We start from the raw sequence: 65178 nt of genomic DNA, 5'->3' as shown, positions 1-65178 counted from the left end.
GGACTCGCAGCTTACCGAGTCAACAAGAGTATAACACGTCAGGTATCAGCACCATGGACAGCGCTCGGTGTAGTACAGACTCTTGGCCTGATTCTACATGGATCTCACAAGCAAAATCTCTTTTAGGCAAAACCCTGGGCCGTATCCAGACCGGATCGCAGAGGGACGGTTCTGCAGAGTTCTACGATCAGATAACCAACGCCCAGAAAGAGTGAAACTCCGCCCTGTGCATGTCTGTGATTGGCCGCTCGGGATATATCTGCAGATCCGTTCACAACCCACTTCCCATCAAATTATGCTCATCGTGGTCGGGGCTGACGTCACATGACTTCCCCAACACTCCCAGAAAGCGGCTGAATGTCACCCACAAACATCGGCTTACTGTCAATCAACTTGTAAACATCTTGCGATCAGAAAAGATGCTGAATTTTTTAATTGTATGCGCGCTGTGATTTGCATAAACATCCGTTCGCCAGGGTGGCGTGCAGGGCCAAGATCGTTTGATGGTCGCACACATCAAATGATTTCTAACTCGCAAATTTAAGTCAGACTGGACATCAAACCCCCCCCCCATGCGAGCGCCACACCGACTATGTAAGTCCACGAAGGCACCTACACAGAAGCCTTGCACATACACATAGGAGAATAGGTCACTGCTAAAACATCGATCCCCAGTGCGAACACGCTGGAGACCAATGCGATCAGAACAAGGGCCTAAGTTCTCACACATTGCGCAGATTACTGAAAATCACAATTTGCTTGCCCTACCGAATAAGGACCTATACTACCTAACGATCGGAGATAACTCTAGCATCCTAATGAACCTAAAGCTGGGTAAACAATATGTGATTTTTGTTAACGATATGCATGATAATGATATTGATAATGATATTATCATGCATATCGTTTAGTGCGTACTTACTATATCATTAACGATGCATGCTCTCAAAGGTCCTTAATGATCCCACCTGTCACCTGAACATGCGGCCAAACCTGATAATTCGTCAGCGACGGCATATTCAGCGAGGGTTCCAGTGGCACCCTGTAGCGATATGTTGTACTTTCCGCAGCACTGCCGATACCGTTAATCAGTGGTGCCATATATCATATAGTGAGTATGACAAAGCACCAGTAATTATGCCCCCCCCCCCCCCCCTTAACACCACCTCCAAATCTGACATCCGTGAACAGTGGATTTTTAGATAATTAATATTCACTATGCAATTTAATATTGGAAAGGTAGTGGGAAGCGATGAGAATCAATAGTGGACAGGTGACCAGGCCCAGGGGGGTCCGAGTAACTTCCCTTCCAGGAATCCAGGTAGCTGGCCATCTGGCCAATGCCTTTATAAAACATTGCTCAGTCCATGAGCCGCTCAGAAACTTGGGGCCCCTCACAAGGTTTAGCCCGGTATGGGTGTGTGCCCTTTGACCGCCCTCCCCCCCCCCCACCCAACATTGGCCCTGAATATAAGTTCAGGGTTAAAGTGCGGGAAACTTAGAACAGCCACCTGTAATGGTAGGAAGAGCTAGGGCCACCTACACCACAGTCCTGTACACTCTGTCCCACGGCATTTGTGATGTTATGCCAATACTGCCGCTGAAGTGGAGAAGAGCTACTAATGCTGCTTTCAGACCGCAAAACTGGCTTTGACCAGGTATTTTAAAACGTTTCTAAAAACGGGTCTGCCAGCTAACACCCCTTTCACACCGCATGTCTTTAAACGGTATTTCAGTGCAGTTTTTGTTTTCACTGAACCCATAGAAAACAGTGGATGAAAAAAAACGGGTCTGAAATGGGTAGGACCCTGCTTTATTACCGCTTAGAAATACCAGTTCAATAGAACCGGTAAATTCACTCTGCACCTTTCAGACTGCACAAATTACCGTTTTAAAACGGTAAAAAAAGGCAAAATAACGGGTAAAAAGTGCGGTCTGAAAGGGGCCTTAGAGGAGCAGGCTCTGTGCTTGCTGAAGACAACATGAGAGGGGGCTGAGGGGACACTGAGATGGGAAGTTGCTAGAGAGACACGGTATGGAGCTGCTGGATAGACAGATACAGATATGAAGGAGTAGTGCTGTGTGTATTATGTGTATATGCAGCAATACCAGTGGCGTTTTTTTCCTATGGGCTGCAGGACCCCCACGTAAAATCCACAACTGTACCCTAAATAAGTGTAGCCAGGCTGCTCTGGCTTCACTGTAACTGGCAGTGGCTTCCTATTGGAAGTCCGACCTGCCAGTCACCCAAGGCAGTCCCATTGGCAGGTGTTTCCTGCTTCCGCTGCAGCCCATAGAATCCGGAGCATGCGCAATACCGAGGCCAATACTGCGCATGTGCCAGTCCCGGGGCCTGTCATCTGCAGTGTACAGGTGCTGGGAACATGATTTAGCCTCTATGGGCCGTCCATAGAAACTGGGGCCCAACGCATGCGCGGTACCGAGGACGATATTGCACATGCGCCGGTCCTGTGACCACGGTGTGGATGGAAGCAGCGGTGAGGGAGAAAGCATCGTAGCCAGCAGCAGTCCCCCACCTGCATTGAGGTAGGTGCTGCCACTGGGCACTACTACTGCGGACATTGGGGGTTATTCAGCACCACTCGTTAAGCAGCGGTCACTCATGGCTTAACACCACCCGCCCATGCCGCCACCGAACCCCCTCAGTAGCATGAGATGTGATATACATTAACACATCCCCTTGCATGTGGTCGAAAGGGAGATCCGCCACCTCCGCACCTTTGAACCGGTCGACCTATTGAATATTGATCATATAGTGTTGTCCTAATGACCGATCATCCAGCTCCCGTTCCGTAAATAGCGAGACACGCACGGATCTGACTGCAGGCGTATGATGCCCGGTTCCACCCCGATCCCATCCGCTGCGCTGGGAATGTAGGATGTTTGCCGAGGAAGAGACTCAGCAGGTGACAAATACAAATTGATTTTGCAGTTTACATAAATATTTTACAGTCTACTGGAATAAGCAAAACTCTCTAATGACCGGATGAATAAATGAAAGCAATGGTCCATGCAGCTCAAACATTACCTTGTAATTATGTAAATTAAGGATGGAGAGAGAAAATGGTACGAAGCAATTGGGAAAATTTCAGCGCTTAATGTCCCTAATCTAATTAGCACATTTTTTAAGTTACCAGTTCTAATGGATTGAATCAGAGTTTTGAGCTTTTTGTTTTGAACTTGTTTGCTTTGAAGTCTAAACATCACAAGATACACAGAGGAGGCGGCCATTTTGTAGGTTTGTATTAATCAGGTTGAAGATTGACAAGTGACACTGCGCCTTATGCCTCACTGATTAAGACAGCTTAATTATCAGTTTAGCCCACGCAGAACCTGCCTCCATTGTGCGACAGAGACAGGTATGTGCTAGAAATTGTGGGGCCCAGGACTGACAAATAGGGAGTACCCCACCCCCCTTAGTGAACCCCCAGTGTTCTTAGTGAGACCTCCTATGCGTGCAGCCCTGGCCACACTAATCCCCCTCTACAGCACTCTTTATACATGTATGCCACACAGTAGTGTCGCTTATACCAAACGACCACAGTATTATTGCCCCTTACACATAACGCCCACAGTATTATTTCCCCTTACACATAACTCCCACAGTAATATTGTCCATTACACATAATGCCCACAGTATTATTGCCCCTTACACATAATGCCCACAGTATTATTGCCCCTTACACATAACGCCCACAGTATTATTGCCCCTTACACATAATGCCCACAGTATTATTGCCCCTTACACATAATGCCCACAGTAGTGCTCACATAGGGGTTTTTTCTGGTTGACTCGTTTGGATGCAAATTCACACCCTTGGAAGTCCACAAAACCCCGCCTTGCGAATGGTGGCCGGCCGCCACCCATTCACAAGGTGGATTGGCACTTGCGATTTTACACAGTAATAAGGTCCAGTGTCTCTCCTGTTCACTGCCCCTCCTAGACACAGTCTCTCTCTCTCCCTGACACTATCTCTTATTCTCTCTCTCACTATCTTGGTCCTTGACATTCCCCTTTCTCTTATTTTCTCCCTGACACTTTCATTCTCGCTCTCACCCAAAGACCCTCACTCCCCTTTTTCGCTCTCACTTCCGCTCACATTCCTCCCTCTCTTGCTCCTCCCACTCTATCTACCACCCTCTTTGTCTCCCTGACACCCCTCTCTATTTATTTTCCACCTCCAGAACGAGCCTGACAACCAATATTAGTGTGATTAGCTAATATCAGGCATGCTTATTAATTTGGAAAGATAGGAACCACGACTGTAGTTACAGCTGCTGTATAGGGAAGGTGTAAAGCTCCCAAACTGTAATAACAAGAAAATAAAAGGGTACTCTTTACCTAGAAGGGCGCCCATCGCAGGCATTGCATGCACTAAAAAATCAGGTGCGATGCGACCGACGCGATGCCCGCGATTTCCCATAGGGAACAATGTTAAATGTCTCAATTGACCCGATTTTCCTGTTCAATGCCTCAATTTTTCCATAGGAAACAATGTTAAATGGGCCACAGAGGCCAAATAGGCACCCTAAAGTGTGAAATGGCCACCCCAATTGTTAACGCCACCGCACGATCAACGTGAGCCCGAAGCGTGGCGAGCGCGAGCCCGCGAGGGGCGGCGGTACGCGTCCTGCGACTTTTTCATACCCCCACTATCCACGTCGGCGTGGAGTTGAGAATAGAAAGTGTGGCGAGCGTAGTGAGCCACCGAGCCCGAAGCATGGCGAGCGCACGCGGATACCTTCACAGGTTCCGCGTCCCCTCGCGGGCTTCACAGCTGTCCGCGTGCGCTCGCCGCACTTTCTATTCTCAACTCCACGCCGACGTGGATAGCGGGGGTATGAAAAGGTCGTAGGACGCGTACCGCCGCCGCTCGCCACGCTTCGGGCTCGGTGGCTCGCCACACTTTCTATTCTCAACTTCACGCCGACGTGGATAGTGGGGGTATGAAAAGGTCGTAGGACGCGTACCGCTGCGCTCGCCACGCTTCGGGTTCACGTTGATTGTGGGGTGGCGTTAACAATTGTGGGGGCCATTTCACACTTCAGGGTGCCTATTTGGCCTCTGTGGGCCATTTAACATTGTTTCCTATGGAAAAATCGGGTCAATTAAGGCATTGAACAGGAAAATCGGGTCAATTGAGACATTTAACATTGTTCCCTATGGGAAATTGCACCCGATTTTTTAGTGCATGCGATGCCCGCGATTTTTTACTAACGATGCCCACGATCAATATCGTGGGCACCGTTCTAAGTAAAGAGTACCAAAAAAAGATAATACAGCACTTGGGTTTGACTGAATAAATTGACAATACCACTTTGAAAATTAGGAGGTACTAATTATGAGACCTGTGTGTGCAGAGATGGATTTGCCACTAGGCGTGAGGCACGGGCCTAGGAGCAGCACAAATTAGGGGTGGCAGGCAGCCTGGAGCCTTGCCCAGCACAAGTCACTAGCGACGGGTATCTACAGACAGCAGCATTGGATGTATAAGGGGGCAGCGGCAGCACTGACACACCTTGTGGGCAGCGGCAGCACTGACACACCTTGCGGGCAGCAGCAGCACTGACCACCTTGTACAGCTGCCCATAGAGACCCAGAGCGAGTGACCTGTGCCAGGTGAGGCTCCTGCTCATATAGACGTCCGGCAGTACCTGTGTCATGGACCCCGGTGCGGCAGTGTTGGTGGGGCAAGCCCAGCTGCAGTAGCCTCTGGCAGGAGGATGACAGGAGCACAGTGCAGGGGCTGCAGGCAGAGATGGAGGAGTTCCGGTGTTTAGGCTGGCGGGGCCACTTTTCCACTCCATGAACGACCTTGCAGGGCGAGAACTGGTGGCTGCGGGAGCAGATGGATAGACTGAACCACCAGTGGTGGAGGTGCTGCTGACCCGGGCAGTGGGACTGAACGCCGGGGATGGGCTGGCCAGGTTCTCCAGCCATGCGCTGCTCTCCATGTCCGGAAAACTGGTGTCTCAGGTCATTGGGGGGGGGGGGGCAGCGGACAAAAATGTGATGCCTAGGGCGGCCTGACCCCTAAATCCGGCCCTGTTTTTGTGTGTGGCTATCATTAAAACCAGGACTGCCATGAAAAACGTTTTTGTGAATCCCTGGGCTAAAGTTGATTATGTGTACCCAATGCGTGCAATATCCACAGTGACCAGGACCCTGCACGTATAGACAAAGGGATATTGTTAACGATGAATGGAAACACGCATAGTGCGTAGACATTATCCGATTTGCACAAAAATATTGTTAACAGTGGTCGTTACTGTGCACTTTTCTAACGATGTCATCTAGTGTATGCGCACCTCAAGACTTGCCTTCCCATTTTAATCAAGTCATCGGTTACGTATGTTTGAAATCTCTGGATACTGGGGATACCAAATATAACAATCTAACGCACATAAAGGGAGGGGGTTATAAGGCCTCCCAAAAAAATTGTATAATTATACCCCTTTTACACCAAAAACCCTGGTCCGACCCTGGTCTTTGAACGCTGGAGTTTCCAGGGTCTGACCCTGCTTTATACTGCATTTACACAGCACTTCGACCTGGGTCGGACCAGGGTCTGCACCATTTACACTGGACCTGGGTCAGCCCTGCCTTGTCATTACAAATGGCCTGCAGCAGCAGCACCACATCACCCCCTGCACATCATCACCCCCCCCCCCCCCCTGCAGCATCACATCAATCCCCCCCTGCACATCATCACCCCCCCTAGCAGCAGCAGCACCCCCCCCCCCACCTGTACATTATCACCCCCCTGCAACATCAAATCCCCCCCCCCCCCCCTGCACATCATCACCCCCCTGAAGCAGCATCAAATCACACACCCCCTGAAGCAGCATCACCCCCTGCACCTTATGACCCCCCTGCAGCATCAAATCACAGGCTGCTGAGGGGGGAGACGGAGGGGATGCTCCCCGCTGCTGTAACTCCCCCCTGCAGCCGCAGGGCCAGGAGTGGAGGCAGCGGGAATCAGCAGTGCAGGTGGGCAGGGGACATCATCACCTGTAGAATCATATCATCACCCCCCCCAGCGCGGGGTCCAGCCTCCAGGCAGCGGGGTCCGGCAGTGCAGGCGGGGGATCCATTCAGCGTATACGAAGTTGCCAGCGGGGTCCCCCCAGTGTATGGGAACTAGTAGCGGCAGTTTCCAGCCGCCGCAGGGACGCTCGCTGGTTACTTCCCATACGCTGGAGGGACCCCGCCGGCAACTTCGTATACGCTAAATGGATCCCCCGCCTGCACTGCCGGACCCCGCTGCCTGGAGGCTGGACCCCGCGCTGGGGGGGTGATGATATGATTCTACAGGTGATGATGTCCCCTGCCCACCTGCACTGCTGATTCCCGCTGCCTCCACTCCCGGCCCCGCGGCTGCAGGGGGGAGTTACAGCAGCGGGGAGCATCCCCTCCATCTCCCCCCCTCAGCAGCCTGACAGTTCACCCCAGGCCCTTAGCAGCCGCAGACACCCCTCTCCTCCTGCAGCAGCTGGGGACAGCTTCCCCAGCGCTGCATGCCGTGCACGGACCCGCTGCGGGTGCCTGGACCCGCAGCGGGAACATTTACACCGGCCTCTACACGGGTCCTAACCGTGTTCTACCCAGGTCAGGACCTGGGTAGAGGACCCGTGTAAATGGACACGGCTTGACCCCATTTACACCGCCGAAGGTCCGGGTCTGACACGCCACTGACCCGGATTTTTCAGCGGTGTAAAAGGGGTATTACTCTGTAATTCTAGGTCAACCAAAAGAATGTCCTAAGACAGGCATGTCCAAAATGTGGCGCTCCAGCTGTTGTGAAACTACACATCCCAGCATGCCTTGCCATAGTTTTAGCATCCCCTGAGAGCAAAACTGTGGCAAGGCATGATGGGAGTTGTAGTTTCATAACAGCTGGAGGGCCACAGTTTGGACATGCCTGTCCTAAGCCATTGTAATGTCAACTATGAACATGCTATGGGAGGTAGATTTATATATTTGCCATTTTATGTAAAATCATTTTTGGAAGCAAAATAATATATGAACAAACCAGACATAGATCTGTGAAATTGTTTAATAGGAATGATGCCTAATTTTTTTTTTTTTTTTTAGAGCAGATAGCTATTGTTTTTTTTTTCTTTATTATTTTTAAAAAGGTTATTAAGGTAATCATAATTAAAATATCTAATACCACAAAAGCTACTGTGTGCTATAGACTAGTTCATTATAATTTTGCTTTTTTTTTGTCTTTTACATAGAATTATTATTTTTTTCCTTTTTAAAAAAAACATACAAATCTGTACAACGTTTCCAAGGGTAGGGAAAAAGCACAAAGTATAACAAATTATGCAAATAAGTTAAGACATAATCATTAGGGAAAAATATATGTATATTACAACAATTTTTCTTTAAAGGTCCTTAAAACAAGTCTTCCATGTAAAAGCGAGCTGGATGGTTTATCTTCCTCCTGCGGTTTAATTTAATGCGTAATTAAACTGGTTTGCAAACTTCTCGTGTCGCCTCTGATCCATTTGGTTCATCGCGCCTATCACCCGTTTCACCGATCCCCTGCAGGAGAGAGAGCGGAAGGAAAAGAAAAAAAAAAATATAAAATAGATTGTTATCCCCAAATAGGAACACGGTTGTACTAACACCTCGAATAAAGACATCTCCGAGAGTTTATAGGTATGTTAAAAAAAGAAATAAATTAAAAAATAAAATCAAGGCGGTATCATTAATTACTGATCGCAACGCCAAACGCTGCATAGATGAGGCAGAACAAATTAGACGTGTTAACTAAATTAAGTACCGCCATACAAATAGTTTTAATTCAACAAGGTTTTAATAACAGGAGTAAACAAATTGAACTCTCGCTTTAATGTGCTCACTCCAACTCCGTCATTATTCTTTACCGCCGACCTTACAAGATAAATGGCAGCCGTCCAAGTATCCTTAGAAGGAGGCTTCTGATTAGACAAAGGCGAGAACATCCTTGTTATCCAGATTGCTGTGCTGATGGTGCTGCCCAGTTGCCCTGATAGATAATAAGTCTGTCCCCCGGCCACCATGATGACTTGTTTATATATTATTGCCTTTATAGGGTATCTAAACAATGAGCGAAGGTGAGTGGCGCAACATGCATACGGTACACAGCATCAGACAGCAGACAGAAACCGCCTGGCATTGGTCAGCGCCTATCTGGGATATTGTGACTCTAACCCGTCATTCTTGCAGGCATGATGAAAAGGCCAGTGTTATTAGTGTTCATTCTAGCACCTGGCACTTGTCACAACCCCTGCAGTCCCTCTTTCCCAGCTATGGCGTTGCTCTATGCCCTGGTAATTCTGGCACCATCTGGTCTGTATCTCGGTGATGAGATACAGACCAGAGTGTGCTAGTAGCACCAGAGCAGGAAGCGGGACCCCGGGCAGGAAAAATGAACTGCATGGGCTGTAACAGGTGCTAGAATGAACATTACAATCCAACGTTATTTCTGAGCAGTGCTGATTATGTGCATGTGTGGTTGTGGGGAGCATGGCCCCCCTGCTCCCCTCCCCCATTGTCTTCCCACCCCATCACTAGTGGTGTATGTATACTTGTTGGTGCCGGTCCCAGAAGCCATTGCCAGTGTGTATGGGCCATAGAGACTGCAGCAAAGAAGACACAAGCTGATTAGCTGCTATGGTCCAGTGTATATGGCGTTTGCCTACTATATATTCTGTGATGAACCTGCAGCCAACTTGGTATCAAGCAAGCAAATGCCATCTTCCGCAACCCGTGAGCGATCGCATCAGTTCCGGTGCCACAGGGGGCAAGCTTCAATGGCAAGCTGATCTTCTGGCTCACAAATCTGCATGACACTAACTAGGAAGGGTAAGGGCTATTTCACATGCTCCGGCTCCTGTCGGGCGGCGAAACCCCGTACGGCCAGATGCTGTGCCGCACACAGTAGTTATTAATGCCCATTCACACGGAACGGCCACGGCCCGGCTACCCTGTTGAAGCCGGATCCCACCACTGAAAGGGACGGCTGCCGGACTACGGCCATCCCCACCATTGAAAACTTCTGAATGCGACACAGATTCTTGGCCGTGCTGGGTTTCACCGCCCGGCAGGAGCATGTATAATAGCCCTAAGGCAGCAGATTACGAGGTGCACATACTTGTAAGTACTGGAGGTATTTAAGTTCGTATTAGACTGACTAGTACAGGAGGCAGCAGGAATGGAGGAGGAGGTATTATCAAGCAGAAGCAATGAAGGCCAGTATGACCGTTCACAGCTTGCAGTCAGAAAGACCTAAAAGGACCCATCCTTAATAATCCCGCAATAATCAGTCAAATTCAGACACAAGGGCCACTATAAAAAGACACATAAAACACAATTTGGTCAACTGTTTTGTGCCATCACTCCGACTCCTGTCGGCCAATGACGCCGCAGAACATGGGAGCGATACATGCCTGCTGTTTTCTGCTGGGGCAGCGATGACACGATTCAGAACACAACGAGCAGATCTGAGTCCATCATGACATTCGCCTGTCACGGAGCATCTTATTTACAACGATTGTTAAGTCCTCGTCAGAGTTCCCACAGCTGGACGCATGATTTCCCTTCAATTCCCCAGAGCTAATTAAATCTCGTTTGTTCTCAGAGAAAGGGCACTCTTAATTGATGTCTAGTACACTCCTATAGATGTCTATCCACTTGTTAATTAAGACCTGTTGCGTGTGATCATATAATTTGTGTTGTGATAACAGCTGTCAGACACCATGTTTTATGATGCGTACGGAGGTAGGAGCAGCTGGGCCGGGCAATTGTCATGCACTCGGCATCGGTACAAACAACACTGCCAAGCAAAGCACACTTGGGTCAATGTTAAAACAAGTTACCTGAAATGTCCAATTCAGGTGTATCAAGCTTCAAAACGTGATTAAGTGGAGAGTGATAAACGACCAGCCAATCAGCTCCTCGCTGCCATGTTACAGGCTGGGTTTGGAAAATGACAGGTAGGAGCTAATTGGCTGGTTGTTGATTACTCTCCACTTTATTGCTTTTTGAAAATGCTCCTATTTGGGGTACAGGCTAATTTTTCCTAACTAACATTATAGAACATTCAAATCACATATAGTTTAGAGCAGAGAAGGGAAAGGGGGGACATGATAGAAACTTTCACATATATCAAGGGTTTTAACAAGGTACAGGTGGGAGACATTCTTCACAGGAAGAGGAGCAGCAGAACACGAGGACATGCACTGAAACTAGAGGGAGGAAGATTCAGGGGAAATGTGAGGAATAATTACTTCACAGAAAGAGTAGTAGATAAGTGGAATAGCCTCCCATCAGAGGAGGTAGAGGCAAATACAGTAGAGCAATTTAAACATGCTTGGGATAAGCATATTGATATCCTTACAAAGAAATAAGGATCAAATATGGTTTGAGGTAACATGTTTAAAAAAGGGGCAGACTAGATGGGCCAAGTGGTTCTTATCTGCCGTCACATTCTATGTTTCTATTCGTGGCCACCCAGGCTGACATTTGCACTAAAAAAATATGTAAGTGTTTTCCAGATAATTAAGTGGTCTAGAATAATTTGGATTGTATAACAATGCTTTTACATTAATTATTTTCTTAATTTAAGCAACTTTAAAAAATACGTCTAACATTTCAACCATATAAAAAAAAAAAAACACCTGCCCCACCCATATACCTGTCCGACATCAATCAACCCATTATTCTGCATTTAGCAGTTTGACCCAAAAATGGTTGAAATTAAGCAAATTATAAACGTCTGAGTGTCTAATTAATCAGGGGACCAAGTCCAGCCATTTTTACCTAAAAATAGGGATTTTTAGGTAAAGAGAAAAGACTGCCCTAATTCCTAAGGAACATGGCTTCATTTCCACAGCTAGTAGCATTCCCGGAAAAATATGAGGCTGGACATGTACAATCGCATTTAGCCGTGTTAGCCCTTGTATTTGGGTTACCGCAGCTTATAAAATCCCCCCCCCCCATGTATTTTATATTAAAGGTTTCCAATCCTTGAACAAATGGAATACTGTAGGTATGACAATGTATTTACATTTGCTATGCAGTTGTGGTGTTAAGCTATTACCCTGTTCTCTGTTATCAGCTATTGCAGGAAGAAGACTCGCAGACAGGAAGCCGGTGTGCATAGGAAAAAAATCGTACACCGCTAGTATGACGTTACCTTTGATAGATTCAGTTCTGGAAAGTTTTGGAAATATAATGGATGTGTAATTAGTGGCCCTGTTACATAATACTTGTATGTAAGGAGAGCTGGTTCTTCAGTAACCCATGACGTAATACCGTGGTCACTTGCTGGTTATAAATCAGACACTCTGCTAAGAATTGAAGTAACAATCTTACGTGTTAAAGACTTTCTTCTCCAGGCGGGAGCGGGAAGTGTTGGCTTTCTGCTTCAAGTCCGTAAGATTCGGATATTTTTTCTTTTTCCCCTTCCCTTTCTTCTTCCCCTTCCCGGGACATCGGGATGAGCCAAGGTCTTCCCCCGTGGCCTGCTCGATTTCCCGCATCAGTTCTGGGTCTCTCCAATCTAAAGTCATAGAAATAGAACGAGTTAGCGCTCTACGTGATCACAAAGAGAATCAGCCTCGCTCATAGGTCAGTTACAGAGATTCTCTCGTATGACCACAGCTACTGTGCTGCCGGGATCACTTCCTGACTGTACCATGACGACAGTCCTGGCTGCTGCTTCCTGCACAAGACCCGGGTCTGTCCATCAGACGGAAATCGATTTGGTTTAACTAATGTCTGATACATTTTGGATGGGCAGACTTTAAAAATGGTTGGTAGGTATGGTGATACAGAGAGATACAGAGGCCATAGATCAGGCATGTCCAAACTATTAATAAATAATAGAGGTTCTTGGTATATTAATTGGCCAAAAAATATTTGCCCACCATCCCACTTCACGATTGCCCTGGGGTGACTGGTTTATGCCAGCCTTTTTGGGGTTCCACACCCCAAATTCAAACTTATTACTAGGGACCCACCAGAAATAAGGTCACCGTGAAGTTGGATGGTGGGCAAATTTTTCTTGGCCAATTAATATACCAAGAACCTCTATTATTGATTAATAGTATGGAGTGTGCATCTGCACCATGCATTTTTTTTCTTTGCAGAACTACAAGTCCCAGCATGATAGCACCTCATGTAAATAGGGTGTGCTTCTAAGACACCCCCACCCCCCCATGTCTAAACTATGGCCCTCCAGCTGTTGTGAAACTACACGTCCCATCGTGCCTTGCAACATATTTGCTATTACAGAATGTGAACACCATGGCAAGGCATGCTGGGATGTGTAGTTTCACAACAGCTGGAGGACTGCCATAGACTGTACACTCCGCTGGTAAGTGATAACACAGCTACCTATTCAGTGAAAAGTGACATTGGCAGAGAAAACTATACCTACATCATGTAAGGAACATTCTAGCTTACCATTCAGACAGTTACCATTGTTTGCCTTCTCTTACCCATATTGCATTTATCTCCTTTCCAGATTCTCCTAACGATCAATCTTACTAAGATGTAGGTATGCGAGTGGAGCAGGGTTTGTCACATGATGGCGACAGTCCCTACTGTACTGTCCAAAGTATTATAGGGGAGAGTTAAACCAATCAGCTCCTAGTTAATTGAAAAATGACCAGTAGGAGCTGATTGGTTGGTACTTTATTTCTTTCCAATCGTGATCAATCTGCCCATCTAATTTCCCTGTACTAGACACCACCAAAAAGTCCCTTTAACCCGGTACATTCTGTAATACCGGTGTGATTTATCCAACATGTTTTTTTATTGCTATTATTATCATTGACATGAACATCCTTATAATGTCTAAGGAGTCGAAAATCATAACTGCAAAGCCGAGCTCCATATTATACCAGTCCCATAAATATGTCAGTTCCCATTACAACCATGTCTCCGCTTCCTGAACCGGTGCGAGACCATTGCGGCGCCGGGAATGAGATACCAGGGATTATCGGGCAGCATGCAAAGACCTTACCTCTCTGTAATAATAAGGCGTCACAGTTTAGTAGCCGAGCGGACGAGGCAATTGTTTAAACACAAGGAAGAGATGCCGCCGTTCACCACAGATAAAATGAGTGTTTGAGTCAAATGAAGGAGCAATTTAAAAGCTTTTTAGAAAAATCAATAAAAAGCCAAGAAAGGGGAGTCGCTACTTTTTTTTCTTTCTTGCGTTTTGATGGAGCCCAGAAAACCTCTTCTTGTATTGTTACAGAGTTGAGTCGCGGGGGAAAGAAAATGACACAGTTTGGGAGGGCGTGTGGCAATCGATACTGTAGTCAGCGAGGAGCCGCTATGTCACAAGTGACTGGCTCTGGAGCTACCTCTGCTGCATTGTCCGCATACCTGGCCGTTAACAAGTCATTTGAGAGCTGAAGAGTCAGACGCCCCTCGCCAGCGACACAAGAAATAGCCACTTAATTTGTTTTAGTGTATGAGCCGGTGGAAACGATGAACACCGCAGATTAACAGGTCAGAGCAATCATCTCTAAACCACAGGGGTCATCTCCCAGCTGGAAGGGACGGAGAGAGCACAGTAGTAGGGACTGGTGCATCTGTTACCTCCTGCTCGCCTCGTATCCCCTGTATACAGCAGGAACGGGAACGCTGCAGCTACTAACGTTCTACACTACGAAGATAAAGTCAGCTTCCAAATCATGCACATTAACATTGGTCTGACTGATGCTTTATGTGCCAGATTCAGGTTTGTAAAGGCCCCCATACATTGGACCTTATTCGGGAGGGCGCTCACATGATTTGGCAATTGATGTGCCAAGTTTTGCATGTGATAAATCGCATGCAATTTATCACATGCAATTCCTGGGGAGCTGCATGCGGAGGGAGCTGAGAATTCGCGAAGAGCCGGGCAGGGGGAGCAAGGAGCCGAACTGCAAAAAAAAAAAAAAAACATACAAATGAATGGGAAGCCACTGATTGGCTGAGACCTCCCATTTGACAAGATAAATCTTATGTGCAGTCCGCCGCCTGGCTACTCCTGCCCGCCCCTCTGCGTCCAATCAGTGGCTTGCGACGTCCCCCGCCCACCTCTGGGCTGCACATACTTTTTGTACTAGATCTCATCTCATCGCAAAACAGAGATGCGATATTTTATACAATAATTGTAACGTGTATGGGCAACCTCAGTGTATGGGGGCCTTGAGAGATGTGAGTTAAAGGGTCAACAGTCAATTGGGCGGGCAGCCCCATTACCATATGGGAACGCCCATAATGCTTTTAATGGGCTTTCCCATAGTAATGAGGCCATGGCGCGAGTGCAAGCAGCTGACATCACTGGATGTCAGCTGCCCGCCCATTTCCGTCCCAGTGTGCACGCATTTGTGACTTGAAAGTCACTTTGCGTGCAACTTCCACATTTTTCAATGGTTGGCAACCAAGAGGCGGGCAGTCTGGCATTCGCCAGGTGGGATTTGGTGGACCCGCAAGGCTGCGAATTCACAACCTTGCGAATCAACCAAAATAACCCCCTATGTCTCCACTAATACAATACAATAAATAATGCTTCATCAGGGGCTAGATTATTACACCCGACAATAGTCAAGCAAAACCCCTCGTAAGTGTTGGCCGTTTGGATAAAAAATAGTGATGAAACATTGGGAAAAAATTTTTTGGCTCCTGATGTTTCATTGCATATAATTTGATACCCGCCTATGTGTAATCCCTGCATTGTACAGTGCCACGGAACAGGTTGCCAATATACAAATGGTTTCATTAAGGATCTCAGGAACGATAGTCTGTGCTGAGCGAGGCACTTTGCACAAAGCGAGGGGATACGCTACACTAATTGGGGGTCCATGTGTTACAAATTAAAAATTGACACCTCAAAAAGCTTTAAAAAAAACAAAAAACCTCATGTTGACATTTTCCTGTGTCGACCATTTTCACATTGACATTCTGCTTGTTGACCTTTTTTGTGCATGTCGATTTTGGGGGGGGGGGGGGGGGGGGGGTGTCAACCGTGAATCCCCATTTCTGCTGCGACCTGCAGATGGCAAAGTCTCATCCAGCTTCCTGTCACTGGCTGAGACCGGTGGTGGTGGTGACATGGTGCGGGAGAGGTTGCGTGTGATCTAGGTGCGTGAGCAGTCGGCTGCCCACTTCAAATACATTGGATTGCATCTATCTCTGAAACAGGCCCTGTATGTAATTGGTGATGTCACAAAGATAGTTTATAATGTGCCTACCTAAGTCATCTTTGCAGGAGCGTAAATATATATTCGTGGGCCCCATAGCAAAAGTTTTAAAGGGCCCCCTATTTAGCAGTTGATGATGACAGATGTAAGCAAGCGCACAACCACTGCTATCTGTGATCTTCAGACCTGTGCACTGCAAGAATAAGAGACTTTTAAGGTTCGCTGAGAGTGCGGTCCTCAGGGGCTGAGGTTCTACCCCCTGTTCCATTACATAACTGAACTCTGTAACTTGCTGCGCTCGAAGAACTATTATTGTTCCCAAAAATATTTTTAAAAAAGGCACTAACTATAAAAGGGAGCGGTTATATTATTACGACAAATGACAATGTTAGGAACGGTTCAAAAAAGCGGTATTAAAGGACGTTTTACTTTAAAATAACATTTAAAGCCCATCTCCGGTCCTGTCCCTTCTATAAAGTTGTCCCATCATAATTCATTTCCATTCTGATTCAGCTGTGCACAAAAGTGAAACCTATGGGAACGATTCAGGGGACCAAGTCTATGGAGGGTGTTTCCGCCCACTGTGGAATTAGACATTACACCCTGAATGGGGCATTCCGTTGTTGCTGCATTCGCTGGAAAGCTAAAACTAATTTTTTTTAAACTTACAACCCCCCCCCCCCTCAATCTGTTGACAGGCGCGTTGCCATGGGTAATGAAGTTAGACAGCCCCCCGATGCGGCTGATGGTGACAGAACAGCTTAATGATCTAAAGTCTCATTAGGTCTATACTTCACCACAAATTAAGTGATGGTAATGACTCTAGGGCAAAGTTTAATGACTCTGGGGTGTCATTAGGCCGAGCCACTTATGCTACAATTTATCACTATGCTTTATTAAAGCAAAATGGTTTCCGCACCATTGGGGTTTAGACGGGAAAAACCGGCCAAGCTTCACTTTAACGAATGGCATAATGACTAATACCACGGAAACGTGCTGGAAATGTGCGATGGGTAGGATACGGACGGACATGGAGATGTGCTACAAACCTTGTTCCTTGGCCTGCTTCTCAAACTTCTCCTTGGACTCTCTGTTCCGATCTTGCTGATTGGTCGGCACTCCGAGTTCATCCCGAGGGATTATCTTCCCATGAAACGGACACTTGAAAATAACATAAGATAAAAATGTTTAAAACAAAACCCCCAAATCTGGACTCCTTTCTAGTTTGATATCCCTGCATCGTTATGGGGAAACCCACCTTATACCGGTCTTGTCGCACGCACAGTGAGCCATTCGGTAGAGGTGCCCGACACTTGTGTTCCACAGGCTCAAACTTGCCAGGGACTGTGATATATCGAGTCTTCAGAAAGGCCTCTAATTCTTTACTCTCCACTTCCTCTTCTGCTTCACGGGTCCAAAATCGGTGCTGAGACATAGGCCTGGGGAACCAAAGGAAACCGGTTACCTGCAATGTACATGCATGAAACTTGGGGGAGGCTCATGAAGTGATCTCCAATGACCTTCTGACTACATAGAAGTGCACCGCAACCAAGTGGCAGCTCCAGCGGAGCGGCTGCAGCACAGTTCAAATTGTAATAGGGGAACCGCACCAACCGCTAGTGAGTCAGTTTGGAGTGACAGTTGGTGCGGCTCCCCTATTTGAATTTGAATTGTGCTGCAACCCCACCTCTGGTGCCGCTAACGGCCACAATACAATAAAACCTGGGCAGGTATCCACGCCGCACATGCGCCTGGTTTAAGTCATCATAATCATCAGTGTGGGCTTACCTGTAGTAGGTGCAAAAGATAACCTTGTGGCAAGCGTGATTGTGTCTACACAAGCTCTGTGTGTGTGTGTGTGTACAGTACGTATTTACATACGCAGTTACAGTATCTGACATACATTGGGACGTCCCTGCCTCTCCAGGCATGTGAGATTTCTACGTCTCATAAGAGATGCTGACATAGTGCTCACCCTAGAAAAGCCCCACTTCAAAGTCTCATTTATGCCGTATCATAGAACCTAGGCCTGTGTATATTCTTCTCTAGCAGAGCACATCGGGGGAATTCAATTAGCCACGGCTATGTGATCCCCAGGGGGCAATTCAATTATTCCCAATTACTGGCACTTATCGGGAATTTTGTTTCACCTGCCCAGAGACAGAAAACACAAAATCCCTGATAAGTGCTTTCACGGATGTAATTGTAAAAAAAAAACAACAACATGGATTCAGGAACTTATCTCGCTGTATTGTCGCACGATAGCAAGTAAATTTCATGGTGATAAATAGGGTGCTTTAATTGAATTCCACAAAGAAAAAAAATTTGACAAAAAAAAAAAATTGACAAAAATAAAAAATTGACAAAAATAAAAAATTGACAAAAATAAAAAAATTGACAAAAATAAAAAATTGACAAAAATAAAAAATTGACAAAAATAAAAAATTGACTCAAGGCAAACAGACAGCTTTGGCATATAAACAAGTATCCACAGCCAATACATAGACTGCAGATGACAAGGATTTCCTAGTCCCAGATCACAATTACCATTGTACCCGTCACTAACACAGGCCAGCTGCCGCCATTTTGTGTGCAAAATCATTTTAACTGTCCCCGATAAAAACTAGGCGTTGGCACAGAAGTACATGCACACGGTACCTCATGTGACAGCCAATCAGCAGGCAGGGCCAACATGCAAGAGAAAGCAGCCCGTTAAATCCACACAGTTCCAGCGGCATTGCTGAGGCACGAGGTACACATCAGATCACTGGTCGCAGCCATGGGGGCTCTTCTTGTATGACGTTTACAGCAGGCTGGAACTAATTTTCTGCATCAATAAACGTGGAAATCGGCCTTGTCCCACCTGCCACAGCCGGCGACTGACAGGACTCAGGGTGCACGTCGCCTGCTATAGACGAATGCATTATGTCTCTACTGCCCTAACCTGACATAAGTTTAGCTGCAAATTCATCTCGCCAGGAAAGCAATTAAACGACACAAGTATGTGGTCAATACTTCTCTGGCGGAGATAACCTTACTGTGTAGCAGATGAGGTATTGGAAGAGAACACAAAACAGTTAAGCCGCTGGTCAATGTGTGTTCTTAAAGCTGTCAGGAGAGGGGGGAAATTTGAAGTGTGACGGGAATAAAGCGCTCTGAGAGAGAGCGGTCAGTGACTGCGCTGCCTGGCACCCCAGCGCCACCTAATGGAGACCCTACGGCCTACTCTCCATCTGTGGAATCAGGGGACAAGGAAAAAATGCCCCAATTTATTGTTCCTTTACTGTTCTATATGTGAAAAGCACACGGACATAGATGATAACATTTCTGAAAACTCCTTTATGTGTGTGTGTGTGTGTGTGTGTGTGTGTGTGTGTGTGTGTGTGTGTGTGTGTGTGTGTGTGTGTGTGTGTGTGTGTGTGTGTGTGTGTGTGTGTGTGTATATATGTATACATACATACACACACGTTATAAAGGAGTTTTCATAAATGTTATCATCTATGACCGTATATATCTATATATATTCATAAAATGTGTTATTACAGAAATCCCAGATGATTGGACACACAACCGTACAATTCCCAGTGTAACCGCCTGCCGGACCTACATCCAACTTTCACCAAAACATTATCACAGACCCATATCGCCCACACTGACTGCTCACTGGCCGTGGCGCATCCCCACCTCACTGACCGTGGCGCATCCCCACCTCACTGACCGCGGCACGGCACAGCCTCACTGACCGCGGCACGGCACAGCCTCACTGACCGCGGCACGGCACAGCCTCACTGACCGCGGCACAGCCTCACTGACCGCGGCACGGCACAGCCTCACTGACCACAGCACGGCACAGCCTCACTGACCGTGGCACGGCACAGCCTTATCGCCTCCCTTACAGTGGCGCATCACAATCTCAATGCCTCTTACAGCAGTACATGCCCACCTCCCTTCCAGCAGTGCATGCCCGCCTCACTGCCTCCGTTTTGTCCCTTACAGCGACGCATGCCTGCCTCGCTGCCTCCATTACAGCGATGCATCCCAGCCTCACTGCCTCCATTACAGCGATGCATCCCAGCCTCACTGCCTCCATTACAGCGAAGCATCCCAGCCTCACTGCCTCCATTACAGCGGTGCATCCCTTTATTCACTAATAGTATTTTTTCTCCTGTTCTGTATTGGTGTCACACATTTTCCTCACCACAAGGGCCATTTTATAATATAGATCTAGCACTCTTGGGTATGCATAGGTTAGTCTTACCAACCAATCATAATGCAAATTTCAAAGCACATAAGCACACACCTAATTGGTTGCTGATGGCAACAACAACTTTCCTCTAACGTTACCCGTGGCATCATTTCCACAAATGAAGGTAAATTACAAAGTAACACTCTTGGTCCAACTTTAGTTACATAGAAAAAAATTCAACACTGCCGCTGGGAATACAAACGAATAACTGCAAGATTTGCATGTCAAAAATCACCCAATGAAGAACCTAATCACGGGAGAGATCCCTCCGCACAGTTTTCAGCAGAATCCGGCTTTTATAGCACTATTTCGGCTTCCTCCAGAAAACATTTCCATATTTCCATGCATCTTCCCTGGCCATAAAGCGCTCACCGGGACGCTGACTGGAAGTAAATTACGTTTTGTTAGTTTGGCAGATCTGTAGTAATAAGCTGCGTGGATCAGAGGTGTGCCCTCTATTTTATGGCAGCACATAAAAGTGCAGCCGTACACCGAGTGCAAGACAGCCTGTGAAATATGCTTTTGATTTCACCTGTGACTTGAATAACTCGGCTGTAAAATAAAATCACCGTGCCACGGACAGCCTCCAGCCCAACAGATGCTTTCCCCATCCCGTCCTTCACTGCTCAACACTAAAGGACTAATTGAAAACAACACAGTATGAAGGAGAGCTGGAGAGGAGAGAGGCCCAGGCGGGAACTTTATACAGGAGCACTACATGTGAAACAAATCCCTAGAATAAGTGTTCTCCTAACCTATGACAGACTATAAGCCAGATGCATTAAGCTTTAAAATTGATAAAATGGAGACTGATAAGCAACCAACTAATCAGCTCCTGCCTGACATTTGTCAAACACAGTCTGTGACATGGCAGGAAGGAGCTGATTGGCTGGCTGTTTATCACACTCCATTTTATCACTTTTGAAGCTTAGAGAATCTAGCCCTTAATCTGTAATGATACCACGATCCTGAGGAAGCCTTACGGTGAAACTAGTTGATGTGTGAGTATTGCTGGACCCGAAGGAACACTGCAGTGCACTTCAGCAGCCCAGACGCTTCACCCCCAATCCTAAAGGCAAGGTACCTGTCTCAATTGAGAACCCTGAATTAACTTTAGCTGTCTTCCCCCCCCCCCCCCCCCCCCCTTGTTTGTGTATACCGGTATTAGCCAGTTTTTCAATTTTTTACCCATGAGCATTGGTTCTTCAAGTGTTTCATGCTTAGAGATTTATACTAATATTGCACATATTTTTAACAATTATTTTTATTAGATTTTTTTAGAGATTTTAGTTGTACCCATTCGGTAATTATTATGATAAAAGCCTGTACTATCATTATTTATCAAAAAATATTTATATTTCATAACCACCATAGTCTGCGTTTCATTACAGATTAAGTATCAAATATAGCGACTGTGAGCACGTAGAGACACCTCCTGGGTGTACCCCCATTACCTTTATTTTACCTAGGTATCTGTAGTGTACCTATACACACCCCGCAGCCCGGAACACTAAACAAGTCCACAGCGCGGCACCCTAACACCGCTCCTCCCAAAAAGGGGGGGGGGTTACCCTGATTGGGGCGTACACACTGCCTGACCCTGTCAGTGCGTTCTGTGCTTCTCATGACCCCTGACCCTGTACTAGAATAAATCTAAGCATGTTTTATTATTTGTTTGTGCCCTAGGTGATTCTTTTGCCCGCGAATGGCTGAAGTCGTAGCTGTTCTCTTTTGATTTAATTGGGTGTGGCAGTAGGCAATGTAGACATTCAGAATGTCGGCATAGACATGATACCAACATTGACATATACTGTATACATAGTGGGGTTTATTTACAAAGATGGGAGTTCAACTGAAGATGTGATGTTGCTACGGGCAACCAATCAGCAGATATCTATTATCTTCCAGAAGGTACTAAATAAGGAGGAGATTCTGATTGGTTGCTTTGGACAACATCCCTTCTTCAATAGAACTCATCTTAGTAAATAAAATGTGAGGCTGTGGGGAGGGAGGTAAGGATTAGGCACTTTCAAGAAGGAGCAAAGGGTTAGGTTGTGGGGCAGGGGGTTTAGGTGGCAGGATAGGAAGGTTAGGGTTTTAGGCACTGGCTGGGAGGGTTAGGCTGTGGGGAGCGAGGGTTAGGGGGGGCAGGGAAAAGGTAAATATACTTTCCGAACCACTGTCGGGATTCCCTTCCTCGGGATGCCTCTGACCGCTGCCATCCCCACAACCGGTCATCAATAAGTATTCCTTTGAAACATAGTAATGGCAAACAAGGAGTGTCCGGCTACCGCTACTGGTGGGATGCCCAGCGTTAATAAAAAAAAGACGTGTTTTTTTTTTGTAGAGATCCCATTTTACAATCCAACTCCCCATAACGGTAACACCGCAACAATCCAACTCCCCATAACGGTAACACCGCAACAATCCAACGCCCCATAACGGTAACACCGCAACAATCCAACTCCCCATAGCGGTAACACCGCAACAATCCAACGCCCCAAAACGGTAACACCGCAACAATCCAACGCCCCATAACGGTAACACCGCAACAATCCAACGCCCCATAACGGTAACACCACAAGAATCCAACGCCCCATAAAGGTAACACCGCAACAATCCAACTACCCATAACGGTAACAACGCAACAATCCAACTCCCCATAATGGTAACACCGCAACAATCCGACGACCCATAATGGTAACACCGCAACAATCCAACTCCCCATAACGGTAACACCACAAGAATCCATCGCCCCATAACGGTAACATCGCAACAATCCAACGCCCCATAACGGTAACACCGCAACAATCCAACTCCCCATAACGGTAACACCGCAACAATCCAACGCCCCATAACGGTAAAACCGCAACAATCCAACGCCCCATAACGGTAACACCGCAACAATCCAACTCCTCATAACGGTAACAACGCAACAATCCAACTCCCCATAACGGTAACACCGCAACAATCCGATGACCCATAATGGTAACACCGCAACAATCCAACTCCCCATAACGGTAACACTGCAACCATCCAACACCCCATAACGGTAACACCGCAACCATCCAACGCCCCATAACGGTAACACCGCAACAATCCGACGCCCCTACCTGTGTGGCTTCTACTTTCTCAGCCTCAGCTAGACATACTTAGCATGAAACCAGATCCACGTTCCAGCCCACTGGGGATATCTAACTTTGTTCTTCTCACTGCGAATTAGAAGGAGTGGAGGTTCCTGAAATGAGTTTATAAGCCTGTCTCACTTAACCCCGGCTCTGTGGCCAGTATATGACCCCCATGAAACAAACCAGTTGACAAAAAAAAAAGAGCTTCCGAAATGAATACTAATGGGATTGGGAAAGTTCACATTCTCTATTCCCCAAATCCCTCCTTGAGAAAGGGAAAACAGTTTACTAACCTAATTATTGTGCCAGCTGTGGGCCAATCATCCCCCCAGCCGCGTAGGTCTACCCCGGACGGGACGACAGGTGCTCTCGATGACTCTTGTTCCCGCTTTGCACACTTCCTGCTGGGCTCCCCTGGGCTGGGGTGGACAACGGACATCATTAGCAGATGGTATTAAAAAGACATTTAATGATATAGTGCAAATAAAACACTTAGCACGTAGGAGTCTTAATAATAAGCCTTGGAGATAAAGCAACAACCCATTCTTCAAACACAGGGCCTGATTCAGGGGTCAGCGCACTAGAGGACCTGACGGACGCCTGTAGAGCCCACTCTGTGGCTTAATAGACAGCATAGTTAAAAGAAACTTAATAGGATTTTGAATTCTTCCGCCGCTCCCCAAACCCCGCCTGCTGGACCCTGTGTGGTATCGGATGTTAGCAACCGCGATGTGCTGCTGACGGCTGCACATAAGATTTATCTTATGTGCAGCCCGTCCGACCTCCGACTCAAATCTGATGCGCACGGGACTGCGCATTAGATCCGGTCGGATGTCATACACCTGCGATTTAGGTCGATTTCTCATCCCAATCCGCCAGAATCGGATGAAATTGGGCCCAAATCGCAAGCATAGGCCTTCAGACCTATTGTCACACTGCTGAATCCCAGCTTGTGGTGTCGCTTGCAGAGCTGGATCACAGCTACATGCGGGAGACTTCTCTTCTACTGAAACATCTACTGCAAGACCCTCCTAGAAAATCAGACAGGAAATGCAATACTGCTTGCATGCAGCACTGAACTTCCATTAATCTGAACAGGACCAACAGCCGGTAACATGGCAGTTACTAATTCTACATACAGAGAAGATTATTGGCCAATCTATGGACCACACCCACACCCCGTGTCATGATAGAAAGAAAGCATTTCCTACTGACCACCTTCCCTGCAATGCTCGGAGATGTGCAGCACAGGCTGATTCTGAGCTGGGAGCACAGCACAAAAAGCAAGTAGCCTTACATCTGGAACAAACCATAGTGCCATGCAAGGGGTGAAAATACATGTAATCTTTGCATGCAGTGTAAATACTGGCTGGTTGTGCATGTAGTCTACTAATACTGCACAGCTTTATTTTTTACACAGCAATTTAGATCAGAGTTTGGACACACGTTACAACTGCCTCACCTGCAGTGCAGCATGGTTTTGCTCAGGTTTTCTATCATCAGCCTTGTCATCTGCAAGCTCTTTCCCCTTAGTGCATGATTAGGGAGACACCCCTTCCACCATATCAGTTCCCATGATTGCCTGGGCTCACAACCCAAAGGCACAGTGGGCAGTGACTGATCCGGGTGCTGCTTGGAGCACTCAGACAGAGAACCTCCACAACTCTACTAATAGGACACGAAGATCTGATACAATACTCTGTGAATCCTTTATCTTATGGGTAACACAAGCATGTCTCGGACAGTAGCTGTCACACAATACCTGGAGGTAGCAGAGGTGGCCTTCTTCTTCTGAGCGATATTCAGCATTGCAGCAGCTGAGGTGGGATTCGGCCCTTTGTGGTCCCTCTTACCCCTCTGAACATCGGGACGCTTGTCTTCTTTCTTCTCTGACGCAGGTGAAGCGGCTTCAAGACCTGCGTCCAATAGCTGCCATTATTACTGAACAATACAGCACCTACCACATGTAATCTGTAACATACAACATGCGCGCTACACTCAGGATATTTTTAGAAAGTGCGCAGTCTATCACTACACTAGAGCGTTCACAGAACCACGAGGCTCCACGTGCCTCATTCATAAAGCTTGTAAAACGATGGGCTGTATTTTATCATCACCGGTTCACCTCTTGTGAACTTAAAAAAAAAAAAAGTATAAATCCAACGAATGGCAGAAAATTGCTAAAAAAACATTCCATTTTTTTCTTTTAACTATCGCGCATTCCTTTAAAGAATTGTATTAAAATGTCTGAATGCAGCCGTAACGCGCTCAAAGATTTTTTTTTTTTTTTTCAAAGCTTAAGTGACCAAATGGCACCTATTTGCTGGGAGAAATAAAGAGGACGGTGTTGGGGAAAATCAATCGATAGCGGGAAATAGAGAGGCTGGGCTCCCAACTCGGAGATAGGAGACAGAATGCTGACATTATTGATTTTAGCCAGTTCAGCTGGTCTGGTAATTAAAATGTAAATTTGAGAAAGAGATTATGTCCTGACAGAAACGGTGGGATTAAAAGGGATGATAAAGGCTCCTGCGTGAAAATGCACTCGCCGTAGATAAAAGGGGACTGCATGTACCGGGCTTAACAGCTGTGTGGGCTTCCTCCGAGCACGGAGACATGTCTGCCGGGGGCTCTTGTACCTTTTACAGCGGATACCGAAGGAATATTATATTTCATTCAATCGGAGCCTAAATATATGTAGAAGAGGTCTACACAAAGCGATACAGACGTACAAATTTAGTATTTCATCTTTATATATTTAATTTTCTTTTTTTGGTTTTTCTTTACGCTTACAAATTAATTTACTATACTATTGGTGAAAAAGCATTAACCCTTTGTTCTTCACCACGGTTAATTTTCATAGATCACAAAATCAGTTTTGTAACTGAATTCGGATCAAAGCAAATACACAGAAAACAATATTGGCCAAATACAATTCTTTTTTTACCAATTCCAAATAAAGTAAATAAAATAAATAAAAAAAGGAACAAAGCAAATGTTAACAGACTGGTGTTTTCCTGTGTAAAATGTATTAAATTATAATGGATTGAAATATAAATGAGTGTACACCCGCCAACTTTGAAAACCCATGCAGTTCCTCTTCCCTGCCTGGGGTGTCGCTGTCTGCTGTGGTGTTTCTGGCACAAGTCTGGTTTGCATATCAGTGCTGATATACAGACCACACTGTGCTAGAAGCAGTACAGCAGACAGGGACACCCCAGGCAGGGAAGAGGAACTGCATGGGTTTTAAAGTTGGCGGGTGTGAGAATGAACACTATAAAGACACTAATCTGTGATGGTTGTTTAGGTGTGTTTCCAAAAAAAAGCTTCAATGTGAGGATCAAAAAACATTCAAAGCAGGTCTTAAAAACCTTAATCCAGGATAGGACAAGAATTTACTAAGAATACGACTGCCTCAGTCGTATTTGTATTTTGTATATGACTGAATAAGACTGTTATCAGTGGAGTATTTCATTGACACATTCATATATCGGAGCATAATTTACAAAGGTGTCGTATTTTTGAGATTCGTATTTTTCGGGCGTATTTTTTTACAACTTGTACTAGAATACGCCTAGTATACACATGCTAGTCTGCAAATTGTGGTGTATTTGTTTGGAGTATTAATTTACAACTTGTACTAGAATACGCCTAGTATACGTTCATATTTTGAAATACGGCTCGATAGTAAATTTCAAAATGACATTGGAGTAATGTAAAATTCAAAGCATATTCTTTCGATGGCGTATTAATTCGTATTTTTGTAAAAATACAAATACGACAGGTTGTTACGGTAGTAAAATGTAAAATACAAAATACTAACATTTCACATTAGTAAATTACAAAAATACGAATATGACTTAATACGAATACGCCAATTCCTACCGTACATTGCATAGTAAATTTACCCCATAGCCTCTGAAGCAGTGGTTCCCAAAACTGTGTGCTGTGGCACCCTGGGGTGTTTCGGGACACTTGCAGGGGTGCCTTGGATTGGTGGTCAAGGGTCAATTCAATTTATTTATGGTCAATGTAATAGGCAAAATCGGTGCTTGGTGGCTGCTAACCATAATATACTGCATGTAGACAAATCTGGTCTCACACACAATAATTAAACTGAATGCTGTGTACACACGATGCGATTGTGACTATCTATTCGATTGTGACTATACAGTCAAGTTAGTAAGAATCGCACAGTGTTAGCCTATTTTGGCTTCGATCTGCTACTCAATGCTTGAACCCCCTCCGATTGAGTATGAAATCTAAAAAATGTTTTACTTAATTTAATATGTTTTTTTCTAAACTTCTGAATAAGAAACTTGGCCTAGGAGTGCGGTGACAAGCATTCTGATACCCTAGGGCGCTGCGATTCAAAAAAGTTTGGGAACCACCATGTCAAGACCATTACAAGGGAATAGAGAAAAATTGGGGACAAATATAAATTTGTGCTAGAACCAACTGTCCTCCAAAGTGGATCATCAAAGGAACCATAACTGATTTGATAAGCCATTCGCAGTCTCACTGTACCGGCCGTGTGTACTTAATCTCTGAGACAAGCATATGCTACTGGCAGGATCAGCCAGGCAGTTCTCGGCTCGAGAAGGTTCCTTGTTGGAGCCGCTACCAAGTGGTTTACAGTAACTCTGATCGAGTCACAATCTTCCATGGCAGAAGGATGAGATGGTAATAGACCAAGCTCTTCTCAGGTCTGCAGGTAGTGAGAGCTGCTCACAAGCCAGCACGATGATAAGAGGGGTGGACAGATAAAGCACCATATAGAGCACTCTTAGCTCCTGACGCTTCCCGCTTTACAGTATGTTGCTCCTGATTTATCAGGCTTGCTGGCAGGCAGATTGAAGGAAGCAGAGCACAGCCAATGTTATCATGACCCGGACATCATTGTCAAACACAGTCTATATGTTGTGTATGTGCTGCTGACAGCATAAACTGCACTGGATGCAGGTGGAAGCACTTACCCTCTGGATGTTAGGCCAGACATTGGCCAGTTACATCAAGATTCACAACTTAATAGAAATTCTCTCTGGGCATAGACCTTGTATTAGTAACCCGCCACTATGGATGATACAGCAATGTGTAGCACCCAGGACTGAGGAGGTAGGTGTGAGTGATGACAAGACTCCGGCGCTGTATTAGAGGAGGGCCGCTTGTCATTGTGTTATTTATGTATGAAGTAAAGAGACCGAGCGAGACATTAGGGGAAGAGACCAAGCGAGTTGCTGGGTTAAGAAAGAGGGTTATGGTCTTTTAGATCTACAAGGTCTAGGTATATAATGAAAAGGTCGACAACGAATAGTCAACAGGGTCAAAATGTCGACATGAGTTTTTCGGGTTGTATATGTTGACATAGGTCGGCATGTACCCTGTTGGGGGGTTTTTTGGTACTTGTTTCCTAGCACGGCCACAATCGCGGCCATCGGGGGTAATTTTTAGTGGCCTGCGACGCGACCGACGCGATGCCCCCGATTTTTCCATTGAAATGCATTGAAAACAGTGAAAATCGCGTCGGTCGGGTCGTATGCGGCCAAAAATGCTTAAATGGTCCACCCGCGATGGCCGCGATTTCCCCATAGGGAACAATGTTAAATGCCTCAATTTACCCGCGATGACCGCGATTTCCCATAGGAAACAATGTTAAATGGGTCAATTTACCCAAATCATCATAGGGAAGAATGGTAAATGGGCCAGAAACCCCCAAAAAACCCCCTGAACATTGACATGTCCCCCCAAAAGTAGTTCACGCCACCCCGCGATCAACGTGAACCCGAAGCGTGGCGAGCGCAGCGAGCCCGCGAGGGGCGGCGGTACGCGTCCTCCGACCTTTTTATACCCCCACTATCCACGTCGGCGTGGAGTTGAGAATAGAATAGTGTGGCGAGCGCAGCGAGCGCAGCGAGCCCCGCGAGGGGACGCGGATACCTTCACAGGTAAACGCGTCCCTTCGCGGGCTTCACAGGTGTCCGCGTCGCCATGGACACTTGGGAAGCCCGCGAGGGGACGCGTATAACTGTGAAGGTATCCGCGTCCGCTCGCCACGCTTCGGGCTCGGTGGCTCGCTGCGCTCGCCACACTATTCTATTCTCAACTCCACGCCGACGTGGATAGTGGGGGTATGAAAAGGTCGGAGGACGCGTACCGCTGCGCTCGCCACGCTTCGGGTTCACGTTGATCGCGGGGTGGCATATGGTACTTTTGGGGGGACATTTTAATGTTCAGGGGTGTTTTTGGGCCATTTACCATTGTTCCCTATGATAATTTGGGTAAATTGATCCATTTCACATTGTTTCCTATGTTTAAATCATGAAAAACTCACTTCGACCTTTAAAAAAACTGATATTGACCCTTTTTATGTCTACCTTTCGACTGTCAACCTTTTGATTGTCTACCTGGACACTGCCTAATGCCTGGTTACCAAGAAAGAGACAGAGGGCCAGATGTACTAAGCTTGAAAAGTAATAAAATGGAAAGTGATAAACCACCAATCAGCTCCTACCTGTCATGTTACAGAATGTGTATGAGAAGTGACAGTTGGGAGCTGATTGGTTGGTGGTTTATCACTCTCAACTTTAAGGCTTGGTACATCTCACCTAGAGTGAGCTGCTAAAGGAACAATGAAAGAGCTGCAGTGGAAACAAAAAAGAGGCAGAATGAGCTGCGGGTTAAAGAGAGAGCGCTGCCCAGTGATGAGAGAAAGGTGGAGCGAGTAGCTGAGGGAAGACAGACGGTGCAAGCTGGGGGAAATAGAAAGTGCGACAGATGGAGCTGCAGGGGTGGTGAGAGAGCTGCAGCGGGAAGGCAACAGAGAGCTGCAGCGGGAAGGCAACAGAGAGCTGCAGCGGGAAGGCAACAGAGAGCTGCAGCGGGAAGGCAACAGAGAGCTGCAGCGGGAAGGCAACAGAGAGCTGCAGCGGGAAGGTAACAGAGAGCTGCAGCGGGAAGGCAGAGCAAGCAGCTGAGGGAAGACAGACAGTGCAAGCTGGGGGAAATAGAAAGTGCGACAGACGGAGCTGCAGGGGTAGCAGGAGAGCTGCAGCAGGAGGCAAAAGATAGCTGCAGTGGGAAGAAAGAGCTGCAAGGTGCAGGAGTGTAAGGGGAAGAGGGAACACAGAATGCAGGAGCATGGGGCAGGAGATAGGGAAACTGCGATTTGCAGGAGCATCAGCTACAGAGGAATCTGCAGGGCACAGAAACATGGGGGGAAATATACTGTACACATGACCCAGGTGCTCGGTTTCCTTGCTAGAGCACTACTTGCATCATGTCAACTCATCCAGTCTAGTTACTTGCTGTAGACATTGTTACGCAGCTTAGGAAATGCCTGGTCTATAACCCTTGTGCTACCTACTCTGCAACTGTTAGCTCTGTGCAAGGAAACACCAGAGGTATCAAGGGGAAACAGACGTACATAGTATGGTGCCACAACCATGGTCAGAAAACAACCAGTGTCCTATGTATGGGGAATTCAAAAACATAAAAAGGGCACCTGTATCTAAGGTGTCATCAGTGGTCTTAGCCCACAATATGGCTGCCTTCACTATGTGGAGGGAACCAGCACACTATAAGGAAAGATGGGCCAACGCCCCATGCTAAGTACGGAAAAAGCCCTTGCCGATGGATGAAGTTTACAATGGCCGGTCTCTGAGGAAAATAATTTCAGTGTCTAGGTAATTTAGTGCTCGATTTCCCCTACACTTATCCCACGATAGAGCAATGTCAGACAGCGCTGTATAGAACACCGCGTTGACCCAGATAAGAGGGCGACAAATCAGGGTCCCCACAAGTGCACGTAACTAAGGAGAAGAGCTCCTGTCATGGCTGGCTTCTGTGGAGCCTACTCCTAGTGATGAATTTATGACCCTATTAGGCATAAGGCTGTGTAAACAACACTCTTAATCAGTGCCGTGGAAAAATAGTGTCTCCAAAAGGCAATTACTTGTTTGTTTTAATCATGTTTTATTCCCACCTAATTATACAGAGGAAATAATCACTTTTCCAGACCCTCGTTGCATGAAAGGGCATAAAAGCACCTCTCTCTCCCTAACGAGTCAGTCTGATGAATGGGGCATTTCCATAGACTCCCCCTCTGCCATCCATATTCTGCTTCCAGTCTACACATACTGTGCCCGTTTTCTCATTTCCAATCCAAGTGCGGAGAACGGACCCAAAACCAGCCTGGCTGCGCCGTCATTAATATATTGTGCTATTCTAACATACATTAATATAGAAGATATAGATGTGTTATGACCGTCTTACAAATCACTCATATCCTGTATTAATGACAGTCACCTGTGACATTCGGTCTCAATTGTAACCAGTTGCTTTTATGCGTTTACTGCGGTTATAAATAAAGATAATTTAAAAAAAAATGATTATTTTTTCAAACACAACCTGTAGCATGGTAGCTAGGAGCTGATTGGATAGTACTCTCTCTCTCCTCAAGGCTTAGTACATAAACTCGTTTGTGCTGTAAATAGACTCCTCCCACTGTACCCTAATTAAGCCCTGCCATAACCTAAGATGGCATCTTTAATCAAAACAATACAAATATTTCACAATAAACTTGGTTTACCCACATGAAGTTTGAGAGCTGAGGTCCCCTCGCTCCTTATAGACAGTCGCCTCTCCTACATGAGCCTGGTTTCCTGACACAGGGCCATCAGGTTCAAATATCAATAAGGTCTTTACTTGCGCGAGGTCATTAAAAATACCAAACGCCTTAATTTGCTATGACACTCTCTAATGGGTAATGGCTTCACAGCTCACTTAACTAATCTCCTAATCACCAACATTAAAACTAATTCTCGTTTTATTACACGAAAGAACCCAAGACTGTTTTTCATGTTAAACCCAAATGAAAATCTGCAATTAAAAAAAAATTAAAATAAAATAGGATGACACGATATTGAGACAGCATGGGGCGGTGGTGGAACCCGGTTTATTATGGGGTTACGCAGCACAAGTAAGACACGTGGGTTAAGGATTGCGCTGGTCCACGAAGTCAGTGCTGCAATAGAACGTGGAATAGGTACTTTTCAGGACTGGAAGAAAGTGCGACACTGAGGATCACGACTGCTTAATCCAATGCAAAAGTTGAAGAAGTCTAGATTTATGATCACCCCCATACATCTGACTGGATAAACTAAAATGTAGTACCAGTAGGATGGGCCCTCCTCTGGCACAAGTCCTATTATACCAGAATGCCCTCCTACAGCACCAGTACCTTAACCCATAATCCTGTCAATGTTCTGGATATTTTTCTCCCCAGTATATTGGTGACAAATCTCCCGTGGACGCACGTAACGCCTGTATTGGGAGAGTGGAGGAGTCTGCATCGTAGATGTATTGAAGAACTGGAAATCCACCAGACCAATATACCCAACGGAACTCTGACCCAGACGTGGAATCAAATTATTTTTACTAACATTTTGAATGGACAAACCTCCCTATCTCGCTCCATGACCCTGCTTCCTCCAAATCTACCATGCTGTATCATGTGCAGACATTCCCATTTAAGCATAAATGCTTGTGTAATGTACAGTAGATGGCCAATGTCTCCCGTCTAATATATACTCCCTTCCATCTGACCACCATTTCTGAACACAATGCCAGTGCATTCGTTACGAAATGTAAAAAAAAAACCTCCAACTGCTGAGCTCACAGACCAATAGGCAAGTATTGGGGTGACGTACCCAGCAAGAGGTGCCACACATCAATACAAAGGCTCAGCGGGTTTCTGCATTTATTCCATAAAGCTGGAGGACCTATCCGCACTCTCAGCACCCCCTAGAGCTGTGCAGTGATCAGTCTGTCCATCTCCCAATCATCCTCTTCTACTCTCATCTCCAACGCTAACTCCACTATTGTCTCTGTAAAAGTTGGTCACATATTATTCGCAATATTGTAGTTTCACACAATTTCTAATGACGTCTTCCTATGACAGGTGAGCAGTTTTGCAATCTGATAACAACATGCTCATGATGTAGATATGGAATGCCCAATTATGCCCCAGTCGCCACCCGAAGCCCAGATCGCAGTGCTATCCCTGGCTGATAATGCCACGTACGGTTATTACTGAAGACCTCTGCTACATGCCTCTGATTGGACAGCTGATATGGACTTCCCAACAGAACCTTGCTGTCAGTGATGTGCCTATCTGACCGCCTCCTACAATGTACCGCACTACATAACCGGTAGCTTTATGGTTATTGTGGCACTCCCAATCCCAGCACACCCTACCAGCCTATAGACCATGGTTGGTCACAAAAGCTGCCCAGGCATGCTGGGAATTATAGTTCTACTACATTTTCCTAAGTGTGCTGTTGATATTATTAAGAGAAGGTATTTATTTTAATAGAATTTGGCAAGCCGCTCAGTGTGAACCTGCTTTGAATCCCACGTCCGAAAGCAGGGTCGTAAAAACTCTCATTACTTAGATGATTAGATAAAGGTTTATAACTTAGAAAAAATGGGGGAAAAAACTAAAATAAAAAGAGAAAATTTACTTTTTTCTAGTTTTTATTCAAAGAACATTAGAATGACAACACGTGGGCTATTTGTTTAGCGTATAAAGGCCTCCTGCATAATAATCTCATTAAGTGTATATCGTTCCAGTCCCTATCCGTGTCTCTTTAAAGAGCACAGCACGGGCTGGGAAGAGCCGCAGCGAACATTATTTTACAGAAGCCTCCGATGGAGTGCGGGGCGGTGTAGCATCACTCTGTATAATAGGATTTAATTAAACAGATTTACTGTAATTCGAGAGCCATTTACAAGAGAGGCGCGTGAAGCGGGGTGTTTTTTTCTTCCACGGGAAATAAATATCCTTTTATAAATATTCCTTTGTAGTGCACGTAACAGCAGCAGGCTTTAAACTACAGGGCTACATGACTGAATGAAATAAACCCGCAGTCTCCGTCGCCTCTTCACCTACAAAGTATTTGTTTATCTGCAGCCAATCGCTGCTCCCCTATCTCTGTAATGACTTCCTCGCAGCAGTCAGAGAGATTACCCACACCACTGATCCCTTTATTACTTCATAATGGCTGTTTATTTACTTTACTGCCGCAGTAACATGCCAGGACAAAGCTGTTCACAGCTGGGCAAACTCACCGTACTCAGCGCGAAGGTGGTCCGGAATGTGAGGTTCATAACCTTCCTTCTCTGGGACCTCTTCAAAATCGTCTTCCTCATCATCGTCGTCATCATCGCTGGCTTTCATCTGTGTACACGGCAATAAAGAACATTCAGAAAGAACATAGAACAATGCCATTAAAAAAAAAAAAAATGCCAGGACAATAAAAGATCATGAGAATATTATAGAAAAAAAAATGATATATTATTTTGTTTGTTGGTTCTTTATAAGCCATTGGGTAGTTTATAACAAAAGCTTAATTCAAGGCTCAATTTAATTAGTTGCGGGTCCCCATGTGGCACAAGTAGAGCTATATGCATGCAGAGTTTTGTCTGTAGGATGCATATTAATATCCGCAAGCATGGGGCAAAACTAGGCCGTGAGTGGGGCAAGATGGTCTGCTGTTGCCGGCAATTCCACACTGATGCGATGGTGACTAACATACTTGCAGTTGAGTAAACTGAGCCCTTAGTGCAGGCATGTCCAAACTGTGGCCCTCCAGCTGTTGTGAAACTACACATCCCAGCATGCCTTGCCATAGTTTTAGCATTCCCTAATGGCAAAACTGTGGCAAGGCATGATGGGACTTGTAGTTTCACAACAGCTGGAGGGCCATAGTTTGGACATGCCTGGCATAGTGCATTTGATCATCATGGATCTCCCAATGACAGATGGGGAATCTTCCTAAAAAGCTTCTGAGTTTATCATCTTCACAGCACTGGCGGATTGCAAGGCAACGTTTAGGGATGGCCATTGATCATCGATGATTCAAAATAGATGGTTTATGGCCGATGTCAAATACTTTTGCCATAAATGGGGAGAACCAAATGGTTTCCCTCCATTGATGGGACAGCAAAACCGATGTTTTGCTTTTGGCTTTTTTTATTCAAAGTGCTGGGACACGGAGCATAGCTCCACCCCCTGACACCCGTGAAGCCTCACACCATTTTGATTGGCCCACAGGCCAACCAGTCAAACAAAATGGATGACCATCGATAGGTAAAAACATTGATGGTCATCAATTGCATAGTTTAACATTACCGATTGCACTATTGCCATCGATGGCAACCAGAAGGGGTTCATACAGGGGGGGGGGGGGGACAATATATGGGACAGAACACAACAGGGGGGAGGGTCACACAGAATGGCTTGGACAAAAAGGGTCTGCAGCATCAGTGTTACAAGAGAGTACCCCTATCCAATCACTACATCACCACTACATACACCTCTCACTTCACCGCACCCATTTCCCATCAATACAACCACCTTCACAAACATGACCCACATCACTCACCCCCACCATACCTGTCCCACCTCACAACCTACCATCACTTACCCCCACCATACAGCACATTCCCCACATCACTTACCCCCACCATACCTGCCCTACCCCACAACCTATCATACATGTCCCACATCACAACCCACCATCACTTACCCCCACCATACAGCACATTCCCCACATCACTTACCCCCACCATACCTGCGCCACCTTACAACCTATCATACATGTCCCACATCACAACCTACCATCACTTACCCCCACCATACAGCACATTCCCCACATCACTTACCCCCACCATACCTGCCCCACCTCACAACCTATCATACATGTCCCACATCACAACCTACCATCACTTACCCCCACCATACAGCACATTCCCCACATCACTTACCCCATAATACCTGCCCTACCTCACAACCTATCATACATGGCCCACATCACTTACCGCCCACCATAAAGTGCATGCTCCACATCACTAACCCCCACCATACCTGCACCACATCATAACAAATCATACATGCCCCACATCACTTACCCCCACCCTACAGCACGTCCCCCATCACTTACCACTCACTATACCTGCCCCATCATACAGCACATGCCACCCATCACTTACCCATTGCCATACCTGCCCCACATCACTTACACCCCACCAAACCTGCCCCACATCACTTACACCCCACCATACCTGCCCCACATCACTTACACCCCACCATACCTGCCCCACATCACTTACACCCCACCATACCTGCCCCACATCACTTACACCCCACCATACCTGCCCCACATCACTTACACCCCACCATACCTGCCCCACATCACTTACACCCCACCATACCAATGTAATGTCCTTATTGGCCAGATCTTCCTACCTAAACACCAGGAAGAGGTGTCCCAGGGGTACTGTCCTGTTTTATATTCCCCTACCTTATGCCTATTCCAGAGCTGTGCATTAAAACACACATTAACTCACTGTGAGACCTGCGTTACTCAGACTTCGGAAGAAAGTCCTGGCAGTGAGTGAGTTCTATTTTAAGGACATGTTCCCTAAAGCTTTTACTGCAAACAGACCCATGTTACTGTAGCTTACATTTAACTCAAGGTTTCATTTTTCATTCATTTATTGTTATATTCCCACAATATAAATATTCCTATTGGAGTTATCTGAGACCATTGGCTACTGGAAGGTGAAGATAATCTTCGTTTAATTGATGCATTTGACTGGTAACCACTGACAAATCAGAGAGGAGACGGTCAGGTGTACAATCACCTGTAGCCAATCTGTGCATTAAAATCCTTTGGTCGGTACACACTGTTAGATATATTGGCTGATCGACTGCAACACGTCTGAACGGCGCTGTTCACAGACATATCACATTGGCTGTGCAACACAGCAAATGGATCTGCGGAGGTGAGGTGTACAGGCGATCCACCGCCCGCCTGTACACCTGCACCAGAAGGCAGCGGTGTCTGACAGCACAATTTACATGCACCTGCCCAGTTGTGATGTCAACTGATCTGCAGATATATCTACTAGTGTGTACCCATCCTTATTAGCATACACTTCTAAAACAGACAACTCTGACTTGTAGATGATCTAGATCAGTGGTTTTCAACCTTGGCGCTCAAGGACCCCCAACAGTGCACGTTATCCAGGGTTCCTCACAGAATCACAGGTGAACTAATTAGCTCCACCTGTGGATCTTTTAAAATGTGTCAGTCAGTAATAAGTGCACCTGTTGGGTGACCTGGAATGTGTGTACTGTTGGGGGTTTATTGAGGACCGAGATTGAGAACCACTGATCTAGATCATACGTAGTCAAACTGTCTTTAGGACCCAAAAAGTTCTCATTTTCCAGGTCATCCACTCATTATTACTCCTCACGGACACATTTTAAAAGATCCACCTTTAAAGATCTTATTTATTTTCAGGTGTGTTTCTGTGAGGAGGCTTGGAAAACACGAACTGTTTGGAATTCGAAAACCTATGGTCTAGCTCACATGTTCTCAAACTCGGTCCTCAGGACCCCCACACGGTACATGTTTTCCAGGTCTCCTCACAGAATCACAAGTGAAATATTAGCTCCACCTGTGGATCTCTTTAAATGTGTCAATTTGTAATGATTGCACCTGCCGGGTGACCTGGAAAACGTAAACTGTGTGGGGTCATGACTCTGAGGACAGAGTTTGAGAACCCCCTGGTCTAGCTATTAACAGCCAATAGCAGTGATGATAGGCTCACGAAAAAAGATTGTGGTATCAAATGCATCTCCATCTCCAATTTCATGTCCGTGGCGTAACAAAAAAAATCAGCACCCCCGTCGGAAATGTTCAGCCCTCTGCCTTTGTACCTGCTCATGCCCCCCCCCCCCCCCCATCCCCTCCTGCCACTGCATGATTTGTAGCTGCCAGGACTTACAGACATGCAGTCCCAGTGTTCCTATTTCCATTCAAAAATATCCATCATAAAATTCCGCCACCTCACAGTAGACCGTTATTAAGGATGCTAGAGGTGACCGCCACATCCTCTAGCATGCTCAATGAATGTCTCCTGTGTGGCCATTTTGGCCACAAGATATCTGTGTTCCTAATCCCCTCTGTAAACCATCTCTCACAATGGGACAGATGTATTAAGCTTGGTGAAGAGATAAAGTGAAAGGTGATAACGCACCAGCCAATCAACTCCTAAACTGTCATTCTTCACACATAGCTGATTGGCTGGTGCGTTATCACCTACATTATCTCCACTTTATCTCCCCGACCCGAGCTCCCCAAATGCTCTTGGCCTTGCAAGCATCAAGGCCGTCTTTTGTAAGGGCCACACTTTCACCACCGTGCAGACTAAAATCCCAACAACTCTTTGCAATTGATGAATGGGGAGAACATGAGTTTTTGTCAATCCTCCCATTTATACCCCACAGCCATAACACTTTACATCAGTTCTGTAAAAGCCATCAGCCACACGGCATTGGGTCTCATACAGGAATCCGCCGTCACAAGTGTACCGGGGGCCGTTCTGAAATCAGTGTATTGATAACAAGAACATGCATTTCCCCCCTATTCCTCTGTTCTCTAATAATACAACAGGAGCCCAGACCTCCTGGCCCATAGTCTTCACACACACATAATCAGATGCAAATTCATTTTGTTTAGGGCAAAATGCATGAGCGGTGCATTTACCCACTGTGTGACCCATCCATCACTGGAAACTGTAATTTTTGTTATCAGTCTAACACTAATCAAAAGGGAAACCCTGCCACTATCACTGACCTGTGAAACGTCCCAATTATACTCCTCGAAATGACAGGAGCACTTAACTTCCTCACTGAGTAAATGACGACGATCAATCAACTTTGAATAACAATGAGCTACAGAGCTGAAAATTATTTTTTGTATAGAATCTCCCCAGGAATTTATGAAAGGTGAAAAGCAACCCAAGGTTTTAGGGGGCATTACGGCTTCCACTGACAGCGGTGCGTATCAAACACTAAACAGAATTTATGGGTTTTAATTTCCTAAAAAGGTAGATGTGAGTTTGGCGCTACAATGCAGAACGTATAGTGCCAGGCTTTTAAATATGGGGGTCATTCGAAGAGAACATTATGCCTATTGCATGCACTTTAGTATTTCATTCCGATTTGTGACACATGTAACTCCTTGGTTCTGACCTCTGCTAGCCAACGATAGCGGGAGCCGATACGGAATATGGCCCTTATTCAGATCGCTGGGACGCGAATTTGGGTACCGATGTTGTGCGTATACGCATGCGCAGAACCATTTCTGCACGTCTGTATGCAAGGAACGTGCGAACTCAGCGAGAAGTTGGGTCGCCGAGTGCTCGCTCCTGGCCTTTCGAGCAGAGGAAGGAGAGGGGCATTGCGGCCTGATCAGAGTCATTACCATATGCGCACGCCCTGCGTTTCAGGGGTGTTCCCATGAAAACGCAGGGCGTGTATGGAAATGCGGTCAGGACGTGCATGCGGGGTGCGCCCGCCCATATCCCTGCTCCGAGTGACCTAGACCACTCGTGCATAGGCAAGCGTTTTCCACATCATTCAACTGTCGCCATTGAATGGTGGGGGAGGTTCCCACAGGCGTGCAAATGGAAGTTCAAATAAAACATCCGTTCGCATGCCACCCGAATTCAGCATTTGAATGGGTGGCACGGGAGATCCACTCGCTAGGGGGGTTTGGTACATTTGCTTGAGCCCGTGCACGCGGCTGACGGAAGCAATCTGAATAAGGGCATATGTACAGCAATAAGCCCTGGGGGAAAGTCTAAGCAAGAGGCAGATGTTGGAAAAAACGCTTCTTCATTACTAAGGTCATTAATGAATCTAATTAAAAGTCGTTATTGGGGCTGGGACCGAATCGTTGATACGAGCGATACTGAATTGGCTCCAAACTACTAACCAATCAGCTCCTGAGTGTGCAAATGACCTACATGCATATTTTGAAACACAAGTTTAGCGCTGTACCGGCGTTGCTAGCGATATATACACACACAGCAGACCTCGAATTCACTCTGTTTCGCCTTGTCATCTACCGGTACCATTATCAGCTCTTCTGCAGAGCACTCCAATTAATTACAGTTTTGTAAAGATATTTGCTTAGGTAACACTACTGCCCACAGCGCTATTAGGTACCAGACATTGGCAAATCTACCATTTGCAGACTCTGGTCTGTGAAGGGATGAACTTACTTTAATTAACTTTAATTAAGCTATACAGTATGCTCTATAGGGTGTTTAACTCTTTCAAGTCCAAAGTCTAGTCAGGCCCAACAGCCCTAGCGCTAGTAACAGATCCGATGCTAGGCCATTTTTAAATAAAATAAAAAATTACAATTGATTTAAACATAAAAATCAGACTGTTTGAATTGCAAAAAAAATTTGGACTTCAATGTGCGGCCCTCCATCTGCTGTACAACTACACATCCCAGAATGCTATTAGGGTATGTTACAACTGTGGCAGAGCATGCTGGGATGTGTAGTTCCACATTAGCTGGCGGGCTGATTGTTGAAAAGCCCTGCCTTGCAATAACATTCCAGGCCAAGAGTAATTGTGTTAGTCAGGCTGCGCCGTGTGTAGTTTACGACCCTCGTGGGCCACATGTTTCCATGTCATTGGCAGGATTTAAAGATCCATTTCCCAGGGGAAAACTTTAGCCAACTTGCGTACAAAGTGATGACCCGGAGCTTGCGGTGGATGGAAACCTAAAGACCGTAGCCCTAAGTTACCTTTTGTCACAGGAACCCCTCAGCTTCACCAAAGATTCCTTTTTCCCTCAATAGGGCATTTTGGCACTGAGATAATAAGAACAAACAGGGCCCTTCTCTTTTTGGAGATGATCTGGTGGACACAAGCCCCCAGCACAATTTGTACATTGCGTTGGGTGACTGGGGCAAGGAACTTCTAGAAAATAATACGGTACTTAGTTTCCTAGCAGGGCGCCCAGATTTATTACGTACGCAAACGTAGTGAAATCACATCACGTATAGTAGTAGCATGCAAAGCGATTTTCCCGTTCCTGCTCCTATTTAAGTAAATTAGTTCTTAGTTAACACGTCGTCATTACTGTGTCAGCTGTATGAATGTGCAGGTGTGCTAGTGTTCCTAAAACACGAGCACTATCCACGCCACCCCAAAGTGTGGCGAGCGCAGCGAGCCCCGCGAGGGGCGACCGAACGCGCCCTCCGATCTGTTCATACCCCCACTATCCACGTGGAGTTGATTTTATATAGTGTGGCGAGTGCAGTGAGCCACCGAGCCCGAAGCGTGGCAAGCGCAGTGGCAGAGCCGTTCAGGCTCACCACGCTTCGGGGCTCGCCACACTATATAAAATCATCTCCACGCCGACGTGGATAGTGGGGGTATGAAAAGGTCGGAGGACGCGTTCCACCGCCACTGGCCATGCTTTGGGGTGGCGTTGATACTGGGGTTGACGCTAAACAATGGCAAAGGTGCAGGTGCTTACAATTGTAAGCACCCATCACATCTCATACTATGCCCACATCACATCTCATACCATCACATCTCATTGTAAGCACCCATCACATATCTTGGCATGGGTGCTTGTACAATGAAATATCGCTTCGCTTTTGGTGCACTGAGATCGCATTCGATATTTCATTGTATAAGCACTCCTGTGCACCTTATATGGACATCGCATCACATCGCATGCTACTATAACACGGCATGCGATGTGATTTCACTACGGCAGGGGTTCCCAATCTTTTTTTAATCACGGCACCCTAGAGTATAAGAATTTTTTTTGCGGCACCCCTAGGCCAAAATTATTTTAATTAGATTGGATTTATATGCGATTCTTAGGGTCAGTTATGTGGAAAAGGGCAGGAATTGCTTCTGTTTGTACACATTTTATGATTGGCAGCCACCAGCACTGGTTTTGCTTATAAATAATTAACCATTAATAATTTGAGTTGGTCCTGGACTACCAACCCAGGGCACCCCTGCATGTGTCCCGAGGCACCCCAGGGAGCCACGGCGCACAGTTTGGGAACCCCTGCACTACGGTGAATAGCCCAGTACGCTAAATGCATACTTGGTGCCCTGCTAGGAAACAAGTACCAATAATACTGACCCAGTAACATAGATTAACTCAGCTGTGCATGCTTAAAGAAATCCAAAAAACATGACCTGTTAATACTTGGGGATTGCAGTTGGCAACCCCTGCGGTATTGGTCAATAATAGAATTACTTGGTGCCTGTTGATGGTAAGAGATGCTATGTAAAGTGCAGGGTGCATAGTCAAAATCCCAGCAACATGTGAAAAGGGAATGCAGTAACAGTAAAAGAAAAGCCAATATGGAGTAACTGAGCACGTAAGTGGGCATTCCAAAGTCTATTTCATAGGACATGTGGCAATAAGGAAGGCTGCAACAAATAATTTTAACTGGAAAAGTACAGTTATTATAATAACTAGCTTTTTGGGCGGATTGAGAATACATTGAAATGGGGGGGGGGGGGGGGGACACATAGGTAAGGATCTTAAGGTTTAAGGGCCGATTCAATTAAGCTTATTACACATTGTCACACACCAAAATGCCTATCACATATTATGCCACACGCGGTAATGCCTATTGCATAATATACCACACCGAAATGCTTATCACACAGTATGCGACAAACCGTAATGCCCACTACACATTACACCACACACTGACATTAATGATGGTGGCAGAGGGTCCTGTAATTGGCGCCAGCAGTAGAGTGTCCCGTCATCAGCGCTGCTGCAGCGGGTCCCATCATTAGCACCAGCGGGGGTGCCTGTCATTAGTGCTGGTGGCAGTAGGGTCCTGCCATCAACGCCAGTGGAAGTGCCAGAAACAAGGATAGCCTAGCACTGTATGTAATAGAACATGATGGTGGGGGACGGGACACGGCTGGATGGCTTACACTCTGCTCTAAGTTGAGCAGCGCGTCAGCTCTCCGCTCTCCCCCACACTTTCAGCAGAGGACCGGACTTCAACAGCATGGCGGCAGGGCGCAGAGTAAAATCAATTTAAAAGGCAGGGCGCATTTTCAAGTTAAAAAAAAAAAACGGGAAGGGCACGGCGCCCTGCAAAATAAAGCTAGCGTGAACACTAATTTCCCACACGTTTTAATTACTTAATGAAAAGTGATGAACTACATGCACTGACATATGTGTAACTGTATTTAAAAGTGGAACACAAATTTCAATGTTATACATCAATTCTGTTCCGTATTAAAGAGGTCTTAGAATTGCTACAAAATGACAATTAAACAAGCAATATGGAGCAATAAAGCCACAATATCGTAATCTAATCGGCTCATGATGTAAACTAATTATTTGGAAAGGGGGACGCAAGCCAACAAACAAAGTAACTTACTAAAACTACATAGTCTCATGCCAACATCAGGGCCACTAAATACATTTACCAATTATTCTGTTCTGCAACCTCAATTATTTCCCACATCGCCACGTTGTTTTATGTCCGTCCGGAAATAAGTGAGAGATGTGAAGATGTCCTCAGACACGTGAACTCTAAACTTCATTTGTCTTTCAGCCAGCTTGATGGCTGTGCATTTAAAAACCCATTCTGTCTTATAAACTAAAAATTAAATGTACTCAGCTGTGATGGTGGCCATCGCATCTGCTATTTATATGCTAATACCCTCGGCTAGAAGGCCTGCAAATTATTCTGCCATGCCAATATCTCATGTGCGTGTACTCGGCCAAAACTCCCCCCACCCCACCCCACTCGTCCTGTCGAAGATGGGAGGTTTCCACCAAAGGATTTAAACTTTCATGGCTGCAGGGTCTACTTAACCATGTCCCTGCCAGATGAGAGACGGTTTCATAAAGTACATTTTTGATATTTCATACATGTATGGGATTTTTGTTACTCTGCCTAAAATATAAAATCAATATATTTGTTTATTTTTAAACATCCTAAAAATTAGCAACGTATTTCCACAGGTGCAGGCTAAAACAATTGCCTATCAATAGGCTTTAAGGATTTGGGGAAGTATTGACCATTACAGTTTTTTTTTTACAGCCTGAAAATTATAATAAACTTAAATTTTGTCATTTCACAGGTAAAACTTTTTTAGTATAAAAAAAAGGGGGGGGGGATGTTTTTCTGAATACTAACAATTTTTTTTTTTTTAATTACAGTTTTGGTATCTATAAACAATATTGTAAAATAGATCTGATTTTTTATTCATTTTGTTGGTATTCTCAAGTATAAACACTGACCTTTTAATATTTCTACTAATTTAATTCCCTTGCTTCAGTATTTAAACACTTACAAAAAAAACATTTGATGGAGTTAAAAAAAGTTTATTTTTTTTAAAGAATTAGAGCAGTTTAAAATTTAATTTGAATAAATATAAAAAAAAAAAAGAGGAAGAGGTTTAAAAACTCATCGCTCAGTTAAAAAGTAAATAAAATAAAAAAAAGTGATATATAGCAAAAAATAAACCTGAATAATTATGCATGTAAACAATAAAAAAAAAATTTATTAGTGTCCAGTTCTCTATAGAACTGAAGTATGCTAATTAATCTGCAGAAATGCATGGAAAAATTACGTTTAGCACTTTATATATTTTTATTTCTACAAAAAATTACGCTGGCAGGTTAAAATAAATATATAAATAAAAAACTAAATAAAACCTTGAGACCTACCAGACAAAAAAGCGGTTAAATGGTGAGAACAAAGTGTTTATCTAAGGCCTTAACAGCAAACATTTATTTTCATTATACCCTGTATATTCCTGAATGGAACGGCAAGCAGTTTTGTTTTCATTTGAATCATCTTTATTTACAGGGCAATGAATTTCATGGCCAATTTCACTGAATTTGATATGGCGGCCAACTGCATTAGCGCTACAAGAACAAAACAAAAATCCTATCAGATACTCAGATGCTAATTCCTCTCAAGGGAACAATGCTTTGTTTTCATCTTTAAAAGGATTTCTGATTGCGTTATTGCACATTATATTGTGGGATGGGAATCACTTACAAAAACAGCAGCATGAAGGTGGCTACTAACTGGGAGGTTTTTATTAATATTTATTATTTGCCAAGTCTGAAAACAGCCACCAGCAATTTAGGATATTTTACAAAGAATGTTGAACAAACCCATTTACAAACAAAGACTTTTTTTTTGTACAATTGAATCTTAACCAGCTATAGCAGGACAATTGTTTACTTTCAATAACTTGAAAATTTTAATAAAAAAAATATAAAAAAATTAATTGAATTAAGCTAGGCATTCCCAACACAGCACCATATTTTTGGGGGGCCATTAACAGAAAAGGTAAAACAAAATAAAATAAAAAAGTTTAGTACCCCGCTCCTCAGCTAAAGCCGGTCTCTAACTCTTCTCTGTATAAAAACAGGTAGCCTGGGGGAGGGGATTATTGGAGAGAATAACTGCGAGAAAATTCTGGCAGGCTCAACTCTAAATCAGCGTAAAGTATTTGTACGCAAACTGCAAAAAGCGGACAGTATTTTCCCTGCAAACCAAAAAAAAAAAAGCATTGCAGCATGGGTAATTCAGACGCAAATTTTTTGCTTTGCTCCTAAATTATTCTAATTAACTTTTTTTATAAAGTGCCCATAGTGCTATACAGGATGGTTTCCAATATATTGAATATTGATTATCAATAAAATAATAATAATTATATCTAAAAATAGATAAGACAGAGAAATGTACAAGTGCAGGTAATTTTTATTTTTTTATACCAAAGTGTAGGTGATTTATTTTTTATTTTTTTTAATAATTATTATTATTTTATTTTTAAACCAAAGTGCAGGTGATTTTTTTTTTATTATTATTTTATTTTTTAAACCAAAAGTGTAGGTTATTTTATTTTCTCTTTTTTTTACAAAAATAACTTTACTGTAAATAAATTCCAAATATATGTTATTGTATAGGTTATGTTTTACAAATGAAGCAGGTAAAGCATTCTGATGTATCTGCCTATGCTGCTTGAAATAATGAAATTTGCATTTAAACTTGAGCTACATTGGCATTTTATAGGATTATCTCGCCTTGGCAATCAGCACTGGTTTTGATTCCCTGGTAGCACTACTGCCAATACTATTGGGTTTCCTCAACTTCCACATGAAGGGGTAGACATGTAACTGCAGCCAAAAATTAAAGGCCACGCCACAATGGTTGGATGAATTAGATGCAACCACATTCATGGGGACAGTTACCAGGTGCTAAGAATTGTGGCATCATTAAACGAACCAAGGGAACGGAGTTAGGGTGACATAATATTTGGAAGTTAGGAATAACGGAACAGCTCATGACCAAAAAATAAATAAAAAAATTACTACCATGTGCAAAACAAATAAAGACTAAAGTACATAAATATTAAGATTTAAAACAAGACCGTAGAACATGTAGACTCTCTTCATCGCTTAGAGGGCTGGAAATAGCACCCACAAGCTGACAAAAGCAGCGCATTATAGCAATTTTCAAGTGAAGTTTTTTTATATTGTGTGACAAATATTCATATGATGTGATTATCAGAATGTCCTGTATGTATAACGCACATTGTACTGTGCTTTACAAATGTGGCTTCATTTATCAGGTACAAAAAAAAAATGATGTGATCAGTGTGCTCCCCCTGGTGGCCATAAGGTAAAATGAACTCTTCATCCTAATAATCGCAGCAATGACCATAGAATAGTAATGCTTGTTTATATCTAGCCAGTAGTGTACAGCTGACTACAACGGGGACGTTGGCGTATGTTAATCAGCTTTACAATGTATTGCAATATTTGAAAGTAATAGTCCCCATTTTTATTTACAAAGCACAGAGATTGGTTGGCATGGAGTGCAGAGGACAATATGCATATTTGTGTTATTATATGCCCATCCATCTCTAGTACACAATTGGAACTGAGTGAAATAGATATTACATATATGGTGCTTGGGAGTAGTTTGTGTAAAGGCGATTACGGTACTGTAACACTATGAGGTAATATTTTAGCTAATCTTCAGCAGAGGCCCTCCACCTGTTATGGAATTACATATCCCAGCATGCCTTGAAACAGGCTTGCTGTTAATGGCATGCTAAACCTGTGGCAGGGCATGCTGGGAAGTGTAGTTCCACAACAAAGAATTGAGAACAGCGCCGTGTAAGCTGCTTCTGCTCACCCGGCGCGGTCCTCCCTGCCTCAATCCGGCATCTTTTTATGTTGCATTGAGATTGCCGGAAGCATGGCCAAAACCTTTCGGTTTTGCCGGTGTTTCCATCAAAAGCAGGTGAATTAGTGGCTATTCCACCAATCCACCTGGTTTTCGGCCGGTTGAATGATTTTGAACTGCCGGAAATTAACAGCTAGCATTGAATAGATCGGAACCCCTTCCTATCTAGTCATGTTGAAAACTGCCGTCTTTTCGGCAAGACGGCAGTTTCGACATGCATTGAATATACAGTACCCTTATATTTTGTAATGTGCTGTTCAGGCAAGATTCCGAATGTTGGAAATAGACTTACTCGCATCACATCATTAGTACCTTTATGACTTTCTCTAACCTTTGCATGTTGATCATTCATTGCGTTACCGTTCCCAGTTGTGGGCCATGTGGATGTTAACTATGAAAAGTTCTAAAAATGAAAAATCCGTGGAAAAACTCATGTAGACTATAACGTCGACCATTCTAATCATGATCTTATCAATGTCAACCAGCAGTGGTCAATTTTCTGAATGTCGATCTAAAGTCTTCATTACGATAATTATTAATTTGCGAACTCTATAGTTTCCTAGAAAATGATAGAATCTGATTGTTTGCTATGGGAAACATCACATCTGTTAATTTTTTAGTAGATTTAGTAAAATGACCCCAACATTTCCTGACCAGCTGCATTACTGCACTATGCAGATCAGTTTAGCTCACAAGGGACCTGCAATCTTATGAATGTGGTTTCATCCCACACAGTCAGTGCCCATGTCTGTGTATAGGTGAGATGTACAATGACTCATAACTGCGATAAATACAGATGGTTCTTTATGAAAAAAACTATATGTAACGGCTTATAAAGCGGAAGGTAAAATGTATGCAATTATAAAACTTTATTTACACACCTGGAAGTATTGCAACAAAGATGGCAGCGACACCAAGCAGCCTTGAAGCGTATCCTTCCCCACAGTACACTAGATATGGCTATCGATGATTTGAAATCATCGATGGTTTATGGCCGATGTCAAATACTTTTGCCATCGATGTGGGAGAACTAGATGGCTTCCCTACATCAATGGCAAAGGAGAACAGATTTTTTTTTCAAGGTGTGGGACACTGTCAAATACAATGGATAACCATCGATAGCTAAACTATCAATGGTTATCCATTAAATAGTTTACCACTATCGATGGCTGGGTACAGAATCGCCATTGATGGCAACAATCGATGGCGTCTGCATTGATGGCCATCCCTACAGTACACCAGTGACAGGAATATTTTCTGCGATTCTGGGGGCACAATACTATCCAACAGCAGCAACAATTCACCGGGTGACACACAGGGAAGCACGGACGGTGTAGTGGTTAGCATTACCACCTCATAGTAATGAGGTCATGGGTTTCATTCCCACCATGGCCCTTACTGTGTGGAGTTTGTATATTCTCCCCGTACTTGCGTGGGTTTCCTCCGAGTACTCCGGTTCTCTACCACAGTCCAAAAATATACTGGTAGGCTAATTAGCTCCCAACAAAATTAACCCTAGAATGTCTGTGTGTGCGTGTACATGTGGTAGGGAACATAGATTGTAAGCTCAACTGGGGCAGGGACTGATGTGAATGTTCTAATATTATCTGTACAGCGCTGCAGAATATGTGTGCGCTATATAATAACTGGTAATAAATAATATAGACCTGCACCAAGGAACAGTAACCAAGCGGGGACCAAAGGTCACATTTTCCACAGTGCGGATATAAAACTCAGAGCTTGGAGGACTGCAGCCATCTAATACTCCCAGCGTTTGTGTTTTTAGGTTAGTGCTCAATACAGAAACAGATAAATGCATGACCCAAAGTAGATGCCATTATCATGTAGCGTAGGATCACCAGAACAGAGATGCCTTACCATATGTATGCAGATGGACCAGAGGTCTCTGCATTATTACTATCATGTAGAATATACATCTCATTTGCTGGTCCTTTGCAGTGTGTATGGAGAACCAGCTTTATTATTGTACGGTCATTAGTGCTGTCATTCCTACACCAGCAGCTATTGCTAGACAGCTGCAGGTGTCACTGCCAGTAGACCACAGGCAGGTGCTGAGGAAGACTTAGAAGTCGAAACGCGTTGGTGGTTTGGAGGTACCTGGGACTCCTATCTGGAACTTGACATTGGGACTACCATTGAGGCATTTATGTGGAGGTCCACCCGGGTTGCACCATCTGACCCCCATTGAGCTTCTTGAATAGCCTTTTGTATAAGGCCAGATACGGTACCAGGCTTTTTTATTATATGTTTTGTGTTCAAATAATTGTGTGTGAATAAAATTTACTTTTTTACGCTATGAGTTCTGTTCCCCACACATTTGTGTCTTTGAGGAACAATCAGGAGGAATTATAAAGCGTATATCCTTGAATTCTGGGAAGTGACCCCCTTTCTACGCGCTAACCCCTGGCCTGGTGATAGGCCACAATACGGTACGGGCACAGTCTTGCAGAAAATCTTAATCTTTAAATTATATTGGGAAATCTACACTATGAAATTTTATTTATTTTTTCTTTGAGGTTACAACTTATGGATTGAACATTCCGAAGAAAAGGAAATTGATATAAAAGAGAAAAAAATTATATTTTTTGGAGAATCCTTATAGGAAGCGCGGTTTTACCCCCATTTTTTTCTTGTTGTTTCTAGGTGCTGTACTTGGCTGAGGAAGGTGCCAGCTTCAGGCTGCACAAGAGATCTTGTGCAGTGTGCTGGCCGGGGGATTTACCAAGTCTCTCTCTCCCCGCCCCACCAGGGATGAAGTCTACCCCCCACAAGACCAAGTCCCTCAACCCCCTCTCCACCCCGAGGGAGACCAAAGCTGATTTACTAACATGTTGTAGAAGAGGGAGCGCCTGATGTAGCCAATCACAATCCTGTCCAGCGCTGCACAATGGCCCTCATTCAGGTTCAGGCGCTCGCATGCACATTCGCAAGCACTCTTGCGGGAAAAACCACACGCACGCATCGGGCGAAGGCACGCCTACAGCGCTTGCGAAATCATTCGCACGCAACCATACAAGTAAGGGGGGTGGTCTTTCGCTGTGCGTACGTGTAACTGGTCGCACGCGCCCACACATTTGCGCACGCACACTCACCTCTAGCTGCTAACGAACATGCTCTACTCCCCAAATGTTAGCAAACATGTCGACTAATGTTGACAGGGGCAACATGCTAAATATAGCAGAGTAGAAATGACAATAGTGGTGGTATGTTACATAAGGCAAATTTATAAGGGTGGGATTTGTTTGGTTTTAGCGCATTGGTTTGGTCAAAATAACTTTAGCAACAGAAGAAGTTTGTAACTGCTAACACTTGATTGCTGGTGGTATGCAATCAGAAGTTGTGCTGAGGTAATTGTCTCATGAAATCAACCATGTATTGGTGTCAATAGTGTGCAGGTGCCATTGATTTACCCATTGATTTAGCCATTTTGTGTGTGTGTTTGCTCCGTACGAATGAGCACATTACAAGGAGCAAGGAGTGCGAAACTAAAAACCTGCTTTGAGCTGGCGAAAAGTTTTGCGTTGGAGGGGAACAATCCCTCTTGCACTCATGCGAAAGCACTCCCACCACTCATAGTGAACGCCCATGTGTACGCCCACTTTTGCTCATTATAATGGTCGCGCCCATGCTAACGCCCACTGCACGCCTACTACCGATGAACTCGTTCGCACGGAGAAATCTCCGCGAAAGTTTGCTTGCGAGCATTTTTTCATGACATTGCACATGCGCATTGCGCTTGCTGCACATGCGCAATGGGGGTTGCCGGGTGAAACGTGCGAATTCGCATGCGTACGCGCCAATGTGAATAAGGGCCAATGTAACACTACTAGACTTTGCATTAGCAGAATCAGGACAATTATGATACAGAGGGAGATCTAGCAGCAGCAGAACCAGAGCCTATCAGCTGCCTAGGAAGCAGAGAAAGGATTGTGGGGTTCAGAGCATGCCACGCAATGTGTGGGGTAAACCACTCACCACTCGGCTGCTGGCAGCCTGGGAGTCGACATTCATCTCTTGGTGCTTTTTTATTGCCGCTTCCAGCTTCTTTTTCAGATCAATAGCGCGCCTCAGTCCGTCATCGGTGATTCCCGCTTTTGTGAAAACCTAAATAGAAGATAATATAAATGTGGCATTATACGGAGCGGCCCAGTGTCTGTCACAGAGACACATTATTACAAGCACGGCCGCCTGCAATGCAGAAAGAGAGGACAAGTGTATAGATCACTGAATGTCTGCAGGTAAACTGTAACGGTCCATACACACTTCGCGGCTCTCCCTCTACCCGGCGCTGTCAGCGGGGGCGGGGCGCACTATGCACAGCTGTCCACCAAGCCCCTTATCTGCTGGTCATACCAGCATTTGAGCGGCTTTCCTGGCGATGATGCGGGAGCGCGCGTCACCGCTGCATTAACAATTGCCATGGGGCTAGTCGCTGTGTTACCACTTGCAGTAACTGTATCGCACCAGTCACTGACACAAGGATGTTCTGTACCCTAAAACTAAGGGGGTGATTCAGGACCACTGGCTTTGCATCTGTCGTTCGCTGCTTAGCAAGCGGATTGTTGCCTGCCGCCCAGCCAAACGCCCGCCACCCCACCGCTGGATTCCCTCGGTAACATGCGTGGAGATGGACGCGAATACATCCACTTGCATATGGCCAAAGGGGAGTGAAATCATTCGATAGTCGCGACCATCAAATAATAGTCTAAACTGACTTATTTCCATCGGAGTCTGCTGAAGAGGGATGTCAGCCGCTCGCCCCCGGCAGACATCGGCCCGTCTGTGTACCAAAGTGAACAACCAGCATTTTCATGGGGACACCCATAAAACGCCAAATGTCTGTACTCCCCCCTTCAGTGAGTGTGAAACTCATGGAAGCGGTTAGCTCCCGGGGTCCGCACATGTGCACGAGCAGACCCCCCACCATATAGAATTACCCCTAAATCTAATAGCGGTTGCAGCCAATTGAATAGCTTTGAGACCTTAGGAGGCTGCATGCTTCGGAGTTAAATCAATTTCCCTTTGTCAATTCTAAATAACAGCTAAAAAATGTAATGTGCTCCAACATAGTTTCACAGAGATAAAGCTGAAGGAATGGATAGGTTTGCCCAAAACAATAATATTTGTATGTGGAGCTAGATCAGAAATCATATGGCCTGGCTATTGCCATACGCCCCATTGCTCGCAGTCCTTCAGGCCGGATACTGGTCACTGATTGGTTCCCTTTTACATTTTAAAGTACAACATTTTTGATGCAACTAAGAGATGGGTTCAGAGCAGAGCCCAGACTTGCAAAGGGTTAGTAATACAGGGGGAGAAACATAGAATTTGACAGCAGATAATAACCACTTGGCCCATCTAGTCTGCCCCTTTTTTAAACCTCAAACCATATTTGATCCTTATTTCTTTGTAGTGATATTCATATGCCTATCCCAAGCATGTTTACATTGTTCTACTGTCTTAGCCTCTACCACCTCTGATGGGAGGCTATTCCACTTATCCACTATCCTTTTTGTGAAGTAATTATTTCTAACATTTCCCCTGAATCTTCCTCCCTCCAGTTTCAGTGCATGTCCTCGTGTTCTGTTACTTCTTTTCATCTGAAGAAAATTTCCCTCCTGTACTATGTTAAAACCCTTGATATATTTGAAGATTTCTATCATGTCCCCCCTTTCCATTCTCTGCTCCAAACTATATAAGATCTTTTAGTCTATCCAGGTAAGTTTTGTGATGTAGGCCATGCACCATTTTAGTTGCCCTTCTTTGTACACTCTCCAATGTATTTATATCCTTCTGAAGATATGGTCTCCAGAACTAGACACAGTATTCCAGATAAGGCCGTACCAATGACCTATACAGTGGCATTATTACTTCTTTCTTTCTACTGCTGATACCTCTCCCTATGCAACCAAGCATCTGACTTGCCTTCCTCATTGCTTTGCTACATTGCTTTCCTGCCTTTAAGTCACTTGAAATAGTGACACCTAGATCCCTCACTTCCTCAGTAGTTTCCATTATAGTGCCATTTATACTATATTGAGCCTTTGGGTTTTTGAGTCCCAAGTGCATAATTTTGCATTTTTTAGCATTAAACTGTAGTTGCCATTCTCTTGACCAATTCTCAAGTTTACTTAGATCATCAGTCATTTGATTTACCCCTCCTGGTGTGTCTACTCTGTTGCATATCTTTGTGTCATCTGCAAAAAGGCATACTTTCCCTTCAATACCACCTGCAATGTCACTAACAAAGATATTAAAGAGCACTGGTCCAAGTACAGATCCCTGGGGTACTCCACTGGTAACATGTCACTCCATAGAATGCACTCCATTTACTACAACTGTCTGTTTCCTATCCTGCAACCAGGTTCTTATCCATTTAATTGTTTTATAATCCAATCCCACATTTTCAAGTTTATTTAGCAGCCTGCGATGTGGGACAGTGTCAAATGCCTTACTAAAGTCTAGATATGCCACATCGACAGCCCCCCCCTTCATCTATTACTTTGGTCACGGAGTCAAAAAAGTCAATAAGATTTGTTTGGCATGATCTCCCTGCAGTAAAACCATACTGTTCTTTCTTTTAATAGTGTTTCCATTAATTTCTCTACTACTGATGTAAGGCTCACTGATGTATGTAGCAGTAATAAGGGAGGAGAAGTGATAAAGTGCCTGGTACTTTATCACCGGCCAATCAGCTCCTGACTGTTAAGTTACAGGCTGGGTTTAAAAAGGGACAGTCAGGAGCTGATTGGCCGGTGATAAAGTACCAGGCACTTTATCACTTCTCCTCCCTTATCACTGCTTCATACATTTAGCAGTATTGTGTTTTACCCTGAAGACCATGAAGGCTCTCTCCTGGGCTGCAGTGCTGTAACGTGTACCCTGCCTAAGCAACCATTACACTCAGGATTTATGTACAGATACAAGCTTGCAGGATAACTGGCTGCAGACAATAACATGAAGGACAGGCTGTAGAGAAGAAGCACGCAGGTACCTGGATCCAGGACTGTACTGCAGGCCAGTACTTGTTCTTGGCCAGTTTCTGAGCATCCATCAAGCTGTTAACAACATCCACATTGTCATTGTTCTCCGTTACTTTCAGATCTATGGGACAGAAAAAAAGTCACATAATCCGCAAACAGTCACTTCAGTCTACCGCCACACGACGTGTGCACCCAGCGACATCGCTTAAGTTGGGACCTGGCAACAGCAACTGCACACACATTTGCCGATGCCGGGAGCGACGAGACGGGAGACACCATTGCTAGCAATGTCCTCCGTCGTGCTGCATGTACAGACCATGAAGAATGTTGCCAATACAAACATTTTGTCGTTCCAACGTGTCAGAATCGGCACAATATCATCCTGAGCCTTATGGTGCCCAAACACTTGTACGATCGGATGCGATGTGTCATCGCAATTCGATATTCCATCGCATCTCAAGTGCTTTTTTCCAGCACCCGATGCCGCATGCCACCTGCGGTGACACATTGGGTGCTGGAAGAGAGCAGGCGGCAGAGGGGCTAGCTGGTGGCAGGAGGGCTGGCAGATGGATGTAGTGGAGGAAAGAATTGACAGAGAGCTCAGCCAATTAGAGGGCCAACCAGTCTTTTGAAAGTGTTTTTTTTTTTTTTTAACCTGCCGCCACTACCGCCACAGATAGCATTGCGAGCGATCGCATGTGGTTTAAAAAAAAAACACATGCGATCGCACATGTAATGCTAAAGATATTATGTGCAGCACATAATATGTATTGATGAGAGAGTCGACTGGCAGGACAACACATCCCGTCGGTTGACACATGCGACGACATGCGATTATAGCATGCCATATCTCCCATGTACGGGCACCATCACATGGATTAAGAATCTGTATTGAATTCATCTTACATACATGTTATATCCCACAAACACACTGAACCTTTGGAGTGAGTGAGACTACAGGACCATCTAACAGAGCCCTGTATAGCAGTCATATTAGTTGTACAATGCTCTACAGAAAACGGATCAGGCTGTAGGCCACGTAGGGGTTAGATACACTCGCTAGCAGAGGGTATCCAGAAATCTATTAAAGAACATAAAGGTTATGTTAAAAAAAAAAAAGGTGCTGTATGTGGGAATGCATCCAAGTCTCATCAGGTCACATCTCCAGGGGGCTTAGATCACATATACAAGCATGCCCTCAGTGTACTCATGCTGATGTTGGAGACATGCAGGCCATGGAAACACATGCGTACTACTACTATCGCAACATTTTGCATTATTTAAGCCACCGAGGAGGCGAGTTGCTGTGGCAACGGCACAGACATGTGGCAATTGCAGCTGAACAGCCCAATCTTACGGATTACAAGTACCTGTCGATATTTCAATGTTGAGTGAATACTTGTGAGAACCCAGCCCATGGTCCCGGATAAAAGACTCTTCAACTGGCTCAAAGTCGTCTTCAGACTCTTCTGAACCGGATTCTTCTGCCGCGTTATCCAGTCTTCCCTCTACGCCATTGCCATGCCTGGGCACAGCAGCGTCAGGCAAATCCTTGCTACAACACGGCTGTTCATCCTCGGCCTCATGCGCCTGGTGTGTTGGCTGGGCTGGTTTGTGATGAGACAATGTCTCCCGCTCATCTCTCTCTTTCCCAAACACACCGAACTCCTCAGGATCCGGCAACAACAGTTTAAAGCAATTCTGCATTTCTGTGAGGCACGACTCAATGTCCCCCAGCATTTCTGGTAATGGTAAAAACAAATAATTATTACACACAACAGTATAGCCTTTACACCTATTAGCCGTGATGATTTTGCAGGTGCTTGCTGCCCTATGGGGAATTTGGGCTGAAACCAGCTTGTGAAGGGTGCGCAATCCAGTGCTATTTGTTCCCTTCGCATTTAATAGGATTGACCCCAAAGGGGGACATCCTATTAGCAGTGGTAATTTACTATTAGCACGATGCCGGAATTTATCTGGGATCATGCTTTGGGTGCAAAGCATAATCCACGAGAAACAGTTCTTCAGGGCCATGAGAACGCATGGGGGTCCAGGAACTCCCAGATCCCAGTTTGAATGAATTGGATGCAGTTTAAATCCCGGCGGTCGGGATCCCGGCGTTCAGAATCCCGACGCTGGAATCCCAACCGCCGAAATCCCGACACTTTCTCCCTCCGTGGGTGTCCACGACACCCCTGGAGGGAGAATAAATTAGCGTGCCGAGCGATCCACGTCCCCCCCTTGTCAGGATTTCGGCGGTCGGGATTCCGGATGCCGGGATCCCGACCGCCGGGATTTCATACTGAATCCGTTCTGCCACACCCACCCCCTGGACTGGTTATCTCCATAACACCTTTTATGAACAGGCCGTGCCTACATAAACAAAGAAAAATTGAATTTGACAGCAGATAAGAACCATATGGTCCATCCATACTCATTAGGGTATTAGGGGTAAGGGTTACAGTATTAGGATTGTCCACGCTGTGAATGGAGGCCACCTCCCATAACTCATGCAGTGTATGGTGCCTCTACGATTGTCAGCCTGTTGCTCCTCCCCCTGTCCCGGACATCTGTACTAGTCATGCAGTGTAAGACCAGATCTAGACTTGGAATGATTGTTTTATATAGAAATATGAATGACGTATAAACAAATACCCAATGGGACCCTGCTTTGCACCATAGGGATTTTAGTTTCCTCACCTTCCATTTCACTCATTGCTTTTTTGGCTCTCTCCTTGTAAAGGTTCTCCAAGCGTTTCTGCTGTTCCTCTTCCCTCTTTCTCTGGGCCAAAGTCTGGGTCCTCAAGTCCTGGAAATCCACCTAAGAAAAGAGCCACGGCATCGGTCATCGAGCACAACGCAAGTGTCAGGTGCAGTACACGGACTCCTACGTCCAGCCCAGCCCCAGCTGCATGGACAAATAACTCGGATAGTAAATGAAGTGTCACATTGTAGGCTGTGAGGTCCTCATTTGCATACCACTAATTAGAATATGGAAGTGCCTGTAAATATTGGAGTAGGATTATAAGACTGTACCTGTTTCTATATAGCTGCTATATCTGATTGCAGAGCTCAGAATTCAGTAGAATGCCATTCTTATTTTCACTGTCACATAAGACCATCCTTCCTTATATATATGCAGTAACTCACCAATACTATAAGCTCTGTGTGTCATGTTTATAAGGAGTGGGTACAGAGGAGGTGGCTGAACTCATGTGTGCGGCATCTATACACATTCACCCCGGCATCACCGCTTTCTGCCTAGCAGCGCAGACAGCGGTGGAGACGGCGCCTTGTCCCCCCCTCCGGACTGACCGCAGGATGCTGCAGTTGGTGTGTATTGGCTCTCCCACTGCTACAAACAGGTCCTGGGTCTTACCCATTTGTTCACCCCTGCTTGTTTCCCAGTTTAGATTACCGGTCTTTGGACCCGGGTAATTTTTTGGGGGGCCTGACCCAGGTCATCCGCAATAACCCGGGTTTTTTGAGCAGTGTAATCAGGGTATTAGGATTTAACTATACATTACACTGTACTTTTTACTTATATTGGTGGTTTAATTATTTATTTTTAGCTAAAAAGACAGAGAACCTACAATAGTTAATAGCAGAACAATGGTTTAAACTAGCTGCAAAAACCATTAGACATTTATATGCTGGGTGACCTTATACAGTATTTACGGATTAGAGGTCACTCATACTAGTCCGATTCTGGAAAAAAGCTGGTCATGCGATTGGGAATAGCTGAGTGACCCAGCGGGGATCCAGAGAAGTCTCTCCAATCTCACAGGTGCACCATTCATGGGATATAGAAGTTTACGGGTGGCCTGATTGGCGCTGGCTCCTGTCCACTCATTGCCCACCTCTCGCGCTAGACACAAACTGACCATGCAGCTGCCATACATAAAAACATCGCTACCCCGGTTTAGTGGTCCATAAAGCAAGAAGAAATGCCACTAGTGAGTCTGTGGGTTGTATGCAGAATCTCACCTGGGGATCTTACCTTTTTGTTCTGCTTCAGAAAGTGGAAGCCCAAAGACAGCTTCTTGTACGCGTCTCCATACTTCTCATGCCAATCCTGTACAGTCTTAATGGCTAGCATCTTCAGCTTCTGGGCCACCTCTTTGGGAGGAGGTAGAGGCTGGTCATAGTCTGTCTCTACAGTGAGCTCCAGAAACTCCTGGAAGTTGGAAATCAGCAGCGTTCTGAAGTGATGGGAGCGAGTGAAGAGCTCGGCAACGATCTGGAAGGCAGACAGGCGGATCTCCGCGTGGTCCTGGCTGAGCTGTGTCATCAGCAGGTGGTATACATGACTGAGCTGCTCATCTGAAGACCTGCAGGACATACGCAGCATGTTACCACCACAGTCATCCTACATCAATGTATCAGGTGATATCACTACTCTGTGCTGCTGAGGAAGCCCACTCCTTACATTATCTGTCAGTCTGTGTCTTCCTGCTGCCTATATTCCCCTCCTTACATGTGACTGCCTCTGCCCTCAGTCACATGGCTAATTTCCGGATATACTCTGTGCTGCTGAGGAAGCCCACTCCTTACATTATCTCTCAGTGTGTCTTCCTGCTGCCTATATTCCCCTCCTTACATGTGACTGCCCCTGCCCTCAGTCACATGACTAATTTCCTGATATACTCTGTGCTGCTGGGGACTATATAACTCCCAATCTGTGGCTTCCTGCTGTCTCCATTCCCCTCGTGTCACTGTCTCATGCTGCCCTGTCTTCACTAGCATGGCACTCATCCCCCGATATACTCTGTACTGCTGTGTAGAAAAGGTTCACGGATCTTTACCCAAGGCACCTGGAGAACACACAGTTATTTTCTGTCACTGTTACACTATGCAAAATAACATCCCCAGATACAATGGTTGAGGCCATACACGTCCGTTATCTATTTATACTAGATGGGTTCACAACAGATTACAGTAACATCACTTGATTCTCCTATTTTACCGGTTTCTTTTGATGGGGAGATAGACAGCTATGTATAGGAATATTCTGACTAACAAAGAGCATAGTCCTCATATTTTCTATAGGTAACATCATCGCCACCCACCTGCCCTAGTATGTACGAAATAGGTTCCCCCTTGGGTACACTCCTCAGTTTTACGTTACAAAGGCTGAGCTTGTGGAAGGTTTTCTACCCTAATTGCAGCCGTTCCAACACAACACTGTCATACTTTCTCCTGTCTCACCACAAGTGCCCCATAACCTATATGTGACAAGCATTGCTGTAGTCGGAGACCCAGAGGGCTGCACCCAGATAATGAATTGCATACTTGCAGATTTTCTTTAGCTGCCTGAGTTGTGCTGGGTTGAGTTGTGGCTCTCCAGAGGTAGTCAGTGCCTCGACCAACTCCTCCAGTCTCTGATCCATCTCTATAGGTCACACATGCCTAGGAAACAACAAACACATATATATTACTAATTATCCAGGCTTGTGTAATTGGACAGTGTGCAATCTCATAGCATTTTATTACCGGGGTCCCTCATCTCACACACCCTGTACTGCATGTGTCCCACCTCTAGCATGTTATTACCAGTGGTCTCTCATCACACACCCTGTACTGCATGTGTCCCACCTCTAGCATGTTATTACCAGTGGTCTCTCATCACACACCCTGTACTGCATGTGTCCCACCTCTAGCGTGTTATTACCAGTGGTCTCTCATCACACACCCTGTACTGCATGTGTCCCACCTCTAGCGTGTTATTACCGGGGTCTCTCATCACACACCCTGTACTGCATGTGTCCCACCTCTAGCATGTTATTACCGGGGTCCTTCATCTCACACCCTGTACTGCACGTGTCCCACCTCTAGCGTGTTATTACCAGTGGTCTCTCATCACACTCCCCCTGTACTGCATGTGTCCCACCTCTAGCATGTTATTACCAGTGGTCTCTCATCACACACCCTGTACTGCATGTGTCCCACCTCTAGCGTGTTATTACCAGTGGTCTCTCATCACACTCCCCCTGTACTGCATGTGTCCCACCTCTAGCATGTTATTACCGGGGTCTCTCATCACACACACCCTGTACCGCATGTGTCCCACCTCTAGCGTGTTATTACCGGGGTCTCTCATCACACACCCTGTACCGCATGTGTCCCACCTCTAGCGTGTTATTACCGGGGTCTCTCATCACACACACCCTGTACCGCATGTGTCCCACCTCTAGCGTGTTATTACCGGGGTCTCTCATCACACACCCTGTACTGCATGTGTCCCACCTCTAGTGTGTTATTACCAGTGGTCTCATCACACACCCCCTGTACCGCATGTGTCCCATTCTAGCATGTTATTGCCATGATCTCACACCCCCTGTACTGCATGTGTTGCCAACCCTAGCATGTTATTACCGTTGTCTCACATTACACTCATCCTGTACTGCATGTGTCCCACCTGCAGCGTGTTATTGCCATGATCTAACATCACACTCCCCCTGTACTGCATGTGTGCCACCTCTAGCGTGTTATTGCCATGATCTCACATCACACACCCTGTACTGCATGTGTCACACTCTTGAATGTGTCTGCCATGATCTCACATAACACATACTGTACCCTGTAACTCATGTGTCCCACCCCTAGCGTGTTATTGATGGGTTCTCGCAACACACACCCTGTACTTCATGGTAATTATTATGTATTATTTACAATTTCTTACATGGTAATGGTTGACAGGTCAACATAGACAAAGGACAACATTGACAATGGGTTCAACATGAATTTTTTGCAATTTTCTTCATTGTTTTGGACTTGTTCATACTTTACTATCCACATGAACTACAATTAGGGATGGTAAAGTGTGCCAAGTGAAATGTCTGTGGAGCGAGGCACCAGGAACAACGCACGGCAAGCAAAGCGCTACACTAATTGGGGGTCAATGTTTACATGTACCACATCTCTGGCAAACTATTACCAAATCAAACAGAATGTATCCCTGGAGAGAGATAAGGTACCTGCCGCGCTACATGCTGTGCTTGAAAAATGGTAGTTAGGGGCTGATTGGCTGGTAGATTATCTCTACACTTTAACACTTTTTGAAGCTTAGTACATCTAGCCCAATGTGTCTCCACGTTGTAGGTGTCGACATTCTAACTATGATGACATCGTTTCTGGTATAGACGTAATGAATGCCTATATCAGTGTACATCTAATAATCAGTGAGAGCAGCACAGCACAGCACACAGCACACAGATGTCCCGCATACACCCAAGCCCGGACATGTCCCGCACACAGGTACCAGTGTAGTAATGTAGTCTGGGGATGATTCCGCATTAGGCATTACAGCCCATTCCGCCAGCTACACGGCTCCCGACCTCAAGAACCCAGCGCTCGGATGCTGTGGCTGGCAAGAAACTGGCCAGTGCCCATACACAGCATTGTACGGAACCCGGACATGCCACTGCCAGCTGGGAGCACAAACAGGCATCCCGGACACGCCTTTTCCGCCTACGTCACCAGGATAGCCTGGTGGGTGGTGCTAGATGTTGCCATGGTGATGTAGGTAGGCTACCATTCCCCTGCTCCTCCTGTAGCTGGATGATACAGTTCCCACACTGTACAATGCCGGCGGCACGGCCCCAACACTGTATACTGTATAATGCAGGCCTCACAATGTATACTGTATAATACAGGCCTCATACTGTATAATGCAGGACACACACTGTATTCTGTATAATGCAGGACACACACTGTATACTGTATAATGCAGGACACACACTGTATACTGTATAATGCAGGCCTCACACTGTATACTGTATAATGCAGGCTTTACACTGTATACTGTATAATGCAGGCCTCACACTGTATACTGTATAATGCAGGCCTCATACTTATAATGCAGTACACACACTGTATACTGTAGAATGCAGGACACACACTGTATACTGTATAATGCAGGCCTTACACTGTATACTGTATAATGCAGGCCTCACACTGTATACTGTATAATGCAGGGCACACACTGTAGACTGTATAATGCAGGCTTCACACTGTATACAGGTATAATGCAGGCCTCACACTGTATACTGTATAAGGCAGGCCTCACACTGTAGACTGTATATAATGCAGGCCTCACACTGTGTACTGTATAATGCAGGCCTCACGCTATATACTGTATAATGCAGGACACACACTGTATACTGTATAATGCAGGACACACACTGTATAATGCAGGACACACACTGTATAATGCAGGACACACACTGTATACTGTATAATGCAGGACACACCCTGTATACTGTATACATACCCTCCAACATTTCAAGGGCAGAAATCGGTACAAATCCAGAAAGGGGCGTGGCCACTGGTAAATGGGGCGTGGCCACGGCACCTTTCAGAATTTGTGCCGGGCAGAGAGAGCCTAGGGCTTAGGAATAGGAAGACTGGCCCATAACCCTCCCCGGGGTCCAGCAACCTTCTATAGACTGGGCGAGGGGAGGCCCACCATGCCTGGTGCCTCAAACATAGCGCTGCCGTACAGTACAGGAACATTGCAAGTACTGGGCCAAACAGAAGGCCCAAGGTGGAGAGGGATCTGACCGATCCCATGCCTGCGGGTCACTGGTGTCCCCCATCTCACCTCTTCGCAGGTCTGGGGACCTGCTCCTACTCTGCACAATCTTCTTACAACACCAGCGGAACTGAATCTGGATCCTTCCAGGCAGCGTGTATGTAAGCTCTTGAGCTGTGTGAGAAGTGCCTGTAAAGGGTTAACGCAGGCAAAGCCACTGCTCCGCTAATATAAGCTTGTTCTTTAGCGTGCACTGTGCAGTCAGTGCACTTGTTCACATGGAAGGCATGGTCGTAGGCAGCGAGCCAATTGGAGCTTGCGGTCTGGCAGCCGCTCCTGATTGGCTGCCGGACCGCGAGCGGTCGTCCAGAGGGAGAATTGATAATAGCGACGGACAGTCACCAGACTGCTGCCGCTGCTTTGATATATATACAGCCGGGCAGCGCACAGACAGTCGCCCGGCTGTCATTTCTTTAAAAACCGGTACATTCGGTACATGCTTTATTTGCCGGTACAGACCGTTAAAAAACGGTACTGTACCGGCAAATTCGGTACTGTTGGAGGGTATGTGTATAATGCAGGCCTTACACTGTATACTGTATAATGCAGGACACACACTGTATACTGTATAATGCAGGACACACACTGTATACTGTATAATGCAGGACAAACACTGTATACTGTATAATACAGGTCTTACACTGTATACTGTATAATACAGGCCTCACACTGTATACTGTATAATGCAGGACACACACTGTATAATGCAGGCCTCACACTGTATACTGTATAATGCAGGACACACACTGTATACTGTATAATGCAGGGCACACACTGTATACTGTATAATACAGGCCCAGTGTTGCAAGTAAGGGGGTACGGCGTGGTACGGAGTACCTGTAAGAAATATGTTGCAGGTACGCAGTACCACTTACCCCTGATACACTGTCATTTCTATTTTCATTTTAAGTCTAAATATAATGCATCCGCAGCCCGCCCACCCAGCGTTATGATTGGTGCTGTATGCAGCTACCGGCTACTGCTGATTTAGCCTGTCACACTGACTGGCATCAGCAGCGCCGACAGCATGAAGAGCAGGCTCCACTATTGTAAGCACAAGCTGCCTGGCTCTCCCCCAAGCAAGAGCCAACCCACCCCCAGTCATTCCCAGTTTTTCATTCCCTGTCTCCTGTGTCCACGCCTCTATTGTCATTTAGTCACTTCTCTAGCTTTGTGTGACCACGCCCCCTGATGACACATGACCATGCCCATTTTTGGTGGAGGCTATCAGTACCACCAAGAAAAAAATTCTACTTGCACCACTGTACAGGCCTCACACTGTATACTGTATAATGCAGGCCTCACACTGTATACTGTATAATACAGGCCTCACACTGTATACTGTATAATGCAGGACACACACTGTATACTGTATAATACAGGCCTCACACTGTATACTGTATAATGCAGGACACACACTGTATAATGCAGGCCTCACACTGTATACTGTATAATGCAGGCCTCACACTGTATACTGTATAATGCACAACGGGATCAGTATGAAATTCTGGTGGTCAAAATACAGACGCCGGAATCCCGACCGCCGCAATGCCGTCAAGGGGGCCGTGATGGCCCCCCTTGCGGACTTGCCGCGCTCGCCACGAAGCGGGCACGGTGCCTCACTACGCCTGCCACACTATTTTGTTCTCCCTCTCTGGGTGTCGTGGACACCCAGAGAGGGACAAAGTGTCGGCATTGCGGTAGTTGGGATTCCGGCGTCGGTATTTCGACCGCCAGGATTCCGACTGCCGGGATTTTATGTAAATGTTAATGAAAATATTGTGGCAGGTACTAGAACCTCAGCGAATGAGATACAAGTTGTTATATGGGAGGCGTGCGCAGCATTTG

The 65178-nt window shown here is 45.5% G+C and overlaps 1 protein-coding gene across 1 annotated transcript; it reads right to left on the bottom strand.

Annotated features, from left to right (window-relative positions):
* Nucleotides 1–8146: 8146 nt before the first annotated feature.
* UVSSA (UV stimulated scaffold protein A) lies at nucleotides 8147–62196 on the bottom strand. The gene is made up of 14 exons (XM_083149363.1): nucleotides 61999–62196; nucleotides 60030–60146; nucleotides 58738–59068; nucleotides 57438–57558; nucleotides 56108–56479; nucleotides 54749–54858; nucleotides 51730–51858; nucleotides 34717–34825; nucleotides 25352–25505; nucleotides 23883–24008; nucleotides 17474–17654; nucleotides 17265–17376; nucleotides 12389–12575; nucleotides 8147–8572 (listed from the first exon to the last, which is right to left on the bottom strand). The coding sequence occupies exons 2-14, from the start codon at nucleotides 60125–60127 to the stop codon at nucleotides 8479–8481; spliced, it is 2124 nt and encodes a 707-aa protein (XP_083005489.1). The 5' UTR covers nucleotides 60128–60146; nucleotides 61999–62196; the 3' UTR covers nucleotides 8147–8478.
* Between the last annotated feature and the right edge of the window lie 2982 nt (nucleotides 62197–65178).

Source organism: Crinia signifera, chromosome 1 (genome assembly GCF_055691185.1).
Source record: "Crinia signifera chromosome 1, ASM5569118v1, whole genome shotgun sequence".
Lineage (NCBI taxonomy): Eukaryota > Metazoa > Chordata > Amphibia > Anura > Myobatrachidae > Crinia > Crinia signifera.
This window is presented reverse-complemented; position numbering and strand designations above follow the sequence as displayed.

Excerpts from the sequence above, each read along its gene's own strand:
- UVSSA (XM_083149363.1), bottom strand. The coding sequence starts at position 60,127 with ATGGATCAGAGACTGGAGGAGTTGGTCGAGGCACTGACTACCTCTGGA. Across the intron at positions 57,559-58,737 it reads TTCTGAAGCAGAACAAAAAG|GTGGATTTCCAGGACTTGAG; the intron begins GTAAGATCCCCA and ends CTCTTTTCTTAG. Across the intron at positions 17,655-23,882 it reads ACAGCTGGCACAATAATTAG|GCCTATGTCTCAGCACCGAT; the intron begins GTTAGTAAACTG and ends TTGGTTCCCCAG.